The 72,089-nt window shown below is 43.8% G+C and overlaps 2 protein-coding genes across 2 annotated transcripts in view; one reads left to right on the forward strand and one right to left on the reverse strand.

The window, feature by feature from the left end:
* Window positions 1–1,116: 1,116 nt before the first annotated feature.
* Window positions 1,117–50,990, forward strand: acbd3 (acyl-Coenzyme A binding domain containing 3). Its single transcript, XM_072550767.1, has 8 exons — window positions 1,117–1,541; window positions 14,517–14,658; window positions 27,719–27,859; window positions 37,377–37,535; window positions 38,692–38,866; window positions 42,162–42,321; window positions 45,584–45,868; window positions 48,047–50,990. The coding sequence occupies exons 1-8, from the start codon at window positions 1,184–1,186 to the stop codon at window positions 48,256–48,258; spliced, it is 1,632 nt and encodes a 543-aa protein (XP_072406868.1). The 5' UTR covers window positions 1,117–1,183; the 3' UTR covers window positions 48,259–50,990.
* Window positions 50,991–69,269: 18,279 nt separating this feature from the next.
* The window catches only part of LOC140456796 (histone H3.3A), a 10,734-nt gene continuing 7,914 nt past the window's right edge, over window positions 69,270–72,089 (reverse strand). Inside the window, exon 4 of the mRNA XM_072550768.1 lies at window positions 69,270–70,345. Within this exon, the coding sequence (XP_072406869.1) occupies window positions 70,217–70,345 (129 nt within the window). The 3' untranslated portion in view covers window positions 69,270–70,216. The remainder of the gene's footprint in view (window positions 70,346–72,089) is intronic.

The following is a 72,089-nucleotide window of genomic DNA, read 5'->3' on the forward strand; positions in this document are numbered from 1 at the left end:
CCCAGTTTAGAATGTTTAACTTGCGGACCGGATCGATCCTTTTCCAGAGCTGTTTTAAATCTGAATGGATTTCTGGTCACTGGTTCCCCCCCTGCCCCCCCCCCCCCAATAACACCTTTGTCACATGCCCTGCCTAATTTCCCAGGAGGAGGCCAAGTTATGCCCATCCTCGAGTACAGCCATCAACACAATGGGTGATAAAGTCTTCCTGAACACACTAAACAAATGTCTCTCCGTCCAAGGCTCCTATGATTACAACCCCATTATTCTCACAGTTATCTGTGGCCTCCTGAGATATTTATTCCTCAATCTCTCTCTGACCATTGAGGAGCCCATGGGGGGGGGGGGGGACACAGCCCCAGCCTGTCAGTGTAGCTCAGACCCTCCAACCCTGGCAACATCCTCCTCAATCTTTTCTGAACCCCGTCAAGTTCCACAATGTACCCCTCCCTCGGCCGCGTTCCTTTGTGGTCAATATTGGTCTGGAACTGCACTCACTCAGTCCACAACGTTCAGTGGGTAAGGCGCCAGGCCTCTGAAACTGGCGAGGCCTAGCCTAGCCTGTCCCGTCTCCTAGCAACGACTCCATCCGGGTGTCCCCGGCAGGGGGCGGGGCGAGAGGTGCGCGTCCTCCTGCTCTCGTCGTTTGATCGGGGGGGCTGGGCAATTACGCTGGCGTCCGATGCGTGGCGTGTCCCGCCTAGAGGGCGGGGCACTAGGGTGAAGGGCGGGCCCCGTTGTGGGGAGCCAACCGCGCGGGAGAGGGCGGGTCTTTGGGCGAAGTGGGCGGTGCGGTTTTGAGTGAACGGGGGTCACAAAGTGGGCGGGGCTCAGCGCTTGGCACGTGGGCCGGGTTTGGGGTGCTGAGGGAAGTGGGTCGGGCCAAGGAAAGTGGGTGGGAATAACTGGGCGTGGGCGGGGTTAAGTGCGGCATTGGCCTCGCGGCCTGGGGGGCACGGCTATTGTTACGTCAGGATGGGTTAGGGGGGGCGGGCCGAGGCAGTGGGCGTGTTTTTATCCGGAACCCCAAGCGAGGGCTGGCGTTTGCGGGTGTTGTTTCCGGTGAGGGAGTCGGATGTGACGCATTGGGCTGGTGACGTGGCGGCTGTTGTGTCGGGAGGGAGGTCCGGGGTTGGGCGGCGGAGGAGGAGGAGGGGCAGCCGCGGTGCTAGTGGCGACAGCGATGCTGGAGATGATGGCGGCGGCGGCTGCGGCGGCCCAGGGCAACTCCGGATCGATCAGTGGCTCCGCCGCCCGGCTGGAAGTCTCCATCGACGGCCTTACGCTGAGCCCGGACTCGGACGACGCAGAGCAGGGGAGCCGAGGGCAGTGGGAGGCCTCGGCCTCGGCCTCGGCCTCGCACCCTCAGCCCAGAGCAGCGGCGGCCGAGGGCGGCCCTGGGGCTGTCCTGGGTCTTGGCGATGTATCAGTGGGAGGAGAGAAGCAGGAGCAGGGTGGACAGACACAGGCCGAGGAGATGGAGGGACGATGGGGCTTCCATCTGACTGAGCTCTACTGCCTGGCTCTCAAATTCTTTAAAGGTACAAGCCCGCTCTCTCAGCAAACGCGTTCCCATTTCTGAAGAAGGGCCACTGCACTCTGACTTCTTTCCATTGACGCTGCTGGACCTGCTCAAGTTTTCCAGCAATTTCTAGTCTTCCCTTCTCTCCTCTTGTCGGATTGCTATGCCTCCTGCCCTATTAATGGTAAACATATATTTATTGCGGGAAGGTACAGTATCAAAACAAGCCGTGCAGCCTGTGCCTCTTCAGTTTCCTGTTAGTCCCACTCCATTAGTATTTCCCCATAGCCCTGTAAATTCTGCCCCCCCCCCCCCCTTCGGGTATTTATCCAGCTCCATTCTGAGTGATATTAATGAATCTGCAAACCTCCCTTCTGGTTATTTTATCAGTGATCATAAATCCTTGTCCTTTGGTTACCAACCCAGTGGAAATGGCTTCTCCTATTACCCAAGTGCCTTGTAATTTTATGTCTGTCCATTAAATTTCCCTGTAATCTATTTGCCTGTTATGGGGGCCATCCTAGTTTTAGTGTCTCAATTGTGTAAAGTAAAGCTTACACAAAAATGTGCATTTGCAAATATTAAAGGCACTATTTATATCTAACATGCTTTTTTGTAATTATGAGCTGATTTCCCCTGGAAGTTGAGCTGTTTGAAAAGAGAGATTAGAAAGCTGAAGTGTTATTTGACTAGAGGTGCAAATGGCAGTTTGGCCCTTGCTTAATTTATTGTATTGAAAGTCCCCATTTACATTGCCAATTAGTCACATTACTTTGCAATGGTGCAAATGTGCCATTGTTGGCAAAGGTATCTCCTTGGTGTAATTGTAAGTTGTGGCTCTTAGTTTCAAATTTTAAATATGCATATAATGGAAAAAGTAAACAAGACTTGTAAGGTTTTAGCACTTATGTCATATGCAAAATAATTTGTGTATATTTAAGTGCTTCATAATTTAAAACATTTTAAACAATCCTTTCTTTCTCTTTGAAATCCTCCATGGCTCCCCACCCACCCGACTCATCCCAATTCCATACCCTCCTCTGCTTTTACAGATCTCTGTTCTCGGCACTTCTATTCTTGGTTTGTTTGGGGGGGTGGGTCTAGCAAAAGGGGCGACCCAGGAAAGTGAGGTTTTTGCTTATCTAGAGAAGCAGCTGGACTGAGTAGCCTGTAGCTGTTGTAAATTCAATAGACAATAGACAATAGATGCAGGAGTAGGCCATTCTGCCCTTCGAGCCTGCACCGCCATTCAATATGATCATGGCTGATCATTCCTAATTAGTATCCTGTTCCAGCCTTATCTCCGTACCCCTTGACTCCACTATCTTTAAGAGCTCTATCCAATTCTTTCTTAAAAGAATCCAGAGACTGGGCCTCCACTGCCCTCTGGGGCAGAGCATTCCACACAGCCACCACTCTCTGGGTGAAGTAGTTTCTCCTCATCTCTGTCCTAAATGGTCTACCCCGTATTTTTAAGTTGTGTCCTCTGGTTCGGCACTCCCCCATCAACGGAAATATGTTCCCTCCTGCCAGAGTGTCCAATCCTTTCATAAGCCTATACGTTTCAATCAGATCCCCTCTCAGTCTTCTAAACTCAAGGGTATACAAGCCCAGTCGCTTCAGTCTTTCCGTGTAAGGCAATCCTGCCATTCCAGGAATTGACCTCGTGAACCTACGCTGCACTCCCTCAATAGCCATGCTAAAGGCAATGCAAAAATAAAAACTGTTTTGTTGCCCCTAAATTTAGAACTGAGTGAGATTAGAGAGGATGTTTCAGCCAGCGTGTTGTCTGTCCCTTGATTAACTGTCCTCGACAGATTCTGTTTGGATTATACAGTTCTTTTCCAACCCAACTTGAATGCCTTGATTCTTGATGGGTCAGGGAATTGTCATAGAAGAGAGTTTAAAAGTGACCATTCTTGAGTTTGAGTCTGTATAATTAGTGTGGAGAAAGTAAGGACTGCAGATGCTGGAGATCAGAGCTGAAAATGTTGCTGGAAAAGCGCAGCAGGTCAGGCAGCATCCAAGGGGCAGGAGAATCGATGTTTCGGGCATAAGCCCTTCTTCAGGAACGTCCTTCCTGAAGAAGGGCTAATGCCCAAAATGTCGATTCTCCTGTTCCTTGGATGCTGCCTGACCTGCTGCGCTTTTCCAGCAACACATTTTCAGCCGTGTATAATTAGTGTGACTTGTTTGCATGAAGGTACACGTAAACTTGTCTTCACTCCCCTGAACAGTTGGTCGTTTCCATTGTAAAGTTGGTATACATTTTGACTTGCATTCCCCTTACCCCTTCACACAATCCAAGTGCTAAATTTTGATGTTCCAAACAAGCCACCAATGCAGTTGGCAATACTCGGGTGATGTGGAATTGTCCCGGATGTATTTGGATCTTAGCTGAGCAATAGAAGTTCAAAGCGCCTTGCACAAACACTGGACTTCTCAAGGGCTTTCCTGCAGTACAGTACGAATCATAGTGTAATGAATGTTGTAAAGCAGGCAGGTGGTCTCTGATCTGTTCAAACACATGCCCCTCACTGTTTACAATTTATGGAGGAAGGTTCACGTGCACAGTTTTATAACAAGTCATAGCCTTAATAAAACCACATGGTTCATTTTCTGTTCACTATCTTGTGGGCCGTAAAGGAACCATCGGATCTAAGCAAGTTGGGCTTAGTCACCATTCCTCCTGCTTCCTCGCCCTTCCACCCTAGTCCATTTCAGCCACTGTTGCAGACATGAAGGTTGGTACCTGTGAGACCCGTCTTCTCAACATGAATTAGCACCTTCAACAGTGAAATGCATTGAGTAATATTTGTCTTTTCTATTCTGTTGCTGCAACATCCCGATTGTGTTTAAATACAGCAGCTTCCTGCTTTCTAAAAGATTACTTTGTGATTTCTCAATGGTGCTAGGAGCTGTTTGGTATACACTTACAAATGTTTTCTTTGCTTAGCTGTACAGTTACAATGCAAGCTTGCATTTTATCACTGAGTGTGGTACGCATTGTACTGGTCTCTGGCCTCTCTTGTTTCTAATGATCCTTAATCTCGTCCTTGTTTTCAAATCCTCCAAGGTTTTCCTATCTCCATAATCTCCTGCAGCTCCATGACCCTCAAGATCTTTGTACCCCCCCCCTCTTGAGAGCCCATTTTCATTGCTCAACTGTTGGTGGGTGTCTCTTTAGCTTCCAAAGCTCTGAATTCTAAAATTTTTCTTCTAACTGGGCTGGGTGGGATTTATCCTCGGATTCTCTGGGAAGCCAGGGAGGAGATTGCTGAGCCTTTCGCTTCAATTTTTATGTCGTCATTGTCGACAGGAATAGTGCCAGAAGACTGGAGGACAGCAAATGTAGTCCCCTTGTCCAAGAAGGGCAGTAGAGACCACCCTGGTAATTAGGACCTGCCAACTCACATCCAGGCCATCATGCCAGCACTCCAGAAGGCGGATGCCAGGTGGTAGAAACTGCCCAGCAGGTATGCAGGATAGAGAGAGTGGGAATTTGAAAAGTGGTGAAAGTTTGAATGTCCAGGGGCAGGCATTCAGTGTTTGAGAGACAATAGGATCTCAAACTCTTGGCTGAAACCAGCAATCCAACAGAAATCATCACGGTTTATAAACCGCTTGCTCTTGCAGTGTAATCTCTACCTGACAAGAGCCACCCTCTCAAAGACCGGATAGAGACAAAACTTAACGAAGGTGTGGGTCGGCAATCGAGACCATCTCTCTCATCTCAGGATGCTGCCCATTTGTCAAAAACACATGGATAAAATTCCATAATAAGGTCGCAGACCAGCTGCAAAACATGTCAGTAAGTACGGCTGGACGTCATACTTTGAGCCCAGGGTTATTCGCAAAAGACAGCTCACTGTGGAATCCTGATCTCCTATTCAAGAAAGATCAAAAGAACGCGGTAGTTGATGTCACAGTGCGGTACAAAAATGACAGTAAAGCACTGGAAATGACCTGGAGTGGAAAAAGCGAGAAATACAAACTCCTTAACGCCAAGATAACAGAATTGACGGGAGGCTGTGAACACAAGTGCTTTCACTTTATGATGGGCACAGGAGGAAAGTGGCTGGGCCTGAATAACAGCCTCATGAAATACCTTGGCATAGAAAGATTCAAAACCTTCGCCCAAAAGACATCCAGACTCACATTCTCACTGACGCTATAAGTATTACAACTCTTCAGTGAGAAGTGAGTTAACTGCCGTTAACCAGCTCTGGGTAGAGACTCGGACGGGCCAGCCCCCACCAAACAAATGAAATAAAAATGGGGCATCAATCCACCAATACCATGATCAGTCTGATACCAGACTGATGGAAGATCACCTAAACGTGAGCCTCATATAACACCAGTACCACCCCGCCCTTGGCCTGTGGTGATGCTAGAAAATCCAAAACATCAACGGGCGACATAAAGACTCTTGAGAAGGTTTCAAAATAGACCAGTGACCGTTACTTCTGTTGTGGTAAAGTGTTGGAAAGGATTATAAGAGAAAGGATTTATAATCATCTAAAAAGGAATAGGTTGATTAGGTATAGTTAACACTTTTGTGAACGGTAGGTCTAACAATTATATTAAGTTCTTTTGAGAAGGTGTCCAAGCAGGTGGATGAGGGTAAAAGGTTGATGTGGTGTTTGATGAGGTTCCCCTTGGTAGGCTATTGTAGAAAATATAGGGCATGGGATTGAGGGTGATTTTAGGGGTTTGGATCAGAAATTTGCCAGGGTGGTGGTTGAAGGGAAATGTTTATCCTGGAGTTCACTTACAAGTGGTGTACCGCAAGGATCTGTTTGGGGCCACTGCTGTTTGTCATTTTAATAGAGACATACAAGATAATCAGAGGGTTAGATAGGCTCTCCCTATCCACCCTTTTTCTAAGTATGGGGACGGCAAACACAAGGGGACACAACTTTAAAATGAAGGGAGATAGGTATAAGACAGATGTCAGAGGTAGTTTCTTTACTCAGAGTGGTAAGGGTATGGAATGCTTTGCCTGCAACAGGAGTAGATTCACCAAGTTTAAGTGCATTTCAGTCATCATTGGACAGGCATATGGACGTACATGGAATAGTGTAGGCGGGATGGGCTTCAGATTAGTATGACAGAGCGGTGCAACATCGAGGGCCGAAGGGCCTGTACTGCGCTGTAATGTTCTATGTTCTATGACCTGGATGAGGCTGTAGAAGGATGTGTTAGTAAACTTGCAGATGATGCAAATTGGTGGAGTTGTGGATAGTGATCAAGGATGTTGTAAGTTAGAGGGACATGGATAAGCTGGAGAGCTGGGCTGAGAGGTGGCAAATGGAATTTATTGCAGAAAAATGTGAGGTGATTCACTTTGGAAGGAGAAACAGGAATACAGAGTGCTGGGCTAATGGTAAGGTTCTTGGTAGTGTACACGTGCAGAGAGATCCCTGAAAGTTGCCACCCAGGTTGATAGGGTTGTTAAGAAGGCATACAGTGTGTTAGCTTTTACTAGTATAGGGATTGAGTTTCAGAGCCATGAGGTCATGTTGCAGCAGTACAAACTCTAGTGCAGCCGCAGTTGGAACATTGTATACAGTTCTGGTCACCGCATTATAGGAAGGATGTGGAAGTATTGGAAAGGGTGCAGAAGAGATTTACCAGGATGTTGCCTGGTATGGAGGAAAGGTCTTATGAGGAAGGGCTGAGGGATTTGAGGCAGTTTTTCGTTAGAGAAGATGGTGAAGAGGTGACTTAATAGAGACATAAACGATGATCAGATATTAAATAGAGTGGACAGTGAGAGCCTTTTTCCTCAGATGGCTAGCACCGGGGGCATAGCTTTAAATTGAGAGATGATTGATATAGGACAGATATCAGCAGTAGGTTCTTTGCTTGAAGTAGTGAGAGTGTGGAATGCCCTGCCTGCAACAGTAGTAGACTCGCCAACTTTAAGGGCGTTTAAATGGCCACTGGATAAACATATGGATGAGAATGGAATAGAGTAGGTTAGATGGGCTTCATATTGGCTTCACAAGTTGGCGCAATATTGAGGGCCGAAGGGCCTATACTGTGCTGTAATGTTCTGTGTTCTATCTGCCCTAATATCTGTTTTAAGTAGTTCAGTGTCAAACTTAGTTTTCTGACACTTGCGTAATGTCTTATGCTATTATGTTTGGTTCATCTCCTAAATAAAGGGTGATTTTGTGGTTGCAATGTAGGACCGATTTAGTTCTGTTTGTCTGCTGGTGCATGGCTGAGTAGCTGTTAACTAGGACAATAGGAATGTTTTGAAGGTCTGCTGGATAGAGTCTGGAGTGGTTTAAAACAGAAGCTGCCTTAAACCACCTGAATGGGATTGCCTGCAACGTTTCTGAGGCTCCCAGTCAAAGCTAGAAATTAAATTCAGGACCAGCAGTTTCTAATGTGCCTGTTGTCACCATGAAGGAATAATGGATTTTGGTGTCCTCTTGCTCACCTTAACCGGTCCCATCCAGGTATGACTTTGTATGTGTTAGTGAGCTTTTTGACTTGACAGTGTATTTATCATAGAGGTGATATGATAGTCAGTCATATAGGTGTGTGCTCCAGTGCAAGGCATCACTGACATGCATAGTTTTTTTGTTTTCGGTACTGCCACATCCAGGGCACTGAGACTGGTAATATGATTTTCTACTTAATAGTCAATGTAACAACACTTGGAGTAGACCATTCAGCCCTTCGAGCCTCATCTGCACTCAGTCATATTGTGGCAGATTTATCCCAGGTTCATCTTTCTGCGTTGTCCCATATCACTCAATTTCCTTAACAGAGACTGATTAGCTTTTCTATCAATATACTCGGTGTCTAAGCTTCCGTCTTTTGGCAAGAGAATTTCAAAGTTTCTTCCTTCTGAATAAAGAAATATCTCATCGTGACTAAATTGCTGACCCCTTATTCTGATACTGTGCTCTAGATTTCCATCCAGGGACACGTCCCCTCAACATCGCCTCTGTCAAGACCCTTGAAAAGTTCACTATTCATTCTTCTAAACTTTAAGGAATTTCATCTAATCAATGCCTCGTCGTTGAATAATTATTTCATTCCTGGAATCAGTCTAGTGAACTTTCATTGAACTCTCTCCCAGGCAAGTTCAAGTGTGCACTCATTCAGGGCCTATACTACAACAAAAAAATCATCTTACTCATATGCCACTACATCCATAACAAAGTCTAGCATACCATTCTCTTTTCTAATTGCTTGCAGCTGTGCATGGTTGTGATTTGTATATAAGCAAACCAAGTCCACATTTCCCTGGCTCTCTCTCCATTTGGAATAGTTTTCCTTCAAAACTGAATAACTTCAAATTTCCCCATGCCCACACATTTTACCAGTCTATATCCCTTTACAGCGTCAATGTGTTTAAAATAGGGTTAGGTCTTCGAATAAAAGGAATATTAAAAGAAAGGCAAGTGAAAAGTTGGATAAATTTGTAAAATAACCAACAAAACAGTTTTTATTCCGTAAGAAAGAATCATGCATTTTTATAGTACTCTTCAAAGAGTTTTCCAGCTAAAACCTCACTCTTTTATCTTGCACTCTACAGCATTTTACTTTTTCCCCCCCCCCCCCCAAGTGTTCACCTTGGTGCTGCTTAACTCATCCACTTTTATCTCCAAAATTCCCTTAGAAAAAATTTAGTCTTTATTCTAAATTGATTCTTCCTTGTTCCTGCCAAAATGTAATAGTCCTCCACTATGGTGGTGGTGGTATGTGACTGGAGAAGCTCTGACTGCTCTCCTTACACAAAGTTAATAGAAGATTTTACAAGAAGTGGTTAGAGATCGCAAACATCAGTTTGGTCAGTAAACCAGTCATGAGGAAATATTAATTTAAGTAACTAATTAAACCTTTGCGTAAAGAATCGCTACTAGAGTCGTTAGGTCAAAGCTGTTTCCTTTAGCAGAAGGATTGGTAGCCTAGCCACTGATGAACGCCTTCCATAAAGAAATAAAACAAATGAGCCAGAGGTGAGATTTGGAAATGGCTGACGCTGTTGCAATTATAACCTAGCATCCACAGATGCTTCAAAACCTCAAAGTTAGTTTCCAATGATAAATATTTTGAAGAAAATGTCACTTTTTCATCAATATTCTTTCATCTTCAAGACTCTTCTGTAAAGCACCCAAACCCAAAGTGATGTAGTTGAAGTAGAGCTCTTCAGCTTTGCACAGATCACTCAAAGATACAGTTAGGTCATTTCTCTACTCCTAGAAAGATGACAGGTTCAGGATTGTGAATGACAAGTTTAGGTGCCATAGGATATCCAATTTGTGTGTTTTCGTGGATTTTTGACTTGATAACGCAATCAGTAAAGCAGCTGCACATTAAAGTGCAGTAACGGCACTACAGGAGTTTCCTCGAGCTGATGTATGGGTATGTTGCTCTAACAGTTTATTTCTCTCTTGGGTGAAGTTTGAGTAATTCAGCCCTCCTTCACCCCAATTTCTTCCCCCCCCCCCCCCCCAAAATCGTTGGTGGATTTATTCCCCTCCATCCTAACACCACTTATGTACCTTCTGTCGTTGGCTATGCACAGATACTGACTTGCACTGTGTCTCTGACTTTTTCAAAGTGGAAAAATGCTGATGCTTAGTTATCAGATCCTTTCGGATCTGTAAACCATTTGGATCTGCCATGGCCCTGCTGCAATAGCTCCAAATTACCTGCTCGATTCACAATTTTCCTTGTTCTGGTATGCTGGCTGTGTTTTCAAATTTGAAAATTAAACTAAATTGGAAAGCTCTGAGATGTAATTTATTGCAGTCTTTTATGCACAATATTTTAATTTTCTCTCCATATCTTCATTAGTTTCTGCACTGTTGTTGTCACCTTTTGCCATACATTTCTGTACTAACCAGGAGAAAATGCCATTCATTCCTTGGTGTTGCTTCTCTAGAGGCATCCTGTCAATCGCACTAGGTCTCTGGCTTGTGTTTATTCAGTTTTGTAACATCCTCTAATATAGGAACTACTATAAAGTAGCGCAATCCAAAATTTGAACCTTCTTCTGTACCAAGTTACTTATACTGGAAGGTACTATAAGTGGTGTTACCAAGATAGTCTGATGAGGGAGCCATTTGGCCCATCTTAATTTGCCTAGCTCAACTGGCCCTACTCCACCAAACTTGCAGCAACACTGATTGTATTGCCTGTATATTCACAGGGAGTCTGCCTCAAGTACACAAGAACCTTATTCTATTACTAAACTAGGGCCCCCATGACCTATGCCTGTCTACAGCAAATTGACTGCAAATTATGCTTGCTTTTAAAACAAAATAATAAAATTAAAATGTCCTGGAGAGGGGTCACCAGATCTAAAGCATTATCCCTGCTTTTTCTCCACAGATGCTGCTGTACTTGCTGAGTTTCTCCAGCGATTTTTGTTTTATGCTTATTGTTGGTCATACCTGCCAAAGTAGCATGATAAGTGAAGGTAATGTCATAATTGACTTTAGTGACCCTCTGATTCCTTTACAACCACACTCTACCTAGAGTAGAGTTATAGTTCATTACCTAGATTTTCTTGGTCAAGAACAGTATTTTGGGGGTGGTGTTCATATACAGAAAGAGAAAAATAGTGGCTTGTGCATCTGTTGGCCACTAGTCAACTCTCCATATCTCCCTCCTTATGTTTCTGATAATGCTGGTCTCCTTTCCTTTTGTGGGTATCATCTTCCTACCCTACTCCTGCAAAAGCCCTCCATCTTAAAGAGAAAGAGAATGGGCCTGATTGAATGACATAGGTATGATGGATCAAATGGTGTCAGTTTGTCTATCATTCCACAGTTCATGACTTTAGAAATTGTACATGTCAACCTGTATTTTTGTACTTGCAGTCCATTTATCATGGTGGCACACACAGGGGCTATTCATTCTGCCTTGGCTTTGTAAGAAATCTTTTGTGTTCTTACAGAATTGCTGTACTTCCAATGGCTGACTGAGCAATATCAACTCAAAGTTTTCTCAACTACCTCTTCCCAGTGGGTGAAGAACCCCTTCCTGAGTCATAGGGTGGTTTCTTCCTAACACTGGACACTGCAAGCATCATCTTCATTGTGTGACATGTAAGGAATAGGACCACCCTCTGTCCAGGTCTTTTACAAAAGAGCCGGTCCACAGACTATCCTCTTCAAATTTGGATACTCCAGAAATTTGTCACCACCTTTTCACCTTTTTGTACATCAAAATGTAAGCTGTGTCCCTTCCCAATGAGACCAGAACAGACCCTGTCTTAGTGAAGGCTGTGTCATTGAACCAACCCAATCCTCTCTTTTTTTGTAATTTTGAGAAGGATTCTTCAACAGTGATCTGGAGCTTTGGTCCTGAATGTTCACACGCCAGTGTTATCTACGTGCTGAGGCTCAGAGACTGAAATTGGGGTGATTTTGCTTTTGGTTGAGCAGTTTCACGTCTTTTCTGTGGATTAATTCCACGTCTCAGTGATAAGTTTCTGTAAATTAAATATTGCCCATTGATTGGGAGTGGAAGTGAGTCATCTTTGATCCCAAGGGACTGTCTAAGGTGATTAAATTATATACCTTCAAAATTATTAAGTTTTAAAAATAAGAACAAAATATCAATTTAAGTGGAGGCTGGATGAAGCTATCTACCTTGATCAAATTATCCCGTACTCCATCTGACCTGTGCATTTTCACTCAATGCTCCTTTCAAATGTCAGAAAAAGACTGAAATAATATCATTTTATTTTTTTCCTTTTCCTTCCTCCCACAGCTGAATTTGTACATTCAAAGTGTCACTGCCTCTGGAACATTGTGCTCCATTTGAAATCTAACCTTTTATAAATGTTCAACTTGGTGCTCTTCTGACAATTCTGTTGTTAATCTCATGGTTTTTAAGATTAAGCCGAGACTTCTCATTGATAAATGACCTTTAGAAAGCAGAGCCACATTGTGAAACTTGGTGCTTTCGGTCTGTTGTTGAACAATAGACAGTTTAAATGGATCTCTGGCTCGGTGTGCTCTGGATTATGTGCATAATCAGGTTTCCAAGACACTGACAGTTCTGAGAATACTGAGCAGTAACAAAGCATGCTATGTTACATTGAGGGAACTAACATTGCACATTTGAGGTTTGGTGATGTAGTGGTTTTGTTACTGGACTAGTAAGAAAGAAAAAGCTTATATTTAGCATCAATCAAATCTTTGGAGGATCATAAAATGCTTTAAGTGATGAAGTATAGGAAGTCTAGCCAATTTACATCAAGCTGCAAGAAATGGTAATATCTAGGCATGGTTTATTGCTGGTTGCAGAGTTACTGTTGGCCACACGACCATGGAAAACACTCCTCTTTATTTTGAAACAATACTATAGATATTCTTTGTCCCTCTGACAAGGGGTTAAAGTCTGCTTAGTGTCTAAAAGACAGCTCCAGTATCAGTCCAGCATTGACCTGTCAACCTAGGCTCTGTCTCCAGTCTCTGGAGTGACATGTGAATCCGTAACCATTTGGTTTCGACACTGTTCAATCACAATACCTAGATTGAAAATTATTTCAAAAACTAATCTTAGTTACTGTATTTGTATTAATGTTCAAATACATATTAATAACAATGTTCTGGGTGGAGACCTATCAACATAATGGTTCATTGTAGCGCTAACTGATTCCTGTTGTGGAAGTTGCTGGGGAAATTATAATTTCAAATTATCACCACCCTGTATGTTGAGGAGAGTTCCTTATGTCACTGTTGTAAAATCTGGTTGTACTTTTGAAGCTATTCCCTCTCACTTGTTGCATTGTTTCTCCCATTCTTCGTATATGTTTTCCCTTAAACCTCCTGAAAGAACAGTAGAAAATGATATTAAAATAAAAATAAGGCTGTAACATTATCCAGACCCACCTTCAAGCCTTTGTTTTCACTCAGAAATAAAGATAATTCGGGTGAATTTAGAATTTGAGCTCTTCTCATAATGACAATAGACAGTAGGTGCAGGAGTAGGCCATTCTGCCCTTCGAGCCAGCACCACCATTCATTATGATCATGGCTGATCATCCTCAATCAGTATCATGTTCCTGCCTTATCCCCATAACCCTTGATTCCACTATCCTTAAGAGCTCTATCTTGAAAGTATCCAGAGACTGGGCCTCCACAGCTTTCTGGGGCAGAGCATTCCATACACCCACCACTCTCTGGGTGAAGAAGTTTCTCCTCAACTCTGTTCTAAGTGGCCTACCCCTTATTTGTAAACTGTGTCCTCTGGTTCGGGACACACCCATCAGTGGAAACATGCTTCCTGCCTCCAGAGTGTCCAATCCTTTAATAATACGTCTCAATCAGATCCCCTCTAAACTCGAGCGTATACAAGCCCAGTCGCTCCAATCTTTCAGCGTAAGATAGTCCTGCCATTCTGGGAATTGACCTCGTGAATCTACGCTGCACTCCCTCAATAGCCAGAATGTGACCCACAAATCAATTGTTTTTGCATATTCTATCTTCCAATATGTGAGTATTAGGGTGATTGGGATTGCAGGCAAGATTTCTTTGACTATATGTGCAAAAGCAAAATTTGGGAGTTAGTCATTTATCTCCACCCGCGTACGCATGACACTAACTGAGCTTGGGTTCAGTACTTTGCCCACTGTTTCTTGCTCTTTAGGGGATACAGTCAAAGAGGGCTGTATATAGAGGACTGCATGGCGTGTTCTTGGCATCTAGCAGAAGTAAAAGGAATTGGTCAAACCTTACAATTTCTCTGTCATTTCCATTATTGTGAGGATGTGCCTAACCTCCGATTAGTAAGTGTGAAGCACAACGGGAAGCATTTGCTACTTGTGGAACAGGTTACTGCCACCAGCCGGGGCAGGTGTAAGCAGTACTTGACAGTTGAGCTTCCAACCAAAATGTTGCTTTCACTACTATGAACTATGGCAATCCATGAAGACCGGAATGTAAATAAAATAAAACAGTGGGCAAATCCATTGATTTTTGTAAGTAATTTCTTTCTATCATTCCATTTACAGAGAAAGATGGTAAAGCTTTCCACCCGACGTATGAAGAGAAATTGAAATTTGTCGCTTTACATAAACAGATCACAGTTGGTCCTTACAGCCCTGATTCTTGCCCAGAAGTTGGCTTCTTTGACGTTCTTGGCAATGACAGAAGGTAATTGTGACCTGAAAGAAGTCTGAAATAACAATGTTCCCAAATGTAGCATTCAACTAGACAACTTGGTCTATCTTAAACAAAATGATTTAATTTCTTCTACTTAATGGGTATGTGACATTAGTTGAATTGTAAATTCATATAAATACAATAAACCTAGAACACTACTGGGTTGTGAAACCGCAAATGCTGAATCTATAATGAACTATGCTATAGAACGCTTACAATACAATATACAATACAAGAACAGGTCCTTCAGCACACCAAGCCTGCACTGATTCCTAATTCTTATGTAGATCCGCAACTTGTTGCCTATATGCAGTTTCTATCCCTCTGTGTGCCTCCTGTTTAATGTATCTATCAAAATATGCCTTAAATATTGTTAATGTGCACAACCTCCATTGACAGTGCATTCCAGGTACCCACAACCCTCTGTGTGAAAAGTTTTCCCCACTTCTCCCCAAAACTTGCCCCCTCTCACCTTGAACCTGTGCCCTCTTGTGGTTGACCCTTCCCCACTGGGAAAAAGCCTCTAACCATCTATCCTGTCAATGTCTGTCATAACTTTGTAGACCTCTATCGGGTTGCTCCTCAGCTTCCATCTTTCCAGTGAAAACAATCTGAGTTTATCCATTCTCTCCTCCAACCTAAACCCTCAAGATCAGGCAACCTCCTGGTAAACCTTCACTTAACCCTCTCCAAAGCATCCATATTCTCCTGGTAATGTGGTAACCAGGACTACGTGCAATATTCCAAATGTGGCCTGACTAAGGTTTTATGTAGCTGTAACATAACTTATCAACTTTTATATTCAGTGCCCCCACCAATGAAGGCAAACGTACTGTGTGCCTTCTTGATCAGCTTATCCACCTGTGTTGTCACTTTCAGGGGCCAGTACACCCAGATCCCTGATACAACGGGAAGCATTTGCTCCTTGTGGAGCAGGTGAAGGACTTTAGTAACTACCACCAGCTAGGGCAAGTGTAAGCATACTGCTAAGGGTTCTGCTATTTATTATATAATTTGCACCTGAATTTGATCATCCAAAGTGCTCCACATTGCATTTGTCAGAATTAAATTCCATCTGCCATTTTTGTGCCCAAATCTGCAACCTATCCCTATCCCACTGTATCCTTGATAATCCTCCTCACTGTTTGTTACTTTGCCAATTTTGGTGTCATCTGCAAATTTGCTATTCGTTTTCCTCCAAACCGTTTTACGTAAATATCAAACAACGAAGATCCCAGCACTGATCCCCGTGGATCACCACTAGTTACTGATATCCATTCTGAAAAGCAGCCTTCCACTGCTGCTCTGTCTTCTCAACCGGTTTTGTATCTATTTAACCAGTTCACCCTGGATCCCACGAGACGTTACCTTTTGTACTGGCCTGCCATGAGGTAGCTTATCAAATGCATTCCTAAAGTCCGTGTAGACGATGTCCATTTGGACTTCTTCTGAGAGCTGGAGTTGTGATGTGAGGTTCCAACCAGAAAGTTAACCTGACATTTTCCTCCTCCTTTGAGATGCTGTGTATTTGATATTCTCATTTCTCAACTCTCTGAATTCTGATCTCTTGCCCAGTCCATGTTGCCATGGCACCATCATTAGTGGTGAGGCTTTTGTTGAATTGGTCTTATGCTCTGGAACCTCCTCACAGATGAACATTGCCCCCCACCACAACGCACACATGAGTGTGTGCACACATGTGCCCCTCAACATACGCTGTCACACCACATGCGCTTGCACACATAGAACAGCCTCTTTGTCTCCAGCTTTCTCTAATATTTTCCACAATTTCCTTCTGTGGCTTTGATTGTTCTCCTGTGAACTGCTTGGGCATTTTACTATGTTAAAGGTGCTACATAAATGCAAGTTGTTGATAATTGAATTCCAGACCTGGTTCCATAGCACTTGCTGTAGATTGAATGGCATACATTAGGCTTCTGAGATTCCTGTATCAAAGCTTAGCTTAACGTTTGCATTTTGGGGCAGGCACATCACACAAGCTGAGTTCCCGCCAACACTGATGAACCCATCCACCAACTTGTCTCCCTCTGCTGTGTAGGAACAAACCCTTGACAAATTATACTGCAAATGCACAGCAAGGTGGTCTATGTCTGTGGGGAGAGAAAATAATTCATCTTTCAGACTTATATCCTTTCATTGGCTCTGGCTCCTCAGCTGCAAGCTGATAGTAACCGCACTTTCTGCTGTTTAATATAAAATCTTCCACGTAGTTTTCTCTTTGAAAACAAGAGAAGCTTTTGTTTGTGCCTTTCTATACAGCCTTCTATCCAATTCCTAACCCCAGTGCTATTATTTTGAATCTGTTAGAAGGTGGCTGGTTTTCAAGTCCAGCTCTAGACCTTCACACCATCCTGGGTGACACGTCAGTTGCATGCTGAGGAAGTGCTTCTTGTTAGAGATGAGCAGTTAAAGCAAATATTTGACTGCCCATTCAAGTTGACAAAAATATTCTATTTGATTGCTTTCTAGTTGAAAACTATATCCTATAACTGATATATTTCTGCTGTGTAGCTTGAAAGTTGGACTTTTTCACAGCAGTTGGTCAGATACCGTGCACAGCCTTGTGGACCTCTGCTAAATAGTGCATTTCAGAAGCTCTTTAACCTCAGAGTCCAACTCTTGCCACTGTACTGAGTGTTGGTTCAGTTCTCTATATTCACAAGATAAATAAAGATGAAAGCTGTTTAAATTAAATTTGGTTTATTCATTTTGTTAGACATTAATCCCTCAGCACCAATCATCAGCTTATCCCATTTTATTTCTAATACGAATCCAGGGCTTATTTTGTCCCTACTCAATCCATACTCGTCACCACTTGTGAAGAAGCTCTCAACAAACAGGTTTGTCTTCAATCTGTTTGAACCTGGGTTCCAATGCCCTCATCTTTGTCTTTTAGTTTGGAGTCATTTTTTTGGTTAAATATCCTTTTTGCATTTCAGTTTTGTGTACATCATCACTTCTGTCATCAACTAAACTGAGTTTCAGCAAGCAGTTTGTAAGTGTGAATTTGTGTATCCATTAGGGAGAGGAGATTCCTAGAAATTGTAATGTTCCAATATATTTTAAAAGGATGTTTTGCTGTGAGAATCTCATTAGATCAAAATATCTGCAGAGAATACATTGTTCTCTTTCTGCTACCTTGTTGCAACCCTTTTAAAACCCAGTACTCAATGTATCAGAATGACAACCCACAGTACTGTAGAGAAAATAATAATCTCCATTATCTTGATTTGTTTTAAGTTCACTTATCAATAAATGAGACCATAAAATCCCAAAGATAGAAGCCTGACTAACTCTGACGAACAGCTGAGTTTCAGTAAAAACTGAAAGAACTGCAGATGCTGTAAATCAGAAACTCAAATTGCTGGAAAAGATCAGCAGGTGTGGTAGCTTCCGTGGAGAGAAATCAGAGCCAACGTTTCTAGTTGAGCGACCCTTCCTCATAACACCTCAACCCGAAATGTCAACTCTGATTTCTCTCTACAGATGCTGCCAGACCTGCTGAGCTTTTCCAGCACTTTCAGCTAGGATTCAGTGATAGGTAGACCTTCAGATTTGAATAAGTTGAATTTTGGTTCTGCCTTTTTTTTGGTCACATGGAGCGATTCAAAAACAAACAGACTGCTAACAGAAGTGACCAAACCATTAACAATTAGTAAATGTATAAGCATATTAAAAGACATTTTGTGTAAGGAAAGCAAAATGATGTTTGTTTGTGATGACAATTTTTAAATTCATTAAAGGCCCTCACTGGCTAGGCCTGCATTTTAGTTCCTTTATCTAATTGTTCTCAAGAAGGTGGTAGTGAGCTGCCTCCTTGAAGCACTGCAGTCCTCGGCAAGCAGGTGCACCTGTAGTGCTGTTAGGAAGAGTGTTCTGTGATTTTGAGTCAGTGAATCTAGTTCCACATCAGGGTGCTGTGTGGCTTAGAGGGGGAGCTTGAAAGTGATGTTCTCGTGCGTCATTTTCCTTTTATCCTGGGTGGTGCTGACTGTGGATTTGGAAGGTGCAGCCCAAGAAGCCTTGGTGAGTTACTGCAGTACATCTTTCTGCATGCCGGAGGGAGTGAACGTAGAAGGTGTTGTGTGGTATGTCATTCCAGTGGGCTCTATTGTCACGGATAGTGGCAAGCTTGTGCTGTTAGAGCTGCATTCATCCAAGCAAGTGGAGCATATTCCATCATATTCTTGACTCGGATGGTGGTCAGACTTTGAGGAGTTAAGAAGTGTGTTACTTGTCAGAGCTTTTGTCCTGCTCTCGTACCCACCATGTCAATGTGACTGGTTCAGTTCAGTTTCTGGTCAGTGCTAATCCTCAGGATGTTGATAACGGGGGCAGTATTGATACCATGTAATGCTAAGGGCTGATAAATGAGTTCTCCCTTGCTGTATTTGGTCAATACCTGGCATTTGTATGGCAAGAATGTTATTTGCCATTGTTCAGCCCAGGCCTGGATGTTTTCCAGGTCTTGCTGCACTTGGGTACTGACTGCTTCAGTGAATTTGCATATATTCTAGTTCCAGCACACTGTGTTGGGTATATTGACGTGGCTACAATGAAGAACAGCTGAAGTGTTTGCTTTACAGGTAGTTATGGTGTAATGCATGTTTCATTCACACAAAGTGGCTATAATGCAATTGATGAATTGTGGATGTGGTTTGGATAACACAAACTTACTACAGTGATCTTCTACAGCGCAAATGTTTTAGAGTGCGAGGTTGCAAAGGGCGGCAATTATCGCATTCTAGCAGAATGACCTGTGTTTAGTTTTCTTTCAGTGTTCATACTCAAAATCTGAGTCTGGGATGTGTGGGCACAGAATGTGTTGTTTGGGAGTGCTGCTTTATTAAATAACACGAGAGTACAATTGATTGTAAAACAAGAACCTTGCAAAACCGATTAGCAGAAACAGTGCCAAATTTGGGAGGTGGTCACTGTCAAAACACTGAAATTGAGAGGCGATCGGAGAGAAGTATTTAACGTTATGAAATTACCTGTTTGGGTTGGAAAGAATGTAATGACCCCAAAGCTAGTAAAGATAGGGTTTTTAACCAATAAAGCCAAAAGGGAATTCAGGAGAATCTGCTTTTCTCAGAGTAGTTGGAATGTGGAACTTGCTATCAGATGTGGAATTGAAATTAATACCAGTGCGTTTAAGGGAAAGTGAGTTAAGTTCACGATAGGATGAGGAATAGAAGGTTCTGCTGATAGGATGAGATGACCCAAGGCAGAGGGGAGCTCAGCACAAGTCAAGTGGCCAGCTTGTGTTAACATTGCTGAGTAATATTTTAGAATAGTAGAAGAATATATTTCTGTGCTGAGAAGTAGAGTTAACATTTCAGATTGCAGACCTAATATTACTTCTGTTTCGTTCTCCACAGATGCTGCCAGAGGGCTAAGTATTGTCTGCATCTTGTCCTTGATGAGTCAAAAAGTGTGGCGCTGGAAAATCGCAACAAGTCAGACAGCATCTGAGGTGCAGGAGAATCACCTAGCCCTTCAAGAATGTGCTCTGAAATGTCGACTCCTGCTTCTCGGATGCTGCCTGACCTGCTGTGCTTTTCCAGCACCAAACATTTCAGATCTGATCTCCTAGCATCTGCAGTCCTCACTTTCTACTAGATGCTGGATGACGAGTCCAATAACTGCACTACTTTGCTCATAGAATGTTAGTATTCCTTTAGTTTTGTGTGGCTGTGGGTTGAATGGTTAATGGGGCAACTTTTTAAAATTAACTTTTGTGTGGGTGAGACTGAGTTGAACCCAACATCTATCCTTTTGAGTGTTGGTGTGAACCACCAACCTTACAAGTGGTTTTCAGACTTCACAAAATTTGATGCATCTTTAGGAAATCACCTCTCCTAATTTAACCATGAAAAACACACCACCTGTCTTCAGGAAATCTGGGCCTTTTGTTGGGTGTTTTTTTCGTGACTTTGAAATAAAAACAAAATGGGTTGTCACCCGCAACAAAGAGTAAGGAATATTGAAATCTCAGATTCTACAGGGAATACTCGGTTTTAAATAAGCAAGAGTCTAACCTTGCCAGCCTTATGTAATCCAGAGACCGGTCTGAATAGCTGTCCTTTCCATCAACTGCATGTTCTGTGGGTTTAAGGACAAGAGGTTGCATTTACAGTCGTATGCCCCGCTGGATTCTATTTCAAAATATCTTCTCATTTCCTTACTTGCTGTCTCAAATTTCCATCCTAGCACGAAACAAATGATCAGACTTCTATTTCCCAACATCTTAATTAAAGTCGTCTTTCCCATAAGCAGTCAGAGCGGAAGAAGCCAAGATTGGTCCCCAGGAGTGGAATTCGGGCAAGGTACTGAACTAGAAGCTGATGGCCCATGATTCTGCACCTTACAGGGAGATGTTAAGATAAATTAGCAGTGTACAGCTAACGCTTTCAGAACTATGAATGGAGAGCTGATTGTTGCTCTGGTTACATTTTATTTCTCTCTGTGACCTGTGTGAAGTTGAGCCACAGATCAGCAATGATTTCATTTACTGGCAGAACAGGCTCAAAGGGGAAAAATGGCCTATTCCTGTCCCTGTGATCGTCTCCAATCCAGATTTGCAATCAGATTCTGAGGTTCTATCGAATCTTAATGAACCTTTGGCCAACTGTAGTCTGCAATACTCTGAGCAGAATTTAGCTGGAGCAGCTTTTAAATACTGTGTTGACAAGAGCATTTCCAAGCCTGGGAATTTAGCAGTGACAACTGATTTCCCCAAAGCCTGTCCATCACTTGTAAGTTAGAAGTATGATATAATTGTACTGCATTTTTAAATCTTGAATTTAAAGCTGTTGCATTAATGGTCATGCAACTGTTGTCAACTGTAGTAAAAAAACAATCTGACTCATTAATGTACTTTAGGGAAAGAAATGTGCCATCCTTACCTGGTTTACATGTAACTCCTGACCTACAGTAATATGGCTGATTTTTAACTGCTCTCTAAATTGACCGAGCAAATCATGCACTTTGACTACAATTAGAATTGAGCAACTAATAAAGGGAAGAAAGTGTTTTGTATTTCATTGTTAAAAATCTCTTAACAGCAGGTTTATGTGGAAACACTAGCTTTCGGAGCACTGCTCTTTCATCAGATGGTTATAGAGTATAAGATCATATTTCATACCTTTTATTCTGTAGGATACTTAGCAACCAAGTTATTTGTGTCTCGCATTAACTTAAAAGCCAAGAGATTTCATGGTCACAAGAATTAGAAGCAGGAGGCAGCCATTTGGTCCACCATTCACAGATTGAGGCTGTGACTGAATGTTGCTTAATCTCCACCTTCCTGTTCATCCCCAAGACCCTTTCTTCACTCATCAATCACAAAGCAAGCCAACCAACTCTGCCTTGAATATATTCAATGACCTGGTGTCACTGCCATCTACAGGTAAAGTTCAAACACTACAACCCCCCTGAAAGAAGAAAATCATCCTTCAATGGTGAACTCATTATTTTTAAACCATGCCCCTAGTTGTCTCAGCATCTACACATTTAAACCCTTTCAGAATCTTAGGTGAAACTCCTGGCACATATCATTCTCTTGCTAACCCTTTGCTCCTAAAACGAACCCTTCATCCCATGTGCAAGCTGGTGAATATTCAATCTATTCCTCAATTTAAGGAGACCGAACTGTGTACATTGCTCGAGATGTTGTCTCACCAAGCTTGTTCTACGGCTATCCTGCATTTATACCCCTCCGTGCAGCAGAGGAAATGAATATACTTAGCCTTAGGATTCCAGAATTGAGGTGGGAGGCATGACTGAGCTTGAACAATGGTACTGTAAATGGAACTTGCTCCTCCAAAGGACTGCTTACCTTAACTTCACCCTTAACAAATAAGCAGATCTTGCTTTGATCTGAAAGTTAAGACCAGGAGCCCAAGGCAGCCAGCAGCACCTAGATGACAGGAAAGAAGGTTACCTCAGATTACAACAGGATCAATGGGCTGAGAAGTGGCAGGTGGAGTTTAATTCAGATAAATGCAAGATGCTGCATTTTGGGAAAGCAAATCTTAGCAGGACTTATACACCTTAATGGTAAGGTCCTAGGGAGTGTTGCTGAACAAAGAGACCTTGGAGTGCAGGTTCATAGCTCCTTGGAAGTGGAGTTGCAGGTAGATAGGATAGTGAAGGTGGTGTTTGGTATGCTTTCCTTTATTGGTCAGAGTATTGAGTACAGGAGTTGGGAGGTCATGTTGCGGCTGTATACAACATTGGTTAGGCCACTTTTGGAATGCAGCTCTGGTCTCCTTCCTATCAGAAGGATGTTGTGAAACTTTGAATGGTTCAGAAAAGATTTACAAACATGTTGCCAGGGTTGGAGTATTTGAGCTGTAGGGAGAGGCTGAATAGGCTGAGGTTGTTTTCCCTGAAGCATCAGAGGCTGAGGGGTGATCTTAAAGATTTATAAAATCATGAGGGGCATGGATAGGATAAATAGACAAAGTCTCTTCCCTGGGGTGGGGGTGTCCAGAACTAGAGGGTGCAGGTTTAGGGTGAGAGGGGAAAGATATAAAAGAGACCTACGGGGCAACTTTTTCACACACAGGGTGGTAAGTGTATGGAATGAGCTGCCAGAGGAAATGGTGGAGGCTGGTACAATTGCAACATTTAATAGGCATCTGGATGGGTATATGAATAGAAAAGGTTTGCAGGGATATGGGCCAAGTGCTGGCAGGCGGGACTAGATTGAGTTGGGATATCTGGTTGGCATAGACAAGTTAGACCAAAGGATCTGTTTCCATGCTGTACATCTCTGACTCTAAGAGTTGGTGAGAGGCGGACCTGAAAGAGGAAGTCAGCATCATCTGGAGGAGTGGATGAGATGATGTGGAGACAGGCAGAAGGTATCGCCTTGAGGAGTGAGGGGGAGGGAAGGTTGAAGATCCTACACCAGGCAGTCAGCAGCATTGAGTGGAGCAGTGGAAAAAAATAAACCTGTAGCAGGTAGAGGCAAAGCTAAATTCAGTGGAGATGATTAGAAATGGCTCTTGCTATAGCACAGAGAAAGAGGTGAGTATGTGCTAAATGGTGAGGTCTTAAATTTTAACATAGTGTATAAATTGGTGGGAAAATTTATAAGATGTATAACAGACCACATGGGAGTGAATAACTTACTTAATTCAAATTTATTAGGAATAGCAGGATAAGTGATCTGTTAAATGTGCAGTGTGGGAACTCCTCAGTACTGTCGTCATCTAGGGCAAACTTACTTGAAGTGTGTGTTCGGTGTTTGTACAGCTTTGGTTCAGAGTTTGAGTTGGGAGCTGAACTACAGACACTGACACATCAGAGAGGTGGAAAATTATGTGGTTTGTTTGGAGCAGGCGACAATCACACACCTTTTCATTTTGTCAGCAATAGGAGGGAGAGAGTCATGCTCTGCAATTGTTCAGTAAATCTGAAGTTCTCTCACTCTGTTTGAATGAAAGTGGGAACTACAGGGCAGATGAGCAAACTGACCGTGTGGACAGGAAAGCCAATCAGGTGAGGCAGCAGCAACGTGTGTAATAATAGCGGACACTATTATATAGTGATGGCATTGACACCATTCTCTGCATCAGAGTGTCCAGACAGCTGTGTTACCTGCCTGGTGCCATGTTTCAGGATATTTGTTCAGGGGTGGAAAGGAACTTGCAGTGGGAGGGTAGGTAGGTGCCAGCAATATGGGTGAAACTAGGAAAGAGGCTCTACATTGAGAGTATGAGGAATTGGTATTAAATTACAAAGCAAAACTTTAAAGGTTAGAATCGCTAGATTATTACCTTCTCTTGCGAATTGACATCTCCATCAGTGGAGCAGAGGTGGAAATGGTTGAGAGTGTCAAATTCCTAGGAGTGACAATAATCAATCTGTCCTGGGCCACCCACATTGATGCTGCAGTCAAGAACACACAACGCCTCTTCCCCAGGAATCTAAATAAATCCGGCACGTCCATAAGGATTCTCCCCGTTTATAGATGCACCACGGCTTGGTACGGCAACTGCTCTGCCCAAGACTGTATGAAACTGCAGAGAGTTGTGAACACAGCCCAGTCCATCCTGCCCACCTTCACCTGTTGGCGGCCATAACTCTCTTCGATCCTTTTCCATCATTATTTTAAATCTAACAGTTGAAGTTCTAAATTAGAGAAAGGCCAGTTTTGACAGTATGAGGCAAGAACTTTCAAGAACTGATTGGGGCAGATGTTCACAGGTAAAGGGACAGCTGGAAAATGGGAAGCCTTCGGAAATGAGATAACAAGAATCCAGAGACAGTATGTTCCTGTTTGAGTGAAAGGAAAGGCTGGTAGGTGTATGGAATGCTGGATGACTAAAGAATTTGAGGGTTTGGTTAAGAAAAAGAAGAAAGCATATGTCAGGTAAAGACAGGATAGATCAAGTGAAATCATTAAACACTATAATGGCCATAGGAGTATACTTAAGAGGGAAATCAGGAGGGAAAAAAGGGGATAGCTTTGGCAAATAGAATTAAGGAGAATCCAAAGGGGTTTTACAAATACATTAAGGACAAAAGGGTAATTAGGGAGAGAATAGGGCCCCTCAAAGATCAGCAAGGCGGCCTTTGTGTGGATCCGCAGGAGATGGGGGCGATACTAAACGAGTGTTTTGCATCAGTATTTACTATGGAAAAGGACATGGAAGATATAAAATATTAGGGAAATAGATGGTGACATCTTGAAAAATGTACATATTACAGAGGAGGAAGTGCTGGATGTCTTGAAACACATAAAATTGGATAAATCCCTAGGACCTGATCAGGTATACCCTGGCACTCTGTGGGAAGCTAGGGAAGTGATTGTTGGGCGTCTTAGTAAGACGTTTGTATCATCGATAGTCAGAGGTGAGGTGCCAGAAGACTGGAGGTTGGCTAATGTGTTTAAGAAGGGTGGTAAGAACAAGCCAGAGAACTACAGACCAGTGAGCCTGACCTCAGTGGTGGGCAAGTTGTTGGAGGGAATCCTGAGGGACAGGATGTACATGTATTTGGAAAGGTTAGGACTGATTAGGGATAGTCAGCATGGCTTTGTGTGGGGAAAATCATGTCTCACAAACTTGATTGAGATTTTTGAAGAAGTAACAAAGAGGATTGATGAGGGCGGAGTGGTAGGTGTGAAGAAGGTGTTTGGTATGCTTTCCTTTACTGGTCAGAGTATTGAGTACAGGAGTTGGAAGGTCATGTTGCGGCTGTACAGGACATTAGTTAAACCACTGTTAGAATATTGCGTGTTCTGGTCTCCTTCCTATTGGAAAGATGTTGTGAAATTTAGAATGGTTCAAAAGAAATTTACAAGAATGTTGCCAAGGTTAGAGGATTTGAGCTATAGGAAGAGGCTGAATAGGCTAGGGCTGTTGTCCCTTGAGTGTCAAAGGGTGACTCTAGAGGTTTATAAAATCATGAGGGGCATGGATTGTCTATTTATTCTAAGTCTTTTCCCTGGGATGGGGGGAGTCCAGAACTAGAGGGCATAAGTTTAGGGTGGTGGGGCCGGTAAAGATATAAAAGCGATCTAAGGGGCAACTTTTTCATGCAGAGAGCAGTGTATGTATGGAATGAGCTGCCAGAGGAAGTGGTGGAGACTAGTACAATTGCAACATTTTAAAAGACATCTGGATGGGTACATGAATAGGAAGGGTTTGGCGGAGTATGGGCTAGGTGCTAGCAGGTGGGACTAGATTGGGTTGGGATATCTGGTCAACATGGACGGAAGGCTCTGTTAATGTGCTGTACGTCTCTAGGACTCCCTCTACACTTGCTGCCTCAGAAAGGCCATCAATACTGTCAAAGACTCCTCCCACCCCATTTACAATGTCTTCCATCAAGCAGAAAATACAGAAGCACACGTATCAACAAGTTTAAGAACTGCTTCTTCCCTGTTGTTAGACTTCTGAATGGACCTCTCAAATCTCAAATGTAATGTTGCTACTGCTTTTTGTACACTACTTCTCTGCAGCTGTAACACTGTATCCCTCGGTCTGTTCAAGCACCTTATGCCCTTTTTAGGTATGATCTGTCTGTACTGCATGCAAAACAAAACTTTTCACTCTACCTAGGTATGTGTGACAATAATAAATTGAATCAAACATTGAGACCATGAAAGTAAAGATGAATACATAATTCTTGTTAAACGAGGAAATCACAGAATATTGCGGGTAGTTGGGCATGTGGAATTCTTCATAGAAACAGATTGGCCATGATCTTATTGAATGGCAGAGCAGGTTTGGGGCCAGATGGACTTTAATTTGTATATTTGGAAAACTGGTTAAATAGACTGTGGCGTGATCAGATTGAAGGACAGAATGGACCAAAGAGGAAGTTTCTCTTCTTGTTTTGGTTTAATAAGAGGTGTTTCTAAGGGATCCAGTAGAGCTACATACTCTATGTTGTGACAAAGAAAGCATGTTCAGCACATTAATTTCAGACATGCAGGCCAGCAGGATAAGATAGCACAAAATCATGGCTGTGAACGATGAATTTACATCGCATACCAGGAATTATTGAAACAAGTCTTATTAAAGTCAACACATTTGGATTCAATTCAGCAACATAGGTAGTCTTATAATAATCCGTTTGCTGTAAGTGAAAACTAAGTGCAGGTCTCTTCTTGGACTTACTTTGATCCAGTGTTATTACCAGAGGTGCTGTCTTTTAGGTGAGACAGCCAAATGAGTGTCTATTCTCTTGACTGGATGGATCTTAAAAATATTGTGCCACTGCTTTGAAGAGCTGATTGAATTCCTTTTGCAAGCCATTTCCTCAATCCAGTTAAATAATGGAATAGCTCAGATCAGGCTGCACTTGGGTAGCTTGCTCACTTAAACAACAGTGCAAAAGGTAGATTGGCTGATTAGTCATATTGCTGACAGATCTTCAATGTCTTGATTACTTAAGTGTTTGCAGTTCAAAATAACCCATTATATTCAAAGTAGTTTGTGATACTCAATATTTTGTAAGAAACTGTGAGTGCATGTCTGTCCTTTCTCACTGTGCCAATGTTTCTCATCAGGAGAGAATGGACTGCCCTGGGTAACATGTCGAAAGAAAATGCCATGGTGGAGTATGTCCAGTTGTTGAACAAGTGCTGCAATCTGTTTGAACCCTATGTCACATCCCATAAAATAGAGAAGGAGGAGCAAGAAAGGAAGAGGTAAGAGAGATTTCCTGCCTGTTCAGAATTGTGATTTAAGAAGGAGCTCACAGTGCTTATAAAGAACAAGTATTTATCTAAACTGTTCAATCATGTGATGTCACTAGTGGCTTTGGGATAGTGCTGTCAACTGGAGACTATTGATTTCAACAAGATCGTGGCTGACCTTCCCCAGGCCTCAACTCTCCTTTTCATGCCAGTTTGTCATATCCTTGATATTTCAAATATCTCCCTGCTCTTTAAATTGTGATCTAGCTTCTACAACTCTCTGGGATAGAGATTTCCAAGCATTCACTAGCCTCTAGGAGAAGAAATTCCTTTGCATCTCCGTTTTAAATGTGTCCCAATATTCTGTAACTTTGTCCCCCACTTATGGAAATATCTTCTCAACATATGCCCTGTCAGTCTCCTTCAGGATCTTGTATGTCTCGATTAGATCACCCCTTATTCTTAAACTCTAATCAATAAAAGCCTAACCATGACAGGACAGCCCTTTCATTCCAAGGAATCCGCCTAAGTGGTACCTCTTCTGAACTGCTTCCAATGCCAGTGTATCTATTCTTTAGATACAGGCACTGTGCACAGAACCAAGTGCAGCTTCGCCAATGCCTTGTACAGTTGTAACAAGAGTTCCCTTTTTTAAACTCCAGTCCCGTCACAGTAAAGGCCAGAATTCCATCTGCCTTAACTTGACACACGTGCAAGATGATTTTTCATACACAAGAATATCCGGATCTTTCTGTGCTGTACAATTTTTAGTGTCTCTCAATTTATCTGTCTTCAGTCCCATTTGTCTATCAAATAGCTTGTTCCTTGTTATTAGAGTCTGGTATAACATTAATACCCCACTTAACTGTTGCTTTTGGGATGTTTATTATGGCCTTTCCCATGAAAACAAACGAAAAATGTTGATTTAAATTATTCACCACCTCCCTGTTTCCCCAGTTGCATTTTCCCAAGCATCCCACACTTAGTTTAGTTACTTTTTTTTAGAAGCTCTGGCTGTTTGTTTTTATATTTCTTGCCAGTTTGCTTGCATAATTAATTTTCTCCCTCTTCATCTGGTTCATTTTAAAAGTTCCCAATCCTTTAGCCTACCACTAGTTTTTGTCACTTTTTATGCCTTAGTTTTTTTTTTACTGGATGTACCTTTATTGCTCACTGGGTCTATTCTTTTCATTGAGACATTCTTGACTGGAAAAATTTTTTAAGTGTTATGAAATGTCTACTCACCTACTGACTCCCTCTTAATCTGTTCTTCTAGCCTGCTTTGGACAACTCATTCTTTGTACCTCTGCAAATGCCCTTATTTAGGTTGAGGACACAGGTTTGGGACCTGAGTTGCTCTCCCCCGCATTGATCTTGAAACTCCCCCATGTTATGATCAGTATTCCCCAAAGAATCCTTAGCAATGAATTGTCTTATTAATCCTACCTCAGTGCACATTACCAGATCTAAAATAACCAGTTCCAAGGAAGCTTTCTGCAATGTATTGCTCCAAGAACAAATCACTGCTGACTATAAATTTGACTTGTTATCTTTCTAACTTGTCCATTACGTATACAAATTAAAATCACCTCCGAACATTGTCACGCCCTTGCACGCCTCTATTATGACTTGATTTTCAGTTTGTCCTAGAGTGAGGCAACTCTTTGGGGCCTATAGGTGACTCCCACATATGACTTCCTTTCCTTGGTATTCCTTTCACCACCCACATCACAATCCATTACATTTATGTCACGATTCACCACCACACTGATCATTTTTAATAAAGTTGCTTTTTTTTTTTGCCTATTCTTCTGGAACATCAAATGCCCTTGAATTCCCAGTTTTTGGTTACCCTGCAACCATATCTCTGGGTATCGAGTCAAAATGTTACAGTCAAGAAAGGTGATTGTGGAATATCTATTACTATTTGTGCCCCAACTCTTCTGGTTTCTAACAAATTATGCATGCGTTCAAGTAAGAGCTTTGAGCTTAACTTTTTAACCATTAACCTTACACTGGTTTTAATTTTTGCTGCAGTCTTCAGTGCATATTTTCAACATCCTTCTTGTCACACCTTGACTGTTGTTTGCTTATTCACTATGCTACACCTCTTGTTCCTTTCTCCATGTAAGAAGTAAGAATGCCCCTCATTCTTTGGAACTCTAGAGAATGCAGTCACAGTCTCATCAATCTCTGATCAGTGGACAGCACTGCCATTCAGGAGCCAGGCTGCTGAGCTGCTGCTGCACTCCCTGTATAAGTAATTGTATCTTTAGGACCCGTGGACACAGCCTTAGAATTAGAGGGGTTAAATTCAGAACAGAAATGCGGAGACATTTCTTCAGCCAGAGAGTGGTGGGCCTGTGGAATTCATTGCCGCAGAGTGCAGTGGAGGCCGGGAGGCTAAATGTCTTCAAGGCAGAGATTGATAGATTCTTGTTGTCTCGGGGAATTAAGGGCTACGGGGAGAATGCGGGTGAGTGGAGTTGAAGTGCCCAGCAGCCATGATTGAATGGCGGAGTGGACTCGATGGGCCGAATGGCCTTCCTTCCACTCCTATGTCTTATGGTCTTAAAACTGTATATTATTCCAGGTGCAGTCTTGCCAAACTTCTGTGCAGTTTCTTTATGCAATCTTGGCTCTGTGCACTTAAATCCCCTAGCAATAAAGGCCAAGATACAATTTGCCTTGCTTATTGCTTGCTGCAACTGAATATCAATTTCAAATTACTCGTGGGTAGAAACACCCAGGTTCCTCTAAGACCAAAGTGACTATGCTTTGAAAATGTCAGACAGTTGTGTGCTGGCTTGGCATCTAAGGTCCGTGAAGGCACTACTGTATTACACGTTCCTTTTTTTTCCCCATTTTAATTGGTCCAACAAACATGAATGCTGCCATAAATCTTTAATGTAGGAGCAAATTATTGCGGGTACTGGAACCTGTTCTGAAAACAACAAAGGCTAGAAATCACAGCGGGTCAGGCAGCGTCCCTGTTGTGATTTCCAGCATTTCTTTTCCACCTTAAATCTGCCGAATGCAGATGTTTGATTTCTCATACTGCCTCCTTGTCACAGATCTCCTTTCTTGATTGTTACGTTTTGATGTGGTAGGTTTCCACTTATCTGTCTAACTACTTTGGAGGATTACTCAGCTTGCTTTCTCCAGTGTCACGTAGATCAAGTTTTTGTTTTAAAAATCAAAATAAACTGAAGAGCAAGGAGAATTATGGGCAAAATTCACCATTTTCTTTGCAAACCGTGTCAAAATCCTTTCATAGCACTGTCAGCTCAGGACTTCAGTTCAAACAGGCAGCTCACCAGCAGCCCCTATGTAGGGCATGTAAGGATGGGCAATAAATGCTGACCTTTACCTGCAAACCTGTATCCCAAAAACTGATTGAATAGTTGCCCGGACAATATTTTTAAGTATGTGCAAAACTGGGAAACTTAAAATTGCTCCTGATAAGGTGATAGGGTTATGGTTAGGAATGCTAATGGGGGTGAAAAGATTAGATTAGATTGCCTACAGTATGGAAACAGGCCCTTCGGCTCAACAAATCCACACCGACCCTCCGAAGAGTAACCCACCCAGGCTCATTCCCCTGCATTTACCCCTGACTAATGCACCTAACACTCTGGGCAATTTAGCATGGCCAGTTCACTTCACCTGACCTGTACATTGTTGGATTGTGGTGAGATATAGAGAAAATAATACTATGGTAAAAATCACAGATTACTAACGTTCAAGCCAACTTGCTTTTTTGTGCAAGATATCCTGGGGATTTTCAATATTAGTGACTGCCAAACAGTGGAAATCAGATGCAGGAGGAGCCTGCAGACTCCTCATTATTGAAAATGCATATCATTTCAACCATTCAGAGCATTGTTATTAACAGCAGAACGTGTGATATGTGAGAACAACATGGTAATAATTAAATAGTCAAACTGTTTGTAGATGAATGCACAATCATCTGTTAACCATCTACTTTGCTTCCTGAATCTGTACATTGCTGGCCTAAGAAGAAAAGGAAGCAAGGTGCATTTTAAATCTAGGAAATGAAACTGGACAAATAAGTGACAATGACTGGAAAATAGAATCATATGCATCCAATGTATAACTAGAAAAGGCTAGTGTTGAAAGGAAATATAGGCTGGGACCTTTTTCACTGGAGTATAGGAGGTTGAGGGGTGACTGTAGAGTTTGTAAAATCATGAGTATAAATGAGGTGAATAGCAGGTGTCCTTTCCGTAGTGTGGGGAAGTTCAACACTACAGGGTATATTTTTAAGGTGAGAGGAGAAACATTTAAAGACACGAAGGGACAAATTTTTAAACAGGGGTCCGTGTCAGGAATGAACTTTTCAAAGGAAGTGGTGGGTGCAGGTACAGTTACAACACCTAAAAGACATTAAGATAAGTAAATGAGTAAGTGTTTGGAGGAATATGGACCACGAGCAGGCTGCTGGGGCTAGTTTTGTTTGGGATTATGGTCGACATGGACTAGTTGGGCCAAAGGGTCTGTTTCTGTGCTGTATGTCTCTATAAATACTTCTAAACTAGAAAAGACCAGATTCCAGTGAGAAAGGGGATCACATCAATTAAAATGTTGATGGGTTGGCTGTGGGAATATGAAAAAGGCTATTACAAAATAAGTAAATACCACCACCTGATTCAGTCGGCTTATATCAACTCTGTCGATACATGGACTGAGATGAATAACACCAAACTGTGTAGTTAACAGTATTATATGCAGCTTTCCGTTGCTAATGATCAAAGTGACCAAAATTATTACGGTGCAGGAGGAGGCCATTTGGTCTATCGTGCCTCCACTAGCTCTGTTACCTAGTACAAATCTCATGCCTTTCCCTAAATTCCCCGACACTATTGTTACCCAGATAACTATCCGATAGTCTCTTGAATGTCACAGCTGAACCAGCCACCACCTCACTTTCAGACATAGCCGTTCTTCGTAATGATGCCAAAGGTACGCACCTGTAATTTTGAAAAGAGGCTTTCATACATATGACAGCATAGCCCACTCCAATTTGCCTATCTGATCAATCAATCCATGTCAGATACCATATCACTGGCCCTTCACTCCTCCCGAAAACATTTTGACACCAAGAACAGCTACGTAAGAATCCTACTCATTGATGACAGTTCAGCCTTCAACACTATTATCCCCTCAAGCCGGATTACTAAACTTCGTGATCCCGGACTAAGCCCCAATCTCTGCAACAGGATCCTCAATTTCCTGACCCACATGCCACAATCAGTGAAAATTGGGGACAATATTTCATTCTCACTAGCACTCAACACTGGAGCCCCCCACCAAGGGTGTGTACTCAGCTCCCTACTGTACTCACTGTATACCCATGGCTGCGTCACCAAATACCAGACTAATGCCATTTACAAGTTCGCTGATAACACCGCCATAGTCGGTCGAATCTCAGATGGTGACGAAACGGACTACAGACGGGAGGTCGAAGACCTGAAAAAATGGTGCACTGAGAACAACCTAGCTCTCGATGCCGGCAAAACCAAGGAACCTATTATTGACTTTTGGCAGGATGTTACTCATGCCCCCCTACACATTAACAGCACAGAGGTGGAAGGAGTGGAGAGTGCCAAGCTCCTGGGAGTGGTCATCCACAACAAGCTTTCTTGGACTCTTCATGTGGGTGCACTGGTTACAAAGACCCAACAATGTCTCTTCTTCCTCAGGCAGCTGAGAAAATTTGGCATGACAGCAAATACCCTTGCCAACTTTTATAGGTGTGCCATTGAGAGTATTCTGTCTGGATGTATCGCTATCTAGTATGGCAACTGTACCATTCAAGATCGGAGACAGTTACAGAGAGTGGTGAACTCGGCCTGGACATTCACAAAGGCCAACTTCCCATCTATAGAATCCATCTACCAGGCCCGCTGTCAAGGAAAGGCCGCTGGCATTCTCGAGGATCCATCCCACCCTGGCAGTGATTTTCTACAGCCTCTACCATCCGGGGAGAAGGTACAGAATCCTGAACACATACACCAGCCGGTTTTGAAACCGTTTCTACCCTACTGTTGTTAGAATACTGAATGGACTTAAACTCTAAACATTCGCCTGTACCTGCGTTTTTTGTTTTTGCTGCTGTTTACTTATCTCTGCCACTTAACTCTGTGACCTGGCTGTATTGCTCACAAGACAAAGCTTTTCACTGTGCCTCGATAGGCGCAACAATAAATTCAATTCAGTTCAATAACTGGTCATTCTGCGACTTGATGAATTTTCCTCAGAATGAGCTGTTATCCTTTTCATGATAGGGGAGAAAAAAAAATCCAGAATTTTTTTAAGGGTATCAGTAAAAAGTGACCAGAGATTATCATAAAAAGCCAGCTTGTTTCACCTTGTAATTTGAAGAAGGAAAGTTGCTGTCCATAACATGGTGCGTAAATCCCGTTCCCAGGGCAACGGGTTGATGGAAGTAGCCGAGCAAACTACTGCATTGTGTTCATGGCAACTGATATCAGTGCCCACATCCTAGATGCTGAGAAAATGACTTGCAACTTGATCTATTTCCAGTGCAGTGGAGATAATTTAATCAAGGTTCTGCTAATGAACAATGACTGCAGATGCTGGAAACCAGATTCTGGAGTAGAGTGGTGCTGGAAAAGCACAGCAGTTCAGGCAGCATCCGAGAAGCAGGACGGTGTAGCCTGGGATAGAGGTCATCAATTTAAAATAACCACTGGGTGTGGGGAATGGGGTTAGAAGGAACTTTGAGTTTATCACGTGTTATATTTGGCTGCAGATCACAGTGTAAACGGTAACAAGCTCAAAACTAGAAGAGTACAAACGTTTCAGGGTCCAAGTACTGAAATCATTACAAGCTTGTGGGCAGCTACAAAACTAATGAAATATGCTCAAGAATTATTGATCATGATCTCAAGGCATCTGAAATACAAAGGTCTGCAAGTTATACAGTCAGAGTCATAAAGATATGCAGTGTGGAAACGGACCCTTTGGTCCAACTCTTCCATGGCACCCAGATATCGTCTAAATCTAGTCCCATTTGGTCCTCCAACCCCTTCCTATTCATATACCCATCCAAATGCCTTTTCAATGTTGCAATTGTACTAGCCTCCACCACTTCCTCTGGCAGCTCATTCTATACACAAACCACTCTGCGTGAAAAAGTTGCCCCTTGGATCCCTTTGAAATCTTTCTCCTCTCACCTTAAGCTATGTCCTCTAGTTGTGGACTCTCTCTCACTCCAGAAAAAGTCCTTGTCTATTCACCTTATCCATTTTTAAAAATCACACAACACCAGGTTATAGTCCAACAGGTTTAATTGGAAGCACTAGCTTTCGGAGCGCTGCTCCTTCATCAGGTGATTGTGTGGATGAAGAAGCAGCGCTCCGAAAGCTACTGCTTCCAATTAAACCTGTTGGACTATAACCTGGTGTTGTGATTTTTAATTTTGTACACCTCAGTCCAACACCGGCATCTCCAAATCACTTATCCATGCCCCTCATGATTTTATAAACCTCTATAAAGTCACCCCTCAGCCTCCAATAGTGCAGGAAAAACTGCAGTCTATTCAATCTCTTCCAATAGCTCAACCCTGACAACATCCTTGTAAATCTTTTCTGAACTCTTTCAAGTTTCACAACATTCTTCCTATAGCAGGGAGACCAGAACTGCACGCAGTATTCTAAAAGTGGCTTCAATGTCCTGAGCAGCTGCAGCATTGCCTCCCAACTCCGATACTCAATGCACTGACCATACTAAAAGTAACCATACCAAACACTACCTTCACTATCCTGCCTACCCATGACTCCACTTTCAAGGGCTATGAACCTGCAGTCCAAGGTTTCTCCCCAGAACCTCATCATTGAGTGTATAAGTCCTGCCCTGATTTGCCTTATCAAAATGCAGCCCCTCGCATTTCTCTAAATTTAACTCCATCTGCCACTCCTCAGCCCATTGTATTCTAAGGTAACCTCCTTTGCTGACCACTGCACCTCCAATTTTGGTGTCATTTGTAGACTTGCTAACCAAACCTCCTATGTCCCTATTCAAATCATTTATGTAAATGACGAAAAGCAGTGGACCCAGCACAGATCCTTGTGGCACAATGTTGGTCACAGGCCTCCAATCCGAAAAGCAACCCTCCACCACCATCCTCAGTCTTCTACCTTGGAGCTAGTTCTGTATCCAGGTGGCTAGTTCTCCCTGCATTCTGTGATCTAACCTTGCTAGCCAGTCTCCGGGGTGGGGGCCTTGTCAAGTGCCTTGTCGAAGTCCATATAGATCACGTCGAAGTTGTTGCAGCTTTGTTTCACCTATGTTCATCTGTGGACCCTGTGCCTCACAAGGATTATTGGACATGCTGTACAGGTTTACCAGGATTAAATCACTTAATGTTAATTTATGTAAACAGTTCGTATTCAGTTGAGCACAGAAGACAAGTGCATTGATTGAGATGGTTAAAATGATTGAATAGGTAAAGTAAAACTGTTTCCTCTGATGAAGAAAGAGGTTGGAGGATGGGTTGGGATGCAGAGTACCCATGTTAAAGTTGATTGCAAAACAAGCTGAAGGAGGTGAAAGGACTTTGTATTTTCCTATATTTTTATTCCATCCTGGGATGGAGGCATCACTGGCTGGACCAACAATTATCTAGAGACAAAAACTGCAGACACTGGAATCCAAAGTAGACGAACGGGAGACTGGAAGAACACAGCTAGTCAGGCAACGTCAGGAGGTGGAGAAGTCACTGTTTCGGGTATAACTCTTCTTCAGGACTAGATGTGGGGCCCAGTGGACGGTTAAGAGTCGAACATATTGTGGGTCTGGAGTCACTTGTAGACCAGAGCAGATAAGGTTGGCATATTTCCTTCCCAAAAGGGCATTGGTCAACCAAATGTTTGTTTTTTCCAACAATCAACGATGGTTTCATGGTCATCATTCAACTCTTATGTCTAGATTTATTATTGAATTTAAAGTTTGCCATCTGCCATGGTGGGATTTGAACCCAGGTCCCTAGAAAATTACCAGATCTCTGGATTAATAATCTAGTGATGATGCCACTAGCCATCACCTTTCCATGTTTCTCATACATCTTGTGGTTGAAGCAAAAATCTTGACCCCTTTTAAGGGTAAATTGGATAGGAATTTGAAGCAGAGGATGAGAACTATGACAGCACAGGACTTCAGGGTTGACTTGCAAGGAGTCTACACGGGTCTGGTAGGGCGAGGAACAGTTCCCTGAGTGGTAAACTTCCAAGTTGCATCATCAGTTGCCCCTGGTTTGAAGTCGTAGCCCTACTGTTCCCTTCTATTTACTCAATTCTGTCATTTAGCAGCCTCTGTTTCAACTTGAAGGAATTTAAATGCAGCATTAATTTGTTTTTATCTGGAATCTGAGCAAGCAGTGCCCACGTCTGTGCATGTTGGTGTGCATTACTGAATATGCCCAGGCATCGACTTGTGCCCAGGCCTCTTTGTTTTGCAGAATATTGCATGTTGTTTTATGGTGCAGGAGAGAAGAGGAGGAGAGGCGACGAAGGGAAGAGGAAGAACAAGAGCGTTTGCGGCAGGAGGAAGAGAGAAGGCGACAAGAGGAGGAAGAGAAAAGGAGGCGGGAAGAGGAGGAGAGGAGAAGGTTGGAGGAGGAACGGCTTCGAATGGAACAACAAAAGTAAGTTGTTAGTCTGTAGTTCATATGCTTTAAGTACCATTAGTATTAAAATGTCATTGCTTAATAATCTCACCTTGATTCTGTTAGTAGCTTTGTGGGTAAGCAGGTTATACTTTTAAGACACTAGGAGATGGTAAGTGGAATTAAAGTTGACAATCTCTCATTATTTTATTGCGGCTTCATCACAGTCTTAAGTATTGTGGAGACTGATCATATTCCTAATTCTTCAAATCTTCTCGTGATTAGACTGTAATGGGAGTATAGAGTGCTGCATTAACAAAGGTGCATTCCCTTAGAATGAATATTAAGCCGAGGTGTGTTTGATCCATGAAGCCATTTTCTGAATTACACTTTTTGAATAAAGGCTGGGGGACCTCTGCTGATATCTTGGCTGACAGCTTTCCACAGCTACCACCAGGGCAAAAAGGGTCAAGTGACTGACTCGTTGCTGTTTCAGGAAGATTGCCATCGCAGAATGATGGCTATGTTTGCCCTCCAGGTTCAAAATTAAATTAATTGCGCAGTGTTCTGAATGGTTAGCCGACTTTTAAGGCATTAATAGGTGTGAATATTTATCATGGTAGTTGTCATGTCTGTGGTGCATTATGGAAATGAATGCCAGTTGTCCCAAGAGTGTTTTTGCTTGACTTACCAAGTAGTGAACATGAGTAGCACCAGGATAAAATGTCACCACAAATTGCTGTGTCAGATGATGCTAGCAGGTGATTGGTTCCAATTCTGCAAACATCATGGTCCTTGCATGCCTCCAACATGACCATTCTTCATGAGCTCAATCTTAATGTTAGATTTTCAATCTGTATGTAGCACCTTCCAGTCAGATAGAGGGTTGCTTAGGAGCCCAGGCTGATTTATTCCCTTGCTTGTCTGGTGGTGCAGACACCAATATCAGCGGTTCCCTTATAGCTGCCTTGCTAAACTTGGAAAGGCTCTCAGTTCTAAGCTCCCTATTGGGACCTCTAGGCCACCATGCTTGAACCTGGGACTTGGCTGTGGAGTTTTGAAAGGAGCACTTATCTGCTGGACTATTGGCAGGAGGAGCAAGAAGAGCTTCTGAAATATCAGTGCCTTGTGTAAATGTGAGGAACTTAAACCATAATTTTTTTTTTATCTCCTCTCTCTGAACCTTCGATTTCAGGCAACAGATCATGGCTGCCTTAAATGCACAGACTGCAGTGCAGTTCCAGCAGTATGCAGCCCAGCAGTACCCTGGCAATTTTGAGCAGCAGCAACTCCTAATTCGTCAGCTTCAAGAGCAGCACTATCAACAGTACATGCAGCAGCTCTACCAGGTGCAGCTAGCACAGCAGCAGGTAAGGATGGTTATGCCAGTGGGCACTCAACAGGATAAGTTGTCTACGAATGAAGCTTCTGTTTCTTCAATTCAAATTCAGTAGCTATCCTCTGCCTGTTGCTGCTGTGTGAATTCAGAATGTTCCAGAACTATAGACTTCAGTTGTGCAGAATGGACTGCAAGTATCACAGTCTGACTGTGTAACTCCGCTGTTGCCAATTGACTGATTTAAATTTTTTGAGCAAGTTAAATTTAGGGAGTCAAATCAAAATTCCTGGCCCAGAGAGGACCAAAATTAACTCCGTTGTAGAGACATTGCATCACAGAAGGAGGCTTTTGTGCATTCTGGCTGCCCAGGCCATTCCCATTCGCCCTGCTGTGTTTGCATTACCCAACAAGTTTATTTCCTTTGCATGTCCACCGAATTCCCTTTTGAAATTATTGATGGTCTCTGCTTCCATCATCCTAGTAGGCAAAGAGTTCCAGGTCATTGCTACTCACTGCATGTATCCCTTCCACCCCTTACCAAAACTGTAATTCTGCAATCTATAGTCCTATACCATCAGCAAATTCTTTCCTTGCCTGCCTTATCAAAACCGGGCATCATCTTGTATATTTTATCAAAACTCCCCTTAATTAAATGTTTTTACGTTGAATCACTCCATCTGGAACAATCCTGTGCAAGGGGAAGCAAAGCTAAAATTGTGGGATGTTACTTGGGAAGGACATGTAAATAAATGTCTGTGTTTCAGTTGGGCAAGTTCCTGGAGAGGGAGGGTTTAGGATATGGCTTCATGTAAATAAGTGCGTTTGGGTGTAAGGATTATTGAGTATTACGATTCTTTCCCAAGCATTCCTGTCCCATCTGAGGTCCTGCAGTGGTGTGTGCAGATTGTGAAAGTTTTTTATTGCTGTTCATCTCTGACATTCACCAACATTGGATTGGTGAGGGGTTGTCTGCACTTGAGAAGATGGAGGGTGATGGGCAAAGTGCTGATCCGTGACCCACCCCAATCAATTGAATAAGCAAATTGGCCGAGGCATGCTGATTTCCAGCAGATGAAGACTCGACAGTTGAACTATATAAACCATAGTGGCTGCCCAATCCATATTCAAGTTCTTTGTCTCAGCTGGGCCATTGTATTTAAGCTCAGTGCCTTAGATTGGAGGGGAAAGGCCAAGTAGCATTCATGTCCCGATCCATCTCAGAAAGCTCTAATTACTGACATACCCGGATCTTTGAGCAATGATCCGATTAGCTGTGATTGCTCCTATAATCATTACATTGAATTTGGGGCCATTCAGTCCATTGGGTCCATGTCTGTAGTTAAGATTAAGGTTTGCGAGTCATATATCCCCCAAATAAAGGGAACTGAGCTTGAAGGTACTTTCTAAGTGTGGTTGAGCATTGTGGTTAAACATAGAATGGAAAAACATGACCTGTCTGTCAACATCCTTGTTACCTGGAGCTGGTAGTTTAACCTACATCAATTGTTTGTTCGGTCCTATCTGGCCACTAAGCAGAGGTCAGGTACCCAAGGTGTCCATTATTTTGGTCATCCTCAACTTGTGTTTATTCCGCTCAGATCAACTCCTTCCACCACCAATGTTCAGTTGCGGCAGTGTGTACCATCTACGAGATGCAGTATAGAAACTCACCAAAAAACCTTAGGCAGCACCTTCCAAACAAATGGCCACTTCAGTCTAGAAGGACAAGGATAGCAGTTACATGGGAACACCACCACTTGCAAGTTCCCCTCTGAACCACTTACCGTTCCTCCACTGTTGCTGGGTCAAAATCTGGAATTCTCTCCCTAAGAGCATTGCAGGTTTATGTACAACACATGGACTGCAGTGGTTCAACAAGATAGCCATGAACTTCTCGAGGGCAGTGAGGGCCAGGCAATACAGCTGGTCAGCCAGCAGCACCCATGTACCACTAGTGACTTTAAAAAACATTGTGCCATCCATTAACTTCTGCTGGGCCTTGTCTAAATTCTCCTTGGCTATTATCTCTGGCCCTGTCTTTGACCAGAAAGTACATTTTTTTTCTGAAGTGAGAAAAAGGAGAAGACATGCAAAATAGTGTCTTAATGAGTTTGCAAATTTTTTAAAATTATAAATATCCGTTCCAGATCCTAAAGTTGCCCCATGGTCCTGCAGGTTTTTTTCCCCTCAAGTGCCCGTCCAATTTCCTTTTGAAGTCATTGGTCAGCCCGTATGGGTAGTAGGCTCCAGGTCATCACTACTCACTGAGTAAAACAGGGATTTTACATACAAGTTTAGTTTGGAGAAGTAGGGTTGTGCTCCTGTGCAGCAAAAGGAATGGAGGGGCGATTTGAAAGAGGGACACAAGATTATGATTCTCTTAGAGTAAAACAGTTCTTCATCACTTTCCCTTCCAAACCCACATTTTCTGCCCTGGATCTTAAATTTGTGTCATCTAGTTCTTGTACCATCAACCAATGGGAGCAAATTTTCTTTGTTCACCTTAATTCTATCATAGACCACAAAAAATAGGAACAGGAGTATTATTTAGTTCAGCCCCTCAAGCCTGCTCCACCATTCAATAGGATCATGGCTGATCCTGACATTCCTCCTATCCACTTTGCTGGGATTTCCCCGTAATCATTGATTCCCATGCCTGTCTCAGCCTTGAGTATACACAAGACACTTTTTCGGCAAAGCGTTCCATGGACTTTGAACCCTCTGAGAGAATCACAACCTTGCGACCCTCTGTCAAATCCCCCTCCATTTCTTCTGCTGCAAAGGAGAACAGCCCCACTTGTCCAAACGAAACCTAACATCCCTCCTCACTGAAAGAATTCTTTCAGATCTTCTCTGTACCCCCTCAAGTACTCTCATTTCCTATTAGGTGTAGTGACCAAAACTGAATGCAGTTGTCACATTATACTTCACCAGATATTAACAATGTTCACAATCTGTCTGATCTTTGTCAGTGGTATCTCTGTCAGTGTAGCCCATATGCTTCTCCTCATGTGCTGTCACCACCTGTACACAACCCCAGTACTTTTGTTGCTGTATGTCACAACTGTGCTACTAAATACACAGGTTAAACAGATTGCAAAAGCTTGTGTGAACAGTTTCCATGTGAGCAGCACACCAAAGGATATCTCTTGTCTTAGCAGCCACACCTCAGTGTAACGTTTAGTATAATAGGTGCAAAAAAATGCTGTTCTACTGTTGACTAATGAAATAAGAATCTTCATATGCATCTGTTATGTTGTAGGATCTGTACAACAGATATTTGTACCTCAGCTTATATTGTGTTTGGGTATCTCTGGTTCCTACAGGCAACGCTACAGAAACAGCAGGAGCCAATCGTATCAACAACCCACATAGGGGTAGGAGAGGTACCGACTGTGAATGGGCAGACAACTTCGCATACAGACCTTTCAGAAGAAAAGCCAGAGCCAGAATCTTCAGAAGAAATATTGGAAAATGGACCAAAAGGTAGAAATCTGGGTTTATTAACCAGCCTGTGTTCTTTTCCACCTCTACCTCCCCAACAAATGTCCCCTAAAGACTGGGATTTGCTTTTACGTTCAGTCCACATTCCTTGATCACATAGTTATGTTGGAACTGTGTAGTACCAAAGTATGAGTACACTGCCAAAGGTGTCTGTGGTGAGGCCCTGCTTGCTTAATAAGGTGATGGTTATAATCCAGTGCACTACTCACCAAAGTAATAGAAGTTGCCCCTAGTTCAGTGACCTATGCTTCCCTCTCCTCCAACCCTTCAGGATATCAGCCAATATCTGGAAGATGTCTTTAAAAGTAAGCTTACGTGATATTGTGTCAAGGACGACGAGAATGTGGATTTCCGATAAAAGCAGCCCTGCTCTATATTTGCCAAGTTCCAGTTCACATACTAGGTATTATTGGAGCTTTCATTCCAGAAAGAAGGATGTTGAATTTAAGCATGCAGATAAAGGCTGCTTTTTAAAAAAAAAAAGGGGTTAGCAAGTAAAAGCATAATGTTGGCTTAAGAGAGTTAAAATTCTCATCAGGGAAGTTGGTAATCTGTAACAGTCTGGTGGCTGGGGCAAAGGGGGGTGATGATGTTGCTGGACTAAAGACTCAGGCCCAGACTTAATACTCCAAAGACTCACCACCCCATAAGGGGATCATCCACTGAAGATAGATGAGTTTCTTCTCCCAGACAGTGGTGGATCTGTGGGATTCTTTACTACAGAGGGCTATCTGGGCTGGGTTGTTAAGTGTATTCAAGGCAGAGAGAGACAGATGTTCCTTCAATAAGGGAATCGAGGATGATGGGGAAAGGGCAGGAAAGACGAATGGAAGATTATCAGATCAGCCATGACCTCGTTGAGTGTTAGGGCAGACTTCGCGGGCTGAATGGCCTGTTCCTGCTCCTATGTCTTATGGTCTCAAGCTTATTCCTTGCCCCAGTCACAAATGGTTTGCCAGGTGGGATTGTCATGAAGCAGAATACATCAGACACAACTGTCACAACACAAACAAGGTGGAATGCTATTTTCTGGTTCCGCACATGATCTGATTAAAGTCTTTAAAGAAATTAACAGGAAAAGGCAGGGTAGGTAAATTATTGCCACTGGTTAGGGATCCTAGATTTAGGAGGCCCAGTCTGAGAATTAGGGCCAGACTGTTCAGGGGAGGTTTTGGGAAGCACTTCGACACACAGGGTGGTAGGTGTTTGGAACCCACTCAGTGGATGCTGGACCAGATGTTAGTTTTAAATCTGCAAGAGATGCATTTTTGTTCAAGTATTAAGGGATATGGCCAAAGGCAGGTATAGGGAGTTAGGCCACAGATCAGCCATGATGTCTTTGAGTGGCAAAACAGGCCTGAATGGTTAATGGCCTACTCCTGCTCCCACATGCACAGGCTGGGATTTGTTCTTCACCCATACGTGCTTAGAATTAGAACATCAAGGGTTGCTAAGTGCAGAAAGGGAAAGTACTAAACAGCATCCAATTAATGTGTTTCTATTTGCACAACCTGTTTATTTGAATTCCCAGCATGCTTACCATTGCACATGGGCCAACCTGTCTGATACATTTAGGGTTGTGCATGCAGCTTACAAATTGTTGACATCCGATATTCTCAGGAGAAAGTGAGGACTGCAGCTGCTGGAGATCAGAGCTGAAAAATGTGTTGCTGGAAAAGCGCAGCAGGTCAGGCAGCATCCAAGGAACAGGAGAATTCTCCTGCTCTTTGGATGCTGCCTGACCTCCTGCACTTTTCCAGCAACACATCAGATATACTCAGTGGAAATCTTTAAACATTTGCTTTTTGATGTTACTGGGCCTGAAATGGTCATTTGCATCATCTTGGTTTGGAGCTGTTTGTCTCTAGAGTCAATTACTTCCATACAGGGTCATATAGAACATCACAAATACTTTCGTTCCGATTCTCTGTATTTTAGATTCAATTAACAGTTGGATCTGAATTTAAAACTGACTTTTGCAATGATCACATAACCATTTCAGATATAATTGCATTACTGCATCTGAGAATGAATAGCTACAGCGAGTTGTATTTGTGTAGCTCTTTGTATGCAAAGAAAGAGCTCTTTGCGTAGAGGTTGCAGAAAGGGGTGTGATAGTTGGGAGAAGGGAGTTGAAGAAAAGCCTTCCAGGTTGTCTGTGAAAGGCCAAGGAAGATGAGGTAGTGTGGAAGGAGTGACATGGAAGTGTAAAGTAGCCATAGGCTGCCCCCCATTAGAAAGAGAGAGACAACAGATGAGAGTTTAACCTGAGGGGGATTGCACCTCCAATGGGCCTTGAGGATCAGGCGATGGGGTCTCCATGGTGATTTCCATGAGTATGGGAAACGAACACCCTCCCCAAACTACACTCTGCATGAGTGTATCCAAATATCCCTCCACCCGCCTCAAATGACACCCTTGGTACCACCCAGTGAAAATGAGCTTTCTCAACACAGCCAGGTATTGAACCTGCGTCCTGTCACTCTGCCTCTATTGCAGAGTGCTTCGAACAGGTTTAACAGCACCAGGAGAACATGCAGCTCATTGTGTCTGAGTCACTACTTTGCACAAGTGATCTAAAACAGACCCTTGTTTTCTCTCTCTGACCCTTGCTGTCTGTTTTAAAAATGTATTCATTGATTGCCCAAAATGTTGTGGCCTCTGCTTGAACCGTAGCCTGGTTCTTAGTCCAACAGCACTCATTGCAACCAAACTTGCTAAACTGGTTGCTAAGACAATAATTGTCTCTTTGGGAATGTTGACATGAATTTTCTTTCCAATTCATTGTTTTCTCACCTTGCACTGGTTTGGTCCATCCCCAGACTTGAGTGGCTGGGATGGTATGGGGCGTTTGTCTGTTCAATGCTGTCAAGTGACATGTCCATACATGTTTAAAATGGAGAGAAAATCTCGTTATGTAGAAGATAACGAAATAACTTCCACTTGTTTCGCACCATTGCAACAGTCGAACGTCCCATGTGCTTCTCAGTTATCCATATAATTAGCACTGAACCAATTAGTTTCTGGAACAAGTGACCGGTAAAGTTGGTCAGAGTGGTAGGCTTTGAAGACTTAAGGAGAGGAGGATACCCAGAACTTTAGACCCAGAGCTGGAGCCGTTAATATTGGGAGAACACAAAAGGCCAGAGTTGGAGATCTGATTCTGGTGTCAGTTAGCCGCCCCTTCTCTGTCGAGTTTATCTTTTGACTTAGCAATTCAGTTCTTGTTTCTGTCTTCCTGCAGACACAGCTCCAGTCATAGCAGCTCCCTCCATGTGGACCCGACCACAAATCAAAGACTTCAAGGAGAAGATCCGGCAGGATGCGGACTCTGTCATCACGGTGGGCAGGGGGGAGGTGGTTACCGTACGGGTGCCTACTCACGAAGAGGGCTCTTACCTCTTCTGGGAATTTGCTACAGACAATTATGATATAGGCTTTGGTGTCTGCTTCGAATGGACAGATTCTCCCAATACCACAGTGAGCGTGCATGTCAGTGAGTCCAGTGATGATGACGACGACGATGAAGGTATTGTAATCACAACCTCTGCTTTGTTGGGGGGAGGGCAGGGGAGGCTGTGAGGAATCAAGGGAATGTTTAGCTGCTTGTTACATCTTTCGGTACTTTCATCGAACATGGAAGTTGTGTCGTGTTCCTCATTTCAGGCGTTCCTACGTTTAAGTTGTTACGATGCTCAAATGAGGCGCAAATGAATGCCTGGGGTCATTGGGTACCCTCCTCAGGAGTGAGAAATCCCACTATTTTCTGGTGTCTTTTGTCTCCTATCTTCCTAGCCCAGGGACACTGAGACTGATTACAGCATCCAGTCTGGCTGACTGGTTCGCTCCACCCTGGGACCTTCCTGCATCCTGAGGAATTGTCACATTGTGCACGTTGTTCAGGCGAGCTGTTGTACAAAGTGCCTGCACATATACTACAAGGCTGCTCTTGCCTTGTTTGCATGGCTCAGTTTGATACCCACCAACTGACTGAACCCTGCTGCATTGGAGACATGGTGCAGGAAGATGCCAATCTGTCATGGCACTGCCATCTAACTTACCATAAACCTCCATGGCCCTATATTAGCAAGCTGCGCCTCAGACTGAGGCCCAAGTACATCGAGAGGTTGCATCATATTAGGCTTGGCAGGAATATCCAATAGTACTTTGTGAAATAATTTTGAAATGCAGTGATTGTATGACCATGTGGGAGTGGGGGAGTTGTGCGACAATCAGTCTCACTGACATGTTGGTCTTCCTTCGCTGTTGGCTGTAAGAACAAGGTCAGCTCGAGACAGACTGCTCCAGTTTGATCTTTAGTGGTGGCCTGTACAAATAGGTGGTGCCTGTATTTAACGTTCCACCCGAGATGAGGCAACCTTGCTAGTGTGTTACATCCCTAATAGTGCGCTGGAATTTCAGCAGTGATTGTGTGGCCCTGAGTCCAAACTCTTCAGGTCCAGAGTGAATATCAGAACGGTTTAGTTGCAGCTCCTGCTTAGTATTTACTGCCTGGGCCGATGAACGACAGGACTGGAATACTAAATGTTCAGTGTGAAAGAAATTCAGACAATACAGGCAAATGTCAGACGGAAATAGTTCAGAGGAGACCCGATCTGAATGGTCCTGCACCTATCATTCATACTCAGAAAATAGAACTGCAGAGCATCTTATCCCAATATAACTGAATAGAACTCTGAACTTTGAAGCTAAGCTGCTGCCTCACTTTAAGTACAGTGTTGAATGGAGATTTTCTTGCAGGCTGCATTTCCAAGCATTGTTCCTATTGTCTGGAAGTTTGTTCGCTACTCCTCGTTACATAGCAGCAGGAGCTCAGCGGGTACTGATTTTGGCGTTTTGTTTTCTTCCTCCTTCATGATGTGGGTGTCACTGTGAAACCAACATTTATTACTGGACATAAACAATCTAGTCACTGTGTTGGCTTTTGAACTCTACTGAGGCTTGTTAATCCAGGCTTCTGTATTGCTCTTCTAGCTAGAACCATTGAGCAATTTTATCCCAAAGTCAGAAGTTATGTCCCAGAAAACCCAGCTTACAATGTCGGCTGGCACTCTGGTGCAGTACTTTCAAGTGAGATATTAAAATAAAGAGCATTTCTGTCCCCTCAGATGAAACTAAAATATCTCCTGGCACTATTTTTGAAGGAGAGGGGAATTATGCCAGAGTCCTAGCCAATAATTTAATGCCTCCGCGAACTTCTAAAAATGGATATTCAGGTCGTTATCGTAGTGGGAGCTTGCTGTGGACAAAATAATGGCCAGATTTCCATTGTTAGAACAGCGACAACACTTTGAAACTGTTCATCGCTTCTTAAGCCTTTTTGGGATAACATGAAATTGTCTGGAGTGGAACTGAGATTTTTCTTTTGAATATGGGCTGCCATTTCAGCTTTTGGGAGACATGACACTGGGAGAGGAAGTGGGTGCAATAGACCATTACAAAAAATCTCGCGCATTTTGCCTTTCGTCCATGCCCCAATCCCTAACTATTGTACTGGAGAACCCAGCACATGAAATGACTGACTCTGCTTCTATTATGGGAGCAGGGAGATCCCACTCATTTCCCCAAATAGCAACGGTAAGTCAGTGAGGTTAGCATCTTCGGACGCCAATCTTGACTGTTTCTTGATATATAAAAAAAGGATGTATTTGTAAACTTTGACACCGTCTTGTATTGTTTCTTGCAGATAGTCCCAATGAAGTAGAGAAAATCAAGAAGGAGGCCAGCAAAGTTCAGGTAGATGAGGTGGTACCGGTCTACAGACGGGATTGCCATGAAGAGGTGTATGCTGGGTCCCATCAGTACCCAGGCAGAGGGGTCTACCTCCTGAAATTCGACAATTCCTATTCACTCTGGAGGTCAAAGTCTGTTTATTACAGAGTTTATTACACCAGATAAAACCAAGCTAGCCCACGCTTGGCTCCTGCTTTTTGTTTTATTTTGTAAACTTCGATTTGCACATTGTGCATTGAAATAATTATCTAAATTGTTCTATATAATAAATTGGGTGAAGGATCTTCTACTGCAGTAATGAAACTGACTGCCAGGAATTGGTTTCATTAGCCGCCTTCAGAGTCATTGCTATACTCAATTGTTGCTGGTACTGATAACCATTTGTATGTTGCATCATGAGTGGTTAATGCAAGCCTCTGTAGCCTATAAAGTCTAAAAACCGAGGGTAGTTTAAGAAATGCTTGGCTGGATGCAAAGAAATCACCTTGTCGGTCTGCCCCTGTAAATACCTCTGTGTAGTTATCCCCAGGAAATGTAAAAGCAGCTTTGCCTGTTTTGCTGAACCCTGGTGTTCAGAAGTCTCAGTTGGGTTTGCTTCGTAAAATGAACCGCTCGTCACTAGAACTGGGGCTGGCATTTACCACGAGATGTGGTCAGGCTGCAAGTTGCATGGTGTGAAAATCTGCGATTGAGTAGGGAAAGGTGAATTAATGGTTTGTGAATGACCGCCCTTGTGCCCAAAGCATCTCATCAGTCAGCTTGTTCCTCAGACAATATTTGGCCCTCTGTTCATTCTGCCTAAACAGAGGTGGGACTTGTGACTCCAGTCATCCAACCTTTAATTTTTTGTTTAGTTTTTAGATTCAATTATATGGAAAAGCTTTGATGCACTCAGGATTTGAAGTCCCCCTTGGTTAAAAACATTGTCTTGGTTTACCTCTATCCTGTTCAGTCCCGATAACGTGTTGTCCCACTCAGTAGGAGGGATACCTGGGGCCTCTTAGAGTTACTCTGTACAGCAGCCTTTCCTCAGTGTTAATGAGCCTGGTTTCCTTGGAGACTTGCTCCCTGCATTGAAAGTGCCTCTTGAGACCCCAGAGCCATTTACCTGAGCTCTTCAGCGGATGCCTCGTTCTAGAGGAGAGAAGATAATGGCCAATGGCAGACTGGTGGGATTCTGTGGCTGTACGTAGCCATGTTTTGCTGGGGTTTTTTTTTATTTGTTTGTTTGAAAATTGACTTCACAGTTTGGGAAACATCCCTTTTTTTAAATCTCCATCCCAGGTATCCCTGACCAAAATCCATTCCATGCCACGTGATAGTCAGTTATGACACTGAGCAGCTGCATTTTCTGCTGTACTAAGTTACTTGATCTTGGCCACAGTAATGGGGAAGCTGTTTCCCCTCAGTGTTTGGAGCTGAGCTCACAGATGTTTGACATCCTCCTTACTGCCCAGTGATTCCCAGCTGCTGGTTTGTTAGGTGAGAGCAGGGTGAGCTTTCCTGTGTTGTCCTCTGTGCTTCATTATTCTGCTACCAGTCTGTCTGGACTGTGCAGGTAAGGGTTTTTATTCATGTACACCAGTTTGTCATGACGTTAAGCAGCTGGTAAAGAATCAAGGCACAATCATGCTGCATCCCATCAGTCTGGCCTCATTGACTGGAGGTGGAGACTTGAATCCAGTTTAACAAGTGAGTTGCTTGAGCACGGGCTGGCCATTGCACAGGAACTTTGAGCAGTTTGACCTGGCTTTTGCTTTAACCAATTGTTGACCAAACCCCTCCTGGCACAGAGTATCTAGTCCACAGTTCCTTCTTACAACCTTCATCAGTTATGTGCAGTTGTGCTCATTCATAGAGAGCGAGAGACAGACAGATAGAGAGAGCGTGAGCATCCAACAATTAATTGTTGTGTTGAGAGGAAGGATTAAAGCCAGTAGATCAGAAATAGTGAGCAGGCTTCCCTCCATTGTCCTCATTGACATGAAGGAAATAGTATCGTGTCTGACAGTTTCAGTCCTTGTGACACAAGAAGCCTCTTGCTTTCTCTCCTCTCGATAAGGATTTGCCTTTTGCTATTTTTATTTTTCAACAAAGCTGTTTATCTCCGGGTATAATGAGGGTTACACATTATATTGATCAGAAATGCTTATAAACTTGATGGATCTCCCATGGTATTGCCCACTTTACTGATCCTTTCTCCCTGTGGAGATGGTGAGATTGGCAAATTGAATGCAAGTTTTGGGTTCTAAGGCGGAAGGTTGCAGCCTGTGCACTTTTTTTCTGAAATGTAAAAAGTTTGCATCGATTTGTGAAAGTTAGATAGGGAGGCCCAGTCGAAGTGTAGACTTTCCAATATATAATTTAACATACTAGCATCTTATTCAGCTGATCAGGGGTTGCAGCTTGTACCTGGAGAACCTTGTTGTCACCAAAGCATCTTAATTAAGAATAGTTTCAGATTTCCTTTTGAAATCACTTCTTTCATTTCTCAGAGTGTGATTCTGTTGTACCGGTATAGCTGCGACCTGTACAGTTCTGAGATGGCAGTTGTTTCTGCAAGTGCTTTTGTTTTGTTTTCCATCTCTCTCACCCTCTTATATAAATAATTGTTTCATTAACACTTGTATATAATGCTTCTCTCTCTCTCCCCCAACCCCCCCCCCCCCCCCCCCCCCCCCCACAATTTCCTTTTTGTGGATTGTATTTACTGCTGTTTTCCTCATTACAGGCACCACCAACTGTTTTATATATGGTTTGAATTAGTCTGATTTTCAGTGAAACCGGAATGTAATGGACACTCATTTAGCAGGGTATGTTGTTGGAAATGTGGCCTGATGTTCTGAGCTGTTAGTCTGGCAGAAGTTTCCCAGAATATTAAACTTGGAAAGATTTTATTGCTGTGGCTTTTTTTAATGACCAGTGCAATTTTGGAAACAGTTTCTTTCAATAATCTATTTAATCTCTATTAAACATATGTTTATCTGTACTTTTTACTTTCCTTCCCTTTCTTAGGAAATAAAATGCTTTTCTTTTGTGGGTTTTGTCATTGGCTTGAGGTTAGGTGCATCACCACTGCATCGATTTTTCTCTGTTCTGGATGGCTACCAGGATCGGTGTTAGAACACATGGTGAGCCTGGGAAATGTTAACAGGTCGGGTTTGTTCATGTATCCTGCTGTATCTGTCAAATTCACTTTCACTCCTGTCACGTGGGCTGTCACCTTGGACCACAGGCTGCGTGGTCAAGATTATTCTGCAGTGTAGGAGCTTTTGAGCACTAGGAGCTGAGATCAGGTAAGAGCTGGAGCATTGTACGCTGAGGGGTGACCATATAGAGGTTTACAAAACCATGAGGGGCATGGATAGGATAAATAGACAGCCTTTTTGCCTGGGGCGGAAGTGTCCAGAGCTAGAGGGCATAGGTTTAGAGTGAGGGGGGAAAGGTATAAAAGAGACCTAAGGGGCAACTTTTTCACACAGAGGGTGGTACATGTATGGAATGAGCTGCCAGAGGAAGTGATGGAGGCTGCAACATTTAAGACACATCTGGATGGGTATATGAATAGGCAGGGTTTGGAGGGATATGGGCCGGGTGCTGGCAGGTGGGACTAGATTGGGTTGGGATATCTGGTCGGCATGGACGGGTTGGACCGAAGGGTCTGTTTCCATGCTGTACATCTCTATGACGCATGCTGCATCCAAAAGACTAAGAGCATTGTGGAATACCCCACACACCCCTCGCTCAAACCCTTCTCCCTCCTGCCGTCTGGCAGAAAATACCGGAGAATCCGTTCTCTCACGGCCAGACTGTGCAACAGTTCCTTCCCCCAAAGCCATCAGGCTCCTTCACACAGTCCGATCGGGCTCTCTTGCCAGTCTGAAATTCTTTGCACAGCTTCGAATTGCTGCTGGAAAAATGTCTTATCATTCGTCTATTGCGCAGTAACTTGTGTGGTTTGCACTTTATGCTGTGTCATTTGTGCTGTCCATATAACACAGTCGTTCCTGGAGGAACACTGTCCCCTTTTCACTGTATCGGTTGTGTATGGTAGAAATGACAAATAAAAGCTACTCTGCTCAAACCACTTCCTTTGGTGGAAAGTTCCACAGATTTGCCACACTCTGGGTGAAGAAATTGTTGTCCTAAAAGGCCTACCCAGTTTCTTTTGACAGTAATCGAAGGTCAGTGGGAACATCCTCCAAGTTTACTGTGTCTATTCCTATGAGATCTTTGTTCCTCTAGGCTCCAGTGAATATAATCCTAACTGAATCAGTGTCCTACACCAGTCCTGTTGTCTCAGGAAGCAGCCGGGTAAATCTTTGTTGTACTCCCTCCATTGCTGCTCCTCCTTCCTGAAGAAGGGCTCATGCCCGAAACGTCGATTCTCCTGCCCCTTGGATGCTGCCTGACCTGCTGCGCTTTTCCAGCAACACATTTTCAGCTCTGATCTCCAACATCTGCAGTCCTCACTTTTTCCCTCCATAGCTGGTTGATTTGAATGAGTGTAGTGCCTCTTGGTTTTTGTAATTGTTTGAATATGTGACACCGTCCAGGCCTTTGTGAATAGGTGATGATGGATCACCCTGTTGACCTGGACTGAGGGGGCTCGGGGTCTATCACACCGGCTTCTTACTGCGCGACATTTGTGATGAAGGCTCTGGCTTCTTCTCTATTGACGGTCTACATTAATGACTTGGGTAATGAGACTGAATATGTTGTCGCCAAATTTCTGGCAATCCAAGGTGTGGTGAAAAGCAATTTTCAAGAAGGATGCAGTCTTTAAAGAGATGTGTAAGTGGACAAAACAAAAATGGCAGATTGGATGTAAAGCAGGAAAGTGAGTGTCTACTTTTGTAGAATAATAAAGCAAGAGTATTTAATGAAAGACTAGATTTAAAAATATGTGGTTTGCTGGGTGAGTGTATGGCAGTTACACAGTAATTGCTGTCGTGGGGATAGCTCCTGATGAGTCAGTTGTAGTCTTTGTGGAATGGATGCACCCACTACCCTGTTAGGAAGGGAATTCCAACATTTGACCTGATGACAGTTAAGGAACAGTGATATTTCAAGTCAGGTGGTCTACCTTGGGGTGGGGGTGGGGCTAGTTTTGAGGTGCTCTACTGCCTTTGTCCTAAGGTGGTAGAGGTTTGGAAGTGTCTGTCAAAGGAGACTTAGTGAGCTGTTACGTACTGCTGTCCTTGTCTCAGTAGCTGGGGTGGGGAGGTGAATCTTTAAGATGTGGATGGGTGCTCATCAAATAGATCGCTTTGTCCTGGATGGTGTTAGCTGCTTGTTGGAGCTGCACCCATCCAGGCAAGTGGGGGGGATATTCTATCACACTCCCTGACTTGTGCCTTTGTAGATGGTGGCAGGCTCTGCAGAGTCAGGAGGCAAGGTACATGCTGCAGTATTCCTAGCCTCTGACCTTCTCTTGTAGCCAAGGTGTTGAATAGTGAGTCCAAGTTCAGTTTCTAGTCAGTGATTGGCCATTGATATTGTACTATAGAGGGATCTGGCTATTCTTGTACATGAGACATAAAAATTAGCCAGCAGATCCAATGAATAATTTGAAGGACAAACAATGTTTATTGTAAGATCAAGGATTGAGCAAAGTTATTCTTGCTTCAGCTGTACAGGGCATTAGTGAGACCACAGCTGGAATACTGCTTAGTTTAGGTTTGATGTACTTATTTAAGGAGGGATTTGTTTGCCTTTGAAGCTGTTCAAAGAGGATTTCCTGACCTGTGCCGAGGGGCTTGTCTGATGAGGAAAAGTTGAGCCGAATGGGACCTGTGTTCGTGGAAGTTCAGAAGAATGAAGGGTGAACCTGTTTAAAGATGTACAATTCAGAGGGGATTTGCCAGGTTAGATGCTGAGAGAATGTTTCCAGTCTGGGGGCAACTAGAGCTAAGAGGCACAATTTCAAAACTATCCCATTTGAAGGGAGGATGAGGAATGTCTTCTCTCATCAGCTTTGATAGACTTGAGCAGTGACGGCTGGGACATTGAATATATTCAAAGTTTAATTAAAGTTTTAATGGGCTAAGGAGTCTCAGGGTCATGGTGGGCAGGTAGGAAAGTGGAAGTTAAGACCACAATCTGGCAGTGCCGCCTCTGTGAGCCAAATACCGTATCCCTGCTCCTGTTTCTTATTAACTTATCCAGAGGAATGAGAGAGATTGGATGGCACAAGTTCTCAGATCCAGCCAGAGACAAATAGCTATCTATCTATCCCACTCCTCAAGGAGTCTTCATTTTTTAAATCTATTTTGAGGCAACTCAAAATCCATATCCTCTGGATTTGTTTCCTCACTCTGTGGGGTAGTAACTAACACCTGTTTCTCCAGTTCTTTCTTTCTGATATAATTGAGTTTCAACATGTTCACATGACATACTCGATGCTTTTTTTTTTCCTATCTGACATCTTTACTAAGTAGTTCACCTGACTCCACTTTTTCTCAATTTGATGGGGGCCACTAAACCTAGCTTTGAAGGGATCTCCTATCATTGGTAACAGTACGAACACGTCCCCCTCGGATAAAAGATCTGAGACATCAGAGTCTCCGAGCTTTTATCTGTAACCTGCTTCATTCTACACTGCACCCTCTTTCATTGCTGTTCAGCTAATTCTATTTAATCTCTCCCTCAGCTCCGATAAATAATCTAATTATGAGATCTTTGACTTTGGTCCTGTCAATTTTTCTTTAATTTCAAAGGATCTCACTTCATGCCTGAATATTAATTCGAAGGGAGTAAACTGAGGAGATTCATTTGGGGCATCTCTAACGGCAAACAATACGAATGGGATACCTTTATCCCAATTATTCGGGTAATCCTGACAGGATGCTCTCAACATGCTCTTCAAGGTCTGATGAAATTTCTAAAGCTCCCTGGAATTCAGGATGATCTGCACTGGATTTAAAGTGCTGTAGACCTAAGCTATCCATAACCACCTCAAACAGCCTAGCAGTAAAGTTTGACCCTTGGTCTGACTGAATCTCTATGGGTTGCCCAGACCATGTGAGGAAGCTCCTCTCCCACCTGTTTAACCTTGATTCTCCGTAATGGAATTGCCTCCGGAAATCTGGGAGACACATCCATTGTGGTTAACAAGGACTGGTTTCCCCCTTTTTTAGTTCTCGGGAGAGGACCTACACAATCAATTATAACCCACCTCTCTGGGTTTTGTGACTTTTCTTTAACCCCCTCAGGAGCCTTGGCTGTATGAACCAACAAAATAACCAGTGGAGAATGTACTGAGGGATGTCTTCTGGAGGTGAAGTATGCAGTAAGAGTGGTACTAGCCATTGGACCATAAGCAGTAGAATTGGGTAGGCTGTTCAGCCCCTCGAGCCTGTTCCACCACTCAGGGTTATGGCTGATCCAACATGCCTCAAACCACTTTCCTGCCCTTTCCCCATAACCCTTGATTTCTCAACTAATCAAGAATCTGTCTCAGCCTTAAATATCAACAAGGACTCTTCCTCCTCATCTCAGGAGAAATTCCCCCTCCCCTCCATTTTTTTTTCTCCCAGCATTTACCCTGCCAAGCCATTTGAAACATACACGATTCTTATTGTCATTCTTCCAATCTCCAGTGTTTAGTCTTTGCTCATATGACAGTTTCCCCATTCCAGAGATCACCCTAGTGAACCTTCTCTGCACTGCCTCCAATGAAATGGTATCTTTCCTTTATATGAAGGGACCAAACCTGCTCTTAATACTTTGGATGTGGTCTTACCAGCAATAGACAATAGGTGCAGGAGTAGGCCATTCTGCCCTTCGAGCCTGTACCACCATTCATTATGATCATGGCTGATCATCCTTAATCAGTATCCTGTTCCTGCCTTATCTCCATATCCCTTGATTCCACTATCCTCAAGAGCTGTATCCAACTCTTTCTTAAATGAATCCAGAGACTGGCCCTCCACTGCCCTCTGGGGCAGAGCATTCCACACAGCCACCACTCTCTGGGTGAAGACGTTTCTCCTCATCTCTGTCCTAAATGGCCTACCCAGTATTTTTAAGCTGTGTCCTCTGGTTCGGGACTCGCCCATCAGCGGAAACATGTTTCTTGCCTCCAGAGTATCCAATCCTTGCTACAGTTGCAGTCCTCCAACCTGCTTTAAAAACATTCCATTAGCCTTCCTGATTACCTGCAGCACCAGTGTGCTAGCTTTGCATTTTGTGCACAAGTACCCCCCCCCAAGCTGCTCCATGTTGCAGCTTTCTACCTAGCCTGCACATTCCTGAACGCTATAGGCAATTTAGCATAGCCAATCCACCCTAACCTGCACATCCTTGGACTATAGGAGGAAACCGGAGCACCTGGAGGAAACCCACATGGACAGTTGCTTGAAGGTAGAATCATACCTGGGTCCCTGGCCTGTGAGGTAACGGTGCTAACCACTGAGCAACCATGCTGCCCAATCCTTTAAAATTGGACAATTTCATATTGCCACATTATATTCAGTTTGCCACCATTTAACTCACTTGACCTACCAATCTCTGTCTGTAAACTATCCCATTCACAACCTCCCTTTGCACCTATTTTAGTGTTATTTGCAAATCTGGCCACAGTACATTCCCTTCCTCCCTCGAAGTTGTTGACCTATCTGGTAAACAGTTACACTCCCAGCTCTGATCCATACTGGTCATTGGTCGCCAACCTGAAAAAGAACCCCTTATCCCCACTCACTGCTTCCTGCCATGAGCCAATTCTCTATCCACATCAAGATGCTATCTCCAACTTTGTGGATTCTTACAACTTTTAGTGAGACACCTTTTTTATTGTCCAGTGATTTCCCTGCAAAGGTTCCACCCAATCAGTACAGTTGGACCAATCTTCTGTTTTCAGCCTTTTTCCTATGGGGATCATTGGGTAACCTTGTTTCCAGCTGTTCCCATCATTTGTGGGTGGCACAGTGGTTAGCACTGCTGCCTCACAGCATCAGGGACCTGGGTTCAATTCCTGCCTCAGGCGACTGACTGTGTGGCGTTTGCACATTCTCCCCGTGTCTGCGTGGGTTTCCTCCCACACTTCAAAAATGTGCAGGTCAGGTGAATTGGCCATGCTAAATTGCCCGTAGTGTTAGGGGCAGGGGTAAATGTAGGAGAATGGGTCTGTGTGGGTTGCGCTTCGGCGGGTCTGTGTGGACTTGTTGGGCCGAAGGGCCTGTTTCCACACTAAGTAATCTAATTTGTAGGGATGCTATGATTCAATGTGGAAGCAAGCCATTTGGCCCAGTCCCATTCCCCTATTCTATCCCTGTAATCCTGCATTTCCCTTGTGGGGGGGAAACCCATGCAGACACGGAGAGAATGTGCAAACTCCACACAGGCAGTTGCCTGAGGCTGGAATCGAACCTGGCTCCTTAGCGCTGTGAGGCAGCAGTGCTCACCACTGAGCCACCAGATTGCTGGTGATTAACAGACATCCCTCTAAAATAGTGGGGCAAAAGGGTACCATCAGGAGCTAATCCAGTACATTCCTGACTGTGTTACCAGCTCTGAATGAATGGTAGCACATGGGGCAGCTTGCTCTGTGTTTGATCAAGCCCTATAGAGGTGGATTGGGAGAAAGGATGAGTTAGCTCAGATTTAGGCTGTAGCATGGAATTACAGCCTCTCAACATTTACTCGATCAGACTGCAGCCGTTAACACTTCTTCTCTCGCAATGAGCTCTGAGTTGCATGGCTGCTGGTGTGTCCCAAGGTGGCTGGACTGAAAACTAATGCCTTTAGTTAGTATTATTTCTCTTGCACTTCTTTGAATAGCTTAATAAATTCTTTAAGACTTGTGAAACATATTTTTACCTGGACTGGGTCTTGTAACTAATCGTGAAGGTTGACTTAAGAAAGCCAGCTTGTAATTGTAAACTCTCTCTCTCTCTGCTCACTTTGAGTTGATGTTGTTTGATGCTCTTGCATTCAGACACAAACACACATCAGAATGTTCTTGGCCCCCTCCCCAGGCAATGGCCTGATCGGTGTTACCACTAGGATATAAATCCCGGAACAGTGCTATCAAGTAGCACGTGCTCAGCTTGGGTTCTACCAGGGTCACTCAGTTCCTGAACCAAGGCTGTGCTGACGTCAAAAGTGGACAAAAGAGCTGAATTCCAGAGGGGAGGTGGGAGTGACAGCCCTTAACATCAAGGAGCCCTCGCAAAGCTGGAATCAGTAGGCAACAGGGACCAGACTTTCTACTAGTTGCAATCATACCTGACACATAGGAAGATGGTTGTGATTGTTGGATGTCAGTCATCTCAGCTCCAGAACAGCACAGGAGTTCCTCAGGTCCTGTTCTAGGTCCAACCATCTTCAGCTGCTACATCCATGACCGTCCCTAAGTTTGCTGATGATTGCAAAATGTTCAGAACCTCTCGTGTTTTCTCGGATATTGACAGAGTCCATGTTCAATTGCAACAAAAGCTGGACAATATTCAGGCTTGGGTTGAAAAGTGGCAAATCCCATTTGTGCCTCACAAATGCCCAGCAGTGACCATGTCCATCAAGAGAGAAGCTAAACGCCAACCCCTTAACATTCAATGGTGGGAGATTCTGTGATGGCACCGCTGTCAAAATCGTGGGGCTTACCATTGACCAGAAACTGAAGTGGACCTGACATAACAGTTGCTGAGGACTCAGGAGCAATTCAGGAGCTGGGAATTCTGCCATGAGTAACCCACATCCTGACCCACCAAAATCTGTCCACCTCCTACAAGCAGGTTAGGATTATGATGGAATACTATGTGTCTGGAGTGGTGCAGGTCCATAAACCTGAAGATTGACAATATCTGTTGGTGATTTGACTAAAACAGCCTGTATCCCAGATGTCAGGTTCATAGTAAGGAGGAACTGGTGTCACCCAGAATCCTTTGGTTGTATAAAACACAGCAAACAATTTGCAAGCAGCAGAGTTATACAAACTGTATTGAAACACGTGAAACTAGCAAGTTTTGAGAAGATTTGTAGCTCAGGTTGAGGTTCTGGATGCAGGCTTGCTCGCTGAGCTGGACGGTTCATTTTCAGACGTTTTGTCACCATAACTAGGTAACATCTTCAGTGAGCCTCCGGACAAAGCGCTGATGATGATTCCTGCTTTCGATTCCTGCAACAAACACATTGACTTGGACCCGATTTACCACCCCCTGAGGAAAAAGAACAGGAAATGACATCACCACGGGAAATGACGTCGCCAACCCAAAGAAACCCAAACATATAAATAGAAAGCAGGAAGCATCAGCAGTGCTTTGCCTGGAGGCTCACTGACGCTGTTATCTAGTATGGTGACGAAACGTCTGAAAGTGAACCTTCCAGCTCAGCGAGCAAGCCTGCATCCACATATGAAACTGTTTAGGTTGGATAATTTGTAATGTTTTGGGTACCAACTCCCCTTTTGTTAAGTCCTAAGTCAATTCCAATTGCAAACAGGCTTTCTCAAACCTCAAACGTCCTGATCAGTTACAAGATCCGTTCGACGTAAAAACACGTTTCGCAAGTTTTTAAGAATTTAAATTATCTAAAGGTGTAAAAAAAGAAATCATACTAAATAAAGGCATTAGGTTTTAGTCCATTCACTTTGCAATGCAAGTTTGAGGCACTGGTTGCCTAGGCACAGGTCTCCTGTCTGAAGTTTTCCTTCTGTCTTCAGTCTTCCTTTCTTGTGCATCCAACCACTAAACCTTATTGATCCTTACTCCCCACTGTGTAATCAAAGGCATCCTGAACTCTAATGGACTTATCAGTACATGACCAGCTCCTGATCAATCTTGGATTGGTGAAACAGTTTGTATCTGATTCCTGATTGACTTGGAAATTGAGCCTCACGATCCCACAGTCATCACAAATGTTAAATTGTGACCAAATTGAAATGTAATTACCGGGATTGGTTAATGTCTGAATGTGACCGCTTTCTAAGATAAAATCTTGAACCAGGTTTCATCAATCAATAAGAAGCCATTGTCATAGAGCTGTACAGCACGGAAACAGACCCTTCAGTCCAACTTGTCTACGCCCACCAGATATCCTAAATACATCTAAACCCATTCGGCCCATATCCCTCCAAACCCTTCCTATTCATATACCCATCCAGATGCCTTTTAAATGTTGCAATTATACCAGCCTCCACCACTTCCTCTGGCAGCTCATTTCATACACACACCACCCTCTGCGTGAAAAAGTTGCCTCTTCGGTCCTTTTTATATCTTTCCCCTCTCACCCTAAACCTATGCCCTCTAGTTCTGGACTCCCCAACCCCAGGGAAAAGATGTTGTCTATTTACCCTATCCATGCCCCTCATGATTTTGTAAACCTCTATAAGGTCACCCCTCAGCCTCCGATGCTCCAGGGAAAACAGCCCCAGCCTGTTCAGCCTCTCCCTATAGCTCAAATCCTCCAACCCTGGCAACATCCTTGTAAATCTTTTCTGAACCCTTTCAAGCTTCACAACATCCTTCTGATAGGAAGGAGACCAGAATTGCACACAATATTCCAACAGTGGCCTGACCAATGTCCTGTACAGCCGCAACATGACCTCCCAACCCCTGTACTCAATACTCTGACCAATAAAGGAAAGCATACCAAATGCCTTCTTCACTATCCTATCTACCTGCGATTCCACTTTCAAGGAGCTATGAACCTGCACTCCTCGGTCTCTTTGTTCAGCACCACTCCCTAGGACCTTCCCATTAAGTGTATATGAGTCCTGCCCTATCAGCCTTTCCAAATGCAGCATCTCACAATGATCTAAATTAAACTCCATCTGCCATTCCTCAGTCCGTTGGCCCATCTGATCAGTTTAAGCTTGCATATCAATCGATAATAATTGTTTGAATCCAAACCCACACTCATTCCTTCCCAAACAGGATGAACCGGGCAAATGGGGCACATAGGCTTTCAGGAATATCATGGTTGGAAAACAAACAGGCAAGAAGGGACAAAATCTGTGGATCAGGAGTCGGAACCACCAGAGGAAATGGAGGAGACCTTCTTGCAGTTCTTCTTGGGTTTTGGTTCACTAGCGATTCTAAAATCAGTAGTCAGTCATTTAGACATAGGCCTTGGTGCAGCTTAGAAGTTTTCTTTCTTTGTTGAGTTTCTGGGTGCTGTTTCTTTGTTAATCACAGAGAGAGTGATCTGGTTTGCCGGCAGACTCCTGAAGGTCCAATTGCTCTCTCTCTCTCTCTCTCTCTCTCTCTCTCTCTCTCTCTCTCTCTCTCTCTCTCTCTCTCTCTCTCTGTCTCTCTATCTCTCTCTGTCTCTCTCTCTCTCTCAAACTGCTCCTCTGACCAATACAAACACTGTTGCTGAGCAGTTTTTTGTTTCAATCGAAAGCCCCCTGATGCCAGAACTTCTCACAAAGGTACCGATGCTAGCTGCTTCAACACAAAACCTGTCTAACCAATAAGTGAGCACACAATGTTATTTTTCCTTTACCTTATAATAAAAAGTGGTCATCTTAGTGATATCCCTTGCTGTTCTCTCCTCATTCATTTTTTAAACATGTTCATCATTTTAGATTATTCTTATAGCACCTTGTTCCCCTTGGTTTACCAGCTCCATAGATCTTTACCAAGAAACGTTGGCACCATTTCTGCCTCCTTCGAGTGTACAGTGTTCGGTTTTAGCGATTACCTATCATCCAAAAGTATTTTCACTTCAAAGCATTCTCTCACACCTGGACCTAAGTTTGCATTAGTTTGAGCCATGTAAGTAACCTTGGACCGATAGTCGAAGGCTCTCTTCAGTTTACAACTGAGCCTATTTAAAAAGAATATAATTTAATTCCTCACTTGCTTAATAAAATCAAAATGCTTGATCATTGAAAGGTCACGCAATCCAACAAAGGGATAAATGTCAACCAGGGCAGCAGGAAGAATATCTCCATTTGTCATTGAGTGATGTCGTGAACCATTGATCAAATACTCGTGTTCTCTTTACATTTAGATAGAGGATCAGCCACAATCAGGGTGAATGGTGCAATGAGACTGCAGTTCAGACAGTCCCCTGATTGGAAATGGGCTCTGTTCCTATATATTCATAGGACCAGGAGAGGCCATTCAGCCCCCTCAAGCCTCACCACTATTCAATGAAATCACAGCTGAGGTTGTGACCTAACTGCATATACAGCTAACTGCATTACGGTGCATTATGGATAGACCAGGGTACTTCCTGGATGGTGAGGAGTTAAGTACAGTGGGATGTCCACCTTGGGGGAAGGGTGGTGGGTGGGGGGGGGGGGTTCAATAAAATATCACAAACAGCTGCAGAAAATAATGAAGAAAGCTAATGGTATGCTGGCCTATATCAAAAGGGCTGGATCCAGAGGTTACACTGCAGTTACACAAAACCCTGCTGAGAGCCCACTGTCTGCTGATCTGGGCACCACACCTTAGGGAAGGATATTTTGGCCTTGGACAAGAATGATACCTGGATTTCAGGGGTTAACTTATGAGGAGATATTAGACAAATTTGGTCTGTTTTCTCCAGAATTCAGAGGGTGATCTGACCGACGTCTTCAAGATATTTAACAGGAAAAGGCAGAGTAGATAAACTATTTCCACTAGTTTGAGATTCTAGAACGAGGGGGCACGTACCGAGAATTAGGGCCGATTTTTCATGAGAGGTGTTAGGAAGCAGTCCTACACACAAAGGAATGGGAGATGTTTGGAATTACTGGATTAGTGGTGCTGGAAGAGCACAGCAGTTCAGGCAGCATCCAATGAGCAGCGAAATCGACGTTTTGGGCAAAAGCCCTTCATTCCTGATGAAGGGCTTTTGCCCGAAATGTTGATTTCGCTGCTCGTTGGATGCTGCCTGAACTGCTGTGCTCTTCCAGCACCACTAATCCAGTATTTGCTTTCCAGCATCTGCAGTCATTGTTTTTACCTCAGATGTTTGGAATTCTCTACCATAAATGGCATTGGGTGCTGGATCAATTATTAGTTTTATCTGAGCATAATTTTCTGTTCTGCAAATGCATTGTGGGACATGGAATTGGGCCACAGATTCGATTTGATCTCATTGAATGATGGAACAGATTCAAGGGGCTGATACTTTAAAATAGAACCTATTTGCTACCTGGGAAGTGACTGAACAACGGTCTCGTTGTACCCTCTTGTGGCAGCTGCTAGATACTGCAGGCGATTTATCTGAGGTTCATAAAACGCACCATTATTAGTCACAGAGAGATGTCCAGCACAGAAACAGACCCTTCTGTCCAACCCGTCCATGCCAACCACATATCCCAAACCAATCCAGTCCCACCTGCCAGCACCCAGTCCATATCTTGCCAAACCCTTCCTGTTCATATATCCATCCAGATGCCTTTTAAATGTTGCAATTGTACCAGCCTCCATCACGTCCTCTGGCAGCTCATTCCACCCTCTCCATGAAAAAGTTGCCCCTTAGGTCTCTTTCATATCTTTCCCCTCTCACTCTAAACCTATGCCCTGTAGTTCTGGACTGCCCCCACCCCATGCCTATCCATGCCCCTCGGAATTTTATAAACCTCCATCAGGTCACCCCTCAGCCTCCGACGCTCCAGGGAAAACAGCCCCAGCCTGTTCAGCCTCTCCCTATAGCTCAAATCCTCCAACCCTGGCAACATCCTTGTAAATCTTTTCTGAACCCTTTCAAGTTTTGCAACATCTTTCCGATAGGAAGGAGACCAGAATTGCACGCAATATTCCAACTGTGGCCTAACCAATGTCCTGTACAACTGCAACATGACCTCCCAACTCCTATACTCAATACTCTGACCAATAAAGGAAAGCATACCAAACGCCTTCTTCACTATCCTATCTACCTGCGATTCCACTTTCAAGGAGATATGAACCTGCACTCCAAGGCCTCTTTGTTCAGCAACACTCCCTAGGATCTTACCATTAAGTGTATAAGCCCTGCTAAGATTTGCTTTCCCAAAATGCACCACCTCGCATTTATCTGAATTAAACTCCATCTGCCACTTCTCAGCCCATTGGCCCATCTGATCAAGATCCTGTTGTAATCTGAGGTAACCTTCTTCGCTGTCCACTACACCTCCAATTTTGATGTTGCGTGCAAACTTACTAACTGTACCTCTTGTACTCAATCCAAACCATTTATATAAATGATGAAAAGTAGTGGATCCAGCACCGATCCTTGTGGCACACCGCTGGTCTGAGGCTGTCTTATTTATGATTTGCCGTGATTCTATTGGGGCATTTACAAATTTGCAACTTCAGTGGCACAGTGAGGTGGTGCTTTTTATAAAGTATACAGGTGTCTGGAGTTTGGGTAGGGGGTAATCAGCATTCCCACTGTAGTGATTGTAATGAGGTCAGTCAGATCAATCTCATAGAATATGAGCTGTCTGATTGGGGCTGTCAACCTGGTCCAATCAGGGAACCCTGGCTGTCCCCCTCCAACTCTATTTTGATTTAGTCCTTACCCTCCCCTTCACTGTTTTGATCACACAGCATTGCCCTTTGATGTGAAGGGCAGTGCTTGTCACTGGCCACTCGGGTGTTTCCTATCTTCCTGGTGGTGGAAACTGAATAAAGATTCGTCCACCTTGTGTGTCTCACTGTGTCTCTCACCTGCACACACACACACCATGGGTGCTGGGGGGAAAAATAAGCATTACTGCAGTCAGGCGATAGTGTGTGGGGGTGGGGGTTAAAAAAAAATGACCCGGGGATAAGGGCACTAAAAAAAAAATAAACAGGAATGTCTGAGATTCTGTTCACTCTGAGGGAACCTGATCAGTGTTAAGGACTCTCCAGATGTAAATAAAGGGTGATTTGGTGTCGAGACACCAGAGTTATGTTACCCATCTGTGAGTCAGCCTCAATTGAGCATGTAATGCAAGCTGACCCTCACAGTCTAGAGGGAGAGTTTTCCCACCTTTTCTCACATCCCTGAGACAGAGCTTTGAGGATCGAACTCCCTCTCCAGGGACTTTATCCATTTTTGTGGGATGTGGGTGTTGCTGGCTCATCCAGCATTTATTACCCGTCCCTAGTTGCCCCTTGGGAAGGCGGGGGTGAGCTGCCATCTTGAATCGCTGCAGTCCACCTGCTGTAAGTTGGGGCACAACACCATGAGGGAGGGAATTGCAGGATTGTGACCCAGTGACAGGGAAGGAACGACGATACATTTCCAAATCAGGATGGGGAGTGGCTTGGAGGGGAATTTGCAGGGAGCGGTGTTCCCATGTATCTGCTGTCCTTGTCCTTCTAGATGGAAGTGGTCATGGATTTGGAAGATGCTGTATAAAGATCCCTGGGAGTGATTACAGACAGGAATCTAATCGAGGGGTTCAGATGGTTTATATACAGAATAATGGATCCCTGGGAGTGATTACAGACTGGAATCTAATCGAGGGGTTCAGATGGTTTATATACAGAATAATGGATCCCTGGGAGTGATTGCAGACTGGAATCTAATCGAGGGGTTCAGATGGTTTATATACAGAATAATGGATCCCCGGGAGTGATTACAGACTGGAATCTAATCGAGAGGTTCAGATGGTTTATATATAGAATAATGGATTCCTGGGAATGATTACAGACTGGAATCTAATCGAGGGGTTCAGATGGTTTATATATAGAATAATGGATCCCTGGGAGCAATTACAGACTGGAATCTAATCGAGGGGTTCAGATGGTTTATATACAGAATAATGGATCCCTGGGAGCGATTACAGACTGGAATCTAATCGAGGGGTTCAGATGGTTTATATACAGAATAATGGATCCCTGGGAGTGATTACAGACTGGAATCTAATCGAGGGGTTCAGATGGTTTATATACAGAATAATGGATCCCTGGGAGTGATTACAGACTGGAATCTAATCAAGGGGTTCAGATGGTTTATATACAGAATAATGGATCCCTGGGAGTGATTACAGACTGGAATCTAATCGAGGGGTTCAGATGGTTTATATACAGAATAATGGATCCCTGGGAGTGATTACAGACTGGAATCTAATCGAGGGGTTCAGATGGTTTATATATAGAATAATGGTTCCCTGGGAGTGATTACAGACTGGAATCTAACCAGGGGTTCAGATGGTTATAAATCCAATACATTAGCTTCCGTCTTCCCTATAGTCAGTCAAAATATACATTTGCTTCATCCCGTGTTGGATATTAAAGTGTGATAACGTAACAAGGTCAGAAGTCACAGGACACCAGGAGCTGTGCTCCGAAAGCTTGTGATTTCAAATAAACCTGTCCGTCTCTAACCTGGTGTCACGTGACTTCTGACTTTGTCCACCCCAGTCCCACCCCAGTGACTCCAGGCAGTACAGGAGTCAAGAGAGGAACTGGTGAGCTCGAGATGTCTCAGCATCATGGGAGAGGTAGAAATCTGGGATTCTGGAAATAAACTTGAAAGATAAAGAGATATTGAAGTATTTTGTAGCAGACAGGAGGTCATAGTTTTATAATAGTTTGCAAAGTCTTATGGTGTTGGTTTTGTTTTGAAGAATCGAGTGTCGGCTGAGGGTTAAAGAGGGGAGAGAATTGACAAGAGCGAATTGACAAAACACTGTGTATAGTGTTGACTCTCGTCGGAGTGGGAGGGGAAGCTGACTCATTAGGTGTTTATTGGGAATAGGATTGCTGGAGCAGGAGAGGATCTCGTGAACAAGATTGACAAATGTGGGAACCATTAAAGGGACCCTACTCAGACAGGCAGCTGACTGGATCACCGTACTGAATGCCCTACAGTGTGGAAGCAAGTCACTCAGCCCATCGAGTCCACACTGACCCTCCGAAGACCATCCCACCTAGCCTCACCCCAACCCCCACCATGTGCGGCACGGTGGCACAGTGGTTAGCACTGCTGCCTCACAGCGCCAGAGACCCGGGTTCAATTCCCACCTCAGGCGACTGACTGTGTGGAGTTTGCACGTTCTCCCCATGTCTGCGTGGGTTTCCTCCGGGTGCTCCGGTTTCCTCCCACACTCCAAAAATGTGCAGGTCAGGTGAATTGGCCATGCTAAATTGCCCGTAGTGTTAGGTGAGGGGGTAAATGTAGGAGTCTGGGTGGGTTGCGCTTCGGCGGGGCGGTGTGGACTTGTTGGGCCGAAGGGCCTGTTTCCACACTGTAATGTAATCTAATCTAACCTTATCCCTTGGCTAATCCACCTAGCCTGCACATCTCTGGACACTATTAGTAATTTAACATGGCCTATCCACACAACCTGCACATCTTGAGAGAAGACATGGGGAGAATGTGCAAACTCCACACAGTCACCCGAGGTTGGAATCGAACCTGGAGCCGTGAGGCAGCAGTGCTAACCACTGAGACACCCACAATCTTGATCTTAATGACAAAGATATGCATGAGGTGTTCACATTTACTTTTGGAAGTGAGAATGGAACAAACAGGGGTGAAAACGTTTACGAAGCTGGTTTTCAATGGATAAAACCTGGAGTTACCGCTACGATCCAGTCCGACTCTGGAAGTCTGATTAGTTTTCACAGATGACGGCAAAACCCAATAATATTCTAAGTGGTCAATCAGAGGTCAGCAAAAATCTTTGCCACAGAGTCCTGCATTCTTTGGACTTGAGGGAACAGACATAAGGGTCATACCAGGAGAAATGGGCAGAGAGAGAGAGAGAGAGAGAGAGTGTGTGAGGGGGTGAGAGTAATGATGTGATTAGAGACATCGAAGTTGAACACAAGGAAACGGTTGGTGGCTGCGGGACCGTTGGGGCAGAGGATGGGTAGTGGCATTGTTAAGAGTCGAAGAGTGCGTTGCTGGGAAAGCACAGCCGGTCAGGCAGGGTCCGAGGAGCAGGAGAATCGACGTTTCGAGTATAAGGCCTTCATCAGGAATGACCACATTATTCAGAATGCAGACTTTAATGTACAGACAGAATCAAAAAAAACAAGGATTCTGGTGAACCTGCATAAAACTGCGTGCAGTTCTGGGTGGGAAGAAGACATAGGAGTGGAAGTAAGGCCATTCGGCCCATCGAGTCCACTCCGCCATTCAATCATGGCTGATGGGCATTTCAACACCACTTACCCGCACTCTCCCCGTAGCCCTCAATTCCTTGCGAGATTAAGAGGTGATAGATTGAGAGAGAGTTGTTGACATCAGCCAGAAAAAAAATACCTCCCACCCAGCTACCTGTTTACAAATTGTCGTGGGCTCGACCACGATGTCCAGATGACAGCACTTCGAACAGTGCAGCACTCCCTGTGGACTGTAGCCTAGTGGAGCCAAGTAATACCAGAGGTTACAAGGATAAGGGACCTCGACGGGGGGGAAATAGAGACCAAGAAAATAGTTGCAGGAGTAGGCTACCCAGCGGGAGAGAATTTCACAGGTTCACAACTCCAGGTGAAGAAATTCTTCCTCATCTCAGCCCTGAATGGCCTACCCCTTATTCTTAGACTGCCTGGAGCTCCCCAACATCGAGGACATTCTTCCTGCATCTAGCCTGCCCAGTCCCATCCTGATGAAGGGCTTTTGCCCGAAACGTCGATTTCGAAGCTACTTGGATGCTGCCTGAACTGCTGTGCTCTTCCAGCACCACTAATCCAGTATTTGGTTTCCAGCATCTGCAGTCATTGTTTTTACCTGGGGCTGTTTTCCCTGGAGTGTCGGAGGCTGAGGGGCGACTTTATAGAGGTTTACAAAATCATGAGGGGTATGGATAGGATAAATAGACAAAGTCTTTTCCCTGGGGTTGAGGAGTCCAGAACTAGAGGGCATAGGTTTAGGGTGAGAGGGGAAAGATATAAAAGGGGCATCTTTTTCACACAGAGTGGTACGTGTATGGAATGAGGTGCCAGAGGAAGTGGTGGAGGCTGGTACAACTGCAAATTTAAGAGACATTTGGATGGGTATATGAATAGGAAGGGTTTGGAGGGATATGGTCCGGGTGCTGGCAGGTGGAACTAGATTGGGTTGGGATATCTGGTCGGCATGGACGGGTTGGGCTGAAGGGTCTGTTTCCGTGTTGTACATCTCTATGACTCTATGACATAGGCCTAGGTCATGAGTCTCCATGTTCTAACTCAGCCCGTATTCAAGTTTCAGACTCTCAGATTCACTGATAGATAAAGGATTTGCTGCTGCTGTTTCTGGAGTCCAATATCTGATGCCAAGACAGTGTAGGAGCTGCAGGTACTTTTTTAAACATAATAATTCCACACCCAACACTATTATGTTTCAAATACTTTAATAGGAAAATGTTATCGGAAACAGCACAAGAGGGCACACAAATATTTAAAAATAGTTACTAAATACAACAAAAAAAAAGTCTCATAAAAAGTAAAGCAAACAATGGGATCTACATTATGAAAAATATTACATTTTATATTTCAGATCCAATAAGAAAGTTTATACTATATAAAAACAAAACTCCAAAAAGCCAGCATTGTTCAGAAATCAAAAACGGTTTTAAAATATTTTCAAAGCTGCGTCGTTGGAAAACAAAAAAAAAGAATTACATAAATCTGCCTGCTCTTTATTTTCTCTCCCTTTTCTCATCGAAGTTTCACACAGTAGGCAGCAAGATCTCTCAGCACGTTCATTTCAAGGTCGGTTCCACCACCTGATGGCCCAATACCCCTCTCAGTTAAATCTCAGGGTCCCCAACTGAGTAAAACACCCCACACACTCTCCTCCAACCTCCCCCGCACACCCCGCACCCCCCCCCCCAATATAACCCACAGACCCTCCCACTCCATTTCCCACACTAACCCCAGTCCCTCCCTCTCTGCCGTATCCCAGTGTCCTCTCTGTTCACCCACATTTCGAACACTCACTCTCACCTTAGCCCCACTCCCGTTATAGCTGCCTACCATCTAGTCCTACTCAGTCTCCTGCCTCCACCCTACCTCCTGGAGGAAATAAAAATGATTTAAAAACCACTGACTACTACCAGAGGAAGAATAGACTGATTTTCATTTATTCTTTTGTTTATGTGGCGTGGGGGGGGGGGGGGCGGAAAGAGAGAAGGTTGGGGGTGGGGGGATGGGGGTGGGGGAAACGCGGTCAAGACCGAAGTTAGGAAGTTGAAAGTTGATTTTGAGAAATGATGGATATTTGCCCCCCCTCCCCCCTGCTCCGCCCACACCCAGCCCCCCTCCCCAGGGTGACAGGAGGGTTAAGCACGCTCCCCACGAATGCGGCGAGCTAGCTGGATGTCTTTTGGCATGATGGTCACACGCTTGGCATGGATAGCACAAAGGTTGGTGTCTTCAAACAGTCCCACCAGGTAGGCTTCACTTGCTTCCTGTTGAGGCAGGAGAAACAGAAAGTGAACTGGCATTAATGCGCAACACAACGGTCCCTCAATCAATCCAACACCCCGCTCTCGGTCAGAAAATGATCACTCGCGGCTTACATCCTAGTCCCGCCCTATTCTCCCTCTCAGACACTGACAGACTTCACTGAATCCCCATCTGCACCACAGCCTAACTACCGGATATACCCGAGTAATAGTCAGTCAATCTCATGTCAACGTCAACCCTCTATTTTTGGCCAAATAACCCTGGAATTTCCCATATATCTTGTGTAACAGTCAATCCTGGTTCTTCACAGATAAGAGACCAATGTTTACGAGTCAGTGTCCCGCTCCAGTTATCCAGTGTGTCGGTTGTTGCGCTCCGTTCCCGCTCTTCCCGATTCCTGATGGAGGATCCTTGTCCGAAACGTCGACTCTCCTGCTCCTCGGAAGCTGCCTGACCTGCTGTGCTTTTCCAGCACCACACTCTCGACTCTGATCTCCAGCATCTGCAGTCCTCACTTTCTCCCGGTCTTCCAGTCTGCTGGCTGTTGTGTTCCACTGTGTTTTCAGAGTTTTCTGCGTTTTCAGAGTTACCATAATTCATTTTTGTTCCTTTATTCGTCTCGAGATCAGTTGGGGTTCTGCTAATGAGGCGGTATGAACTTTGACGGGCAGGAGTTTCAGCCCCTCAAAAGTAGTATCCTTGTAATAGTCAACCCCATAAATTTCACCTTAAAAAAGTAGTCAAATATATTCAACCATTACTCGAGTATATACAGCACTCTGCAGGCTTCTTTATCCAGACTGCCCCCTGACAATTCACTCCATGCTCTCCCTCATTGTTGGCTGTTCCACCCGGCTATTGGAGCTGTTCCCTTAACCAAGAGTCTTTTCCCTGCCCTCTCTTCCTGAAATCAGACAGCACCATGTCTTCTCCCCACTGCTGACCCCCCCCCCCCCCCCCCCCAAAAGGTGTGGCAGCAGGGTATGGTCTTTATGGTGCGGAGTTTCCAAGTATGTTCAATTCCGGACACTGCACATTAGGAAGGACATCAAGATGTTGGAAAGGGTGTGGAGGGGATCGACTAGAATGGTACCGGGGATAAGGGGCCACAGTCCCGAGGACTGTGGGAGAAGTTGAAGCCGGTATTGCACTTTGGTAAAACAAACAAGGGCAGGACTCCTACGATTAATGGTCGGGCCCGGGGTAGTGTTGCAGGACGGAGGGACCTGTGGGGGAGTTCAGGTACACAATTCTTTGAAAATGGCTTCAGAGGTCGACGGGGTGGTTAAGAAGGCGCTTGCTCAGACCTTTGAGTACAGGAGTTGGGACGTCATGCTGATGTTGTAGAGGAGGTCAGCCTCTTCGGGAGAACTGTATCCAGTTCTGGTCACCCAGTTATAGGAAGGATATTATTAAACTGGAGAGGGTTCAAGAAAATACTTACCAGGATGTTGCTGGGATTGGAGGGTTTGAGTTATAAAAATAGACTGGGACTTTTTCCACTGGAGCAAAGGAGGTTAAGAGATGTCCTTACATCCATAAGAAACCGTGAATAGCAAAAGTATTTTCCCTGGAGTTGGGGAGCTCTAATCTAGGGGACACATTTTTTAGGTCAGAAGGGAAAGATTTAAAAAGGATGTGAGGGGTAATTTTTTTTTCCTAGAGAGAGTGTGGAATGAACATTCAGAGGAAGTGGTGGATGCAGATACAGTTACAAGATTTAAAAGACATTTGGATATGTTCATA

Source organism: Chiloscyllium punctatum, chromosome 3, assembly GCF_047496795.1.
Source record: "Chiloscyllium punctatum isolate Juve2018m chromosome 3, sChiPun1.3, whole genome shotgun sequence".
Lineage (NCBI taxonomy): Eukaryota > Metazoa > Chordata > Chondrichthyes > Orectolobiformes > Hemiscylliidae > Chiloscyllium > Chiloscyllium punctatum.

Coding starts and splice junctions, on each gene's coding strand:
- acbd3 (XM_072550767.1), top strand. CDS start 1,184: ATGCTGGAGATGATGGCGGCGGCGGCTGCGGCGGCCCAGGGCAACTCC. Junction 1,542..14,516: donor GGCTCTCAAATTCTTTAAAG/GTACAAGCCCGC, acceptor TTCCATTTACAG/AGAAAGATGGTAAAGCTTTC. Junction 45,869..48,046: donor TGATGACGACGACGATGAAG/GTATTGTAATCA, acceptor TGTTTCTTGCAG/ATAGTCCCAATGAAGTAGAG.